Here is a 72,089-nt window from a genome sequence, read left to right on the forward strand (position 1 = left end):
GTGGTAGCTTAGCTACACTTATCTGATCAGGGACAAATGATAAACGATCATACGTAAGACCATAGTTATACTATGGCAAAGTGAAAGTGAAGTACTCAATTTTCCGTAACCGTTCCTTAATTTTGATCAAGGATGGTAAGTGACAAATGGGCCCAAAGGAATTATGGTAAAGAATAAGTAGTAGTGAGTTTATACCAAGGAACTCACCAAAGATTGTGGTTGACAGGTAAACTTAGTAATGGTGTACATTGTATAAGTGTACAAATGTTTGGTAAGATTTATGTTTTATGCTTATGAACTTACTAAGCTTTTCTATAAGCTTACATGTGTGTGTTTATTGTTTTTGTAGATTAACGTATTTATACATTCGGAGGATCGGATCTACATCGAGAATCACACTATCCAGATATACTCCGGTAGATTTTGTTAAACAACTTTTTGGATTTATATGGCATGTATAGGGAATTGAAGTAAAAAGTAATAGAATGAATGACTAAGTATGCAAAGTAAATTTAAATGTTATGGTTGTGTTAGATATCGAAATATATACATGTTTTTAGTTTGAAATGGTTGATTGGTTGAACTTCATTAGTATTTAATGAAGTAGTTGAAATACTGGAATTGGTTGTAATTTGAAATTTGCAGGGAAGGTTAGAGAATTATAAAGGGGTTATATTGAATTTTTTTTAAAAAAATTGCAATGGAGCAGTTCTTGGACAGCAACATTGATGTAAATTTTAAAAATGACCAAAAATAGTGGAAATATAATTAGAAGTTGAGTGAGATATGAAATTAAAGCTGAAAGAGTCTACTTTCACATGAATGTAATAGAGTAAGCAAAAGAGTTATATATTTTTATATATTTGAAATTTAGTGAGACAGGTTCAGAATGATTTTAAAGTCCCCTGTTCTGAATTTAGAAATTCGTTAAAAATTGTAAAAAAGGAATTATGAGTTATAATTTATATTTTTAAATTCCTTAATGAGTCTATTTTAAGTAGAAATAAGTTTAATCACCATATGAAGTCTTTGCAATAAGATAATTTAATTTTAGTGACAAGAGGTCAGGATAGTCAATTAGTGAAACAGGGGAGATTTAAACTAATAAAATGTACTAATTGGATAAACCAAAAATTCTGAAAAATTTATGGTGAATATATATATGAGTCTAGTTTCAGAGAAATTTTATGAATCTAAATTTTGAGTTTTGTATCTTGAGTTATAATTATTTTAGTGACTGCTGCGCGGGTGGACAACTTATTTGTGAATGGTGAAATTAATTTTTAAAGTAAATTTTTATGCCTGAACTTTTAAGTTAAGTCAAGTATTGCCTCATGCTCGACTCCAGCAACGGTCTCGGGTAAGGGGTGTTACATATTTTATCAACATATCACACTTTAATTTATTACTCATCACAACTTCAATCGATGAATACACTTATTTCATATCAACACCAATAATTACATTAAGTCTTCAAACATTAATTTCATATGTCACTTATCAGATCTTACCGAATCGGGAAACCACTTACGAATATGAGTACATCGTATTCAAAAGCCCAAAGGCTAAACAGAAACCCATAAGGGTTGAACGGAAGCTCGTAAGAGCTGAATCGAAACCCATAAGGGATTAAACTGAAGCTCAAAAGAGCTTAACAGAAACCCATTAGGGTTAAACTGAAGCTAAAAAGAGCTTAATGGAAACCCATTAGGGTTAAACGGAAACTCATATGACTTAATTGAAGCTCATGAGAGCTAAAAGAAAAGTAAACACGAATGTTCACAACAAATGCTGAACCTCAATTTACTTGGGTAATTTGCCATCAATTCCTCCTTTGCACAGAACGACTGTACTAAATCCCGCACTCCATTCTTTTCGAACATTCGATTCAATTTCATAATTTTAACAATAATTTTATTTGCAACAATAACTATGAAAAAATACATAATACTATCCATCAATTTAATAAATCGCATTAAATTTTAACCATACGAACTTACTTGAATTGAAGTGAAATATTTGCATGAGTTCAAGGACTATTCCGCTATTTTTTTTTCACGGGTATCTTTAGAATCTTGTTCTAAAATATAAAATTTCTTATTCATTAGCATATATTTCAGTTCCAATTCATTTCAAAATTTATACCCTTCAATTTTTTGAATTTACACAATTACCCTAGTTTTTAAAACTTTTACAATTTAGTCCCTCAACTAGTTAATCTATCAAATCAATTAACTTTTCTCGATTAATATTTTATCAAAATATTGTAGGTTATAATAAAGCCCTTAATAAAACAAAAATTTAATACCAAACCCTAATATTTTAACTATTTTCACAATTTGATACTAACATCAATATTCAACAAAATCACTTTACATTATCATCACACAACAAAATTAATGCTCTAAACCCACTTTATATTAATAATTTCTTTCAATACATTAATTTAGACAATAAAAAAATTCATTTCATGCAATTTTGGTCATTTTTTGACATTTTTGACATTTTTACAAAATTATCCCTAAAAGTTTACTTTTATTCAATTTAGTCCCTGAGCATAAAACATGAAAATTAGCCATTTTTAGTGTAAACCCATGCTAGCTGAATATTCATAAATATTTTCCTCCTCCTCCTCTCCATTCCACTTCCTTAATGTATATAATATGCTTATATGTAACATTATCTATAATTTCACTATTTACTTATATGTTCATTCAAAGCTGTCCACTTGAGTTATAGTCACTAAATTATTTATATCTTGAGCTAAAGAATTCTAAATTAAGAACTGTTTAATGTTTTTGAAACTAGACTCAAATATCTTTCTACCATAAAAATTTCAGAATTTATAATTTAGCCAATAAGTACAGTAAAAACTTCAAATCTATACATGTTCTGCTATTTGACAGCCTCGACCTTTCTTTACTAAAAAATAATTATCTCTTAGTACGAGGTTTGGATGATGTTTCTGTTTATTTTTATTGAAAATAGACTCATTAAAAATTTAAAAATATAAATTTAAACCCCTAAATATTTTTTTACAATTTTTGATGATTTTCCAAAGTCAGAACAGAGGAACCCGAAATTATTCTAACCTTGTCTCATAAAATTTATTATATCTCATAATTTACAATTCTATTACTTACACCATTTCTTCTATGAAAAACTAGACTCAATAAAATTTTATTTTATATTTTATTCAACCTCTAATTTGATTTCCACAATTTTTGGTGATTTTTTCAAAGTTGAATCATTGTTGTTGTTCAGAAGCTATTTTAATGTTAATTTTACTCTTTCATGGTTCTTTGTATTAACTTTCATTTAGACATACATAATCATTATACTTTTAATTATTGTCCAATTAATCCTTAAAAATCACTTATCATCAAATTTTATTATAACTTCTCTTATTTCAATTATAAATTTCACTAGTTTACAATTTAAATCCTAATATCTTGAACATTCATTATTTACTATAATTTCACTTTAACTTCACTTTGTAACTAATTCACTAACACTTAACATTCCATTTAAACTTCCTAACACAATACTTTATTTCACACATAAACTTTTGTACACTTTACAATTTAGTCCTTATTATAAAAAAATTTAAAGTAACTTGAAATTTTCCCACACATTCACTTTTTATATCATCGCACTTCATTTGTATTCTCTTTTAAACATTCAAATCCACATAACCTATTTTGTTTACTTTAAAATTTATTCTCTTTTTCTACTATTTCAATATACCATTTTAATTTTTATACATAATATTAGCACATTCACAATTAATTCAACTACTTAAGCATACTCTATACTTGATTAAAATTAATTAAAGTAAATTTCTTAAAGTACTTACCTTGTTTCTTTAATTTCCTCACTTTCACTTCCAATTTCTCTTTTCCAAGATGATATTTTAACTCTCTAATGTCTCTACTTCCCTTCTTCTTTTGGGTGGTTATGAAAATTTCCAAAGAATTTGAGAGAAAAAGTGGGATTTCATAGTAAATGACCAAATTGTAAAGAAAAAATTTATTTTCTTCCTCTCCTTCTCACGTTGTAGCATGGAAAGATGAAGAGAATTATTCATCTTTCTTTGCTTATATAATAATAATAATAATAATAATAATAATGATAATAATATAATTAAAAAATCAAATCAAAATATTAATAAACTAATATTTATTTATTTAATCTAAAATATCACCAACATCATCATTGCCTTCTAGATTTCTCTCTCTCTAATTGACCATTTTGCCCTTCATGATCTTTTAAAATTTCAACCTTGAGTCATCACTTAATTTAGTAAAATTTGATTTATTCCCTCATAATTCTTCACCTATTCAATTTGGTCCTAATTCAACCATTTTCCTTAGTTTCTAAATCATTCCACCCTTAAAATAGTTTCACTATTGGTCCTTCAAATTTTTCATATTTACGCTTTAACCCCTCAAATTTTAAGTATTTACACTTAGGCAACAAAATTTTTCTCACTTTTGCGATTTAGTCCTTTCTTGAATTAATATATCATAATATATTTCCCAATGTTGACATAACTCAAAATTTCCCTTTTTATCACTTGATTTCCTTATTTTATTATTTCAAGGATAATATCTTACTTTTTTATTGTAGTAATTTTCGAGGTATTACACAAATCTTAATTTTTGAGCTATTCATCGACAACCTTGGCTTTTCTCTTCTTTTTCGAGGAATCTGAGTCGACGTTAGCTACGAAAATAAATAAACCATACATATCATTAATACACAAATAATTTCTCATTTAATTGCTAATTTATACAACTTTTACACTTTATTCAATTTAGTCCCTAAAGTTGGGACTAACTTAACTTCCACATTTAACCCCGAATTTTAATATCAAATTCACTCTAAGCCAAATTTAATTCCTGAATTCTCATTTCTACACCTAGATTTCAAATTTTTCACAATTTCGTCCCTATTGCTCAAAATCATCAATTAATTTCACAATTAGTCCCTAAAGCTTCAACCACTCAACAATAGTAACATCTAAAATTTTAAGCAGTACTGAAAAATAGGACATGGGTCATGTAGCTCATAGTATCAGAATTCCGAAAACATAAAAATTACAAGAAAATGGACTAAATTAACTAACCAATTGAACCTTGAAAAATGAAGACCCTAAGTCGTTCTCCCTTGTTCTTCTTCCCACCTTTGGCATTAGGGGTGAGCAAAACTCGATTCGACTCGAAAAAATAAAAAAAAATTCAAATTTTGAGTTAAACGAATCGAGTTATTCGAATCAACTCGAATTTTTTTTCAAATTTCGAGTTCGAATCGAGTTGAGTTTTCGAATTCGAATAACTCGAATAATTCGAATAATTAGAATATCAAACTATAATATTTTACATTTTTACCCCAAACTCCCAAACCTTTTTACTTTTCCCTCAAAACTTTTACTCCTTCTCACTTTCCCCCCAAAACCTTTACTCCCCTCCCCTCCCAACCCCCAAATCTACCCAAAATCCATCTCCCACCAAAATTTTACTCTCCCATTTACTTTTTCTCAAAATTTTACTTCCAAAAACCCTCAAAACCTTTTATTTTCCCCCAAAAGTTTTACTCTCAATCACTTTTCTCCTAAAACTTTTATTCTCTTCCCATCCCACCTCTCATCTACCCCAAACCCTCCCCCTTCCAATTTTTTTAAATATTTTCCCTCCAAAATTTGACCCCCCTATTTACTTTCCCTCAAACTTTTATTCCCCAAAACTTTTTATTTTCCCCCTAAACTTTTACTTCTCACCCTTTACTCTCAAATAAAAAATCAAAATTATCCAAAAAATCACTAAACATAAATAGTAATAATTTTATTTATATCTACTATTTATATTATTAAATTAAATTTCACATTTTATATTATTTATATTATTGAATTGTTTAGTCATATTGAATATTTATATTAAAATTGAATTATTAATTATGCCATAAAATATTCTTGCTAAAATTTTATATTGGTATCAATTTCACATTTTATTTTTAAAACAACTTTTATTAAAAAAATCATATTTTTACATTTAATATATTTTTTAATTCTAAAAGAAATAGTGACAAGAATCTGAAGATAATTGAAACAACTAGCAAGCAAATAAGCTAACGAATATATAAAAAATTAATAAATAAATTATGAGGTGATGAAAGTTAATAAAAAATTTGATTAAGGTGGACAAATTTTATTACGATGGGTGACAGTGGTTACAAGGACCCAAAATTATTTTTTAAAATTTAACTCGAACAAATATATTCGATTCGATTCGATTCGAATTCCACCTTACTCGACTCGATTCGAGAAAACCTCAAATAAAGTTAGGATGATAAAATGAGATTCGAAAACTCGATTAACTTGAAAATTTTCGATTCGATTCGATCGAATGCTCACCCCTATTTGGCATGCAAGAAAATGGAAAAATGTTAAGTTGTTTCTCTTTCTCCCCACTATGCTACTTGTTTTCTTTATTTTTATTTCATTGTTATTTTATTTACTCATTATTATAACTAAGTATTATAATATAATATATATTACATAAACTACAAAACATAATTAGCCATCATTAAAACATCTAAATAATGGTCTATTTATTTTACAAGTCCTAGACATTCAATTTCTATTTGTAATTTCTTTATAAATCTTACTTTATTCACTTGCACGATTTAGTCACTATACTCTAATTAAAAACTAATTCAATGAAAATTTCTAACCGAAATTTAATTTGCTTCTAATATAAGTCTGTAAGTATTTAAAAAGAATACTTACGAGTTCGGTTTATGGAAACGATGTAACACATCTTACCCGAGACCGTTGCCAGATTCGAGCATGAGACATTACTTGACTTAACTTAAAAGTTCTGGGCATAAAAAATTACTTTTAAAAGTTATTTCACTGTTCATAATAAGGCTGTCCACCTGCACAGCAGTCACTAAATCAATTATAACTCGAGCTACAAAACTATAAATTTAGATCTGTAAATTTTCCCTAAAACTAGACTCATATATATTTTTCCCATAAATTTTTTAGAATTTTTGGTTCAGCCAATTAGTACATTTTATTATTTAAAATCTCTCATATTTCACTGATCGACTGTCCTGACCTTGCATCACTAAAATTCAATTATCTTATTGTACAGACTTCATATGGTGTTTTCACTTATTTCTATAGAAAATAGACTCAATAAGGAATCTAGACATACAAATTACAACTCATAAATATTTTTGTACAATTTTTAATTATTTTCCAAAGTCAAAATAGGGGATTCTGAAAACTATTTTGACCTTGTCTAACTAAAATGCAAATATCTCAGAATACATAATTCCTTTGTCTACACCGTTATTTTTCTATCTCATCCACCCTCTAATTCATTTTCTACTATCCTTGGTGATTTTTCAAAATCACGTCACTACTGCTGTCTCAAAACTGATTCACTACCAATTTTTACTTTTTCATGATTTCTATGCATAATTTATCACATAGACATTTATAACAACAAACACCTTCATACTTAGCCATTTTAATAACTATTCATCATCAAATATTTACATATCATCTTTTGGTCATATCTTAAGAATATACAATTGAAATGACCAAGTCCTTATACATGTCATAGCTCAAAATATTTATCGTCTTAAAATACCGAGTTGTGGTGGTTGATAGTGTGAACGCTCTCCGACGTCTTCAAGATCCCGACTATGCTTGATAATACTATATGAAAGAAAAAGAAATAAAGGAAATAAGCATAAAGCTTAGTAAGTTTACAAGTAAATAAATAACAACATTTATCATAAACAATTATATTCATAAATTTTTATTAAGCATTGAGATCTTTACTTTCTTCTTTATTTACTCTCTTACTCGTTTACTTTCTTGCTTGCTTAACTTACTCCTTCGTTGTTGAAATTTCTTTTCTCAACTGATAACTGAGATACTCTTAATCTTATTAACTCACCTAAACTTGTCTATTAGGCTTTTACCTGAACTTTCATGTAACATCGTCTATTTACTAGCCTGTTGAATCACTTGGAATACTAATGATACTCGGTCTCCTGTCTGAATATAACATGCCAAAACTATGTCCCAGACATAATCTTACATGGAATGTTTCTTGTACTGCCAATGCCATATCCCATATATGGTCTTACATGAGAGTTCTCATATAGGTGCCCATGCCATGTCCCAGACATGGTCTTAAAGGGGACCTCTCATCTTGGTGCTAACGCCATGTCCCAAACATGGTCTTACATGGGACCTCTCATCTCGATGCCAACGCCATGTCCCAAACATGGTCTTACATGGGACCTCTCATCTCGGTGCCAACGCCATGTACCAGACATGGTCTTACATGTGACCTCTCATAATCTCAATGATGCCAATTCCATGTCTCAAACATGGTCTTACATGGGATCTCTTTACCCAAATGTCATGACATTTGTATCCAATACATTCCTCATGTTTCAACGGGGCCTTTTAACACTGATTCTCTGTCATCTCATACTTGAGTTAACATTAGATATTTTCATGAAATAAATACATAATTGCTAAAAAATAACAGCATTAATAATAATTATCAAAATATTGCATTTATTACCGTAAACTTACCTGGGTACAAAAAATGATCAAATCTAGCACTTTAGTCCTCAACCTTTTTCTTTCCTCGGTCTAACTCCGAATTTTGTTCTTCTTGATCTATAATAGAAAATTTAGCTTATTTAATACTCACATTCATCAAAACAATCCTTAGCTAGAACTTTGACAAAATTACATTTTTTGCCCCTAAACTTTTGCATATTTACACTTTTGTCATAAAGCTCAGAAATTAAACTTCATCCCTTATTCTTATGTTTTATGACATGATGAACATTTTTCCCTTCTATGGCAACAGCAAATTCCCACTCTAACACTTACTTATGAACATTAGGTATTTTTACCGATTATGTCGTTTTACTCGTTTTCACTTAAAATCACTTAGCAAAAGTTGTTTAACATAATTTCAAGCTTCATATTCTCCCATAAAACATCAAATTAAACACATTTCACCTATGGATATTTTTCCAAATATGAACCCTAGGTTAAATTATTGCTAGAATAAGCTAAATCAAGTTACTAGGACTCCAAAAACGTAAAGAACATTAAAAACGGGGCTAGAACAGACTTACAATCAAGCTTGGAAGCTTGAAAAACCCTAGCCATGGTTTCCCATTGTGAAATTCGGCCATGGGGTTGAAGGTGGACAAAAATTGGCTTTTAATTTTGTTTTTAATTTATTTTAATAACTAAATGACCAAAATGTCCATAATGAAAAACTTTGGAAACATGCCTAACCATGTCCATTTTTGTCTACCAACTTAACCAATGGTCTAATTACAATATAAGGACCTCAAATTTAAAATTTCATAACAATTGAACACCTCTAACATGTAGAACTCAACTTTTGCACTTTTTACAATTTAGTCATTTTGACTAAATTGAGTGCCCAAACGTCAAAATTTTTGAACAAAATTTTCACGAAATCATTTTGTAAAATCGTAGACCATAAAAATATAATAAAATAATTTTTTTTCTCATTGGATTTGTGGTCCTGAAACCATTGTTCCGACTAGGCCCAAAATCAGGATGTTACAAACGAGGTCCTGGTACCTCAATTTCTAAAACACACTTATACCTTATCTAACTTTCCAAATACCCAAAATTATTAAACCAAACTTCAATATAATACTGTAGTACTCTCGTAAATATTAACAAATAATATTCACTGATTCTATCATCGAAAAATAGCATTCTGAAACCATTATTTCCTACTCTATTAACTTTTGGGTTGTTATAATTCTCCCCTCCTTTAAGAAATTTAGTCCCCGAAATTTACCTGGAAAGATGTGGAGTACTAAAATTTCATTCAACCTATTCATATGTTATAACTTTATTGATCTTGATCGGACTCAAGTCAAATACATAGATTAACTAACTTATATCCCAATCTAGCATCATAATTGCATCATCATATAAAACTAAAATAATCATGCTAACATATAAGTGTATTATCAAACGAACCTATGAAATTATACCGGTACGTAAGTGCATCATTGGATAAATCGAAGAAAATATACTGGCACACACAGTGCATCATCAAATATATCGAAGCAAATATACTAGCACACATAGTGCATCATCAGATGAAACTGAAACTACTATATTGGCACACATAGGGCATCATTGGATCAACCGAAGAAAATATATTGGCACACACAGTGCATCATCAAATATATCGAAGCAAATATACTAGCACACACAGTGCATCATCAGATGAAACTGAAACTACTATTTTGGCACACATAGTGCATCATTGGATCAACCGAAGAAAATATACTGGCACACACAGTGCATCATCGAATGAAACCGAAGCTACTATACTGGCACACACAGTGCATCATTGTATAAATCAAAGAAAATATACTGGCACACACAATGCATCATCGAATATATCGAAGCAAATATACTGGCACATACAGTGCATCATCGGATAAATCAAAGAAAATATACTGGCACACACGGTGCATCATCGGATATACCGAAGCAAATATACTAGCACACAGTGCATCATCAGATATACCAAAGCAAATATACTGGCACACACAGTGCTTAATCAGATATACCGAAGCAAATATACTGGCACACACAATGCATCATCGGATATACCGAAGCAAATATACAGGCACATGTAGTACATCGTTAGATATACCGAAGTATAACCTATACATTGATAGCATAACCAGTTTCCAATTTCCTTATAAATTCAATTTACATTCTAACAATCCCCATTTACTATTCTAATACCATATATAAATATATATATATATATATATCATAATTCAACTTAATTACATATCGAGTACCACCTATCAATTAAATTGTACTATTTTCTATTTTATTCAATTCAATATGATTCTCAATATTTAATACACATAGTCACAATTCAATTTATACTATAATTATGAATTCATTTTAATTCACCATCATGTGAATAACATAATTTTGTAACAAGTAAATTGATCTTAAATCTTAAAGATGCATACCAAATCCTCCTGCCTTTAATTCACCCATAATGTTTCCCCGACCTTTTTCTCATTGATCCAATCAACACATTCCGGACATCCAAAATTTATAGAATAGTAGTAACCCGAGTAAGTATATAAAATACTTAGTAAGCTCATATAATATAAACAAATAGCTTACCTTAACCATTCAACAATTACATGAATCAATATAAAACAAATTCACCTATCATAGCATTCAAAACATCCACCATATGAGATTTAGTTCAAACCACATATATAATTTCAAATGGTAAAATACCAACTTAAACTCAAAATTCATCATGAATCCATTTTCCAATTTATCACTTTGCATCACTTTCATCATTAAATATTTCACCGTATATCCTTGTCATATCTATTCATATCATGACATAATTCAACAATTCCGGTCAATAAGTAATAAACATACAAATATTCAAAGTTCATAGTTCATGCATGTCAACGTCACAAATTCACACTATATATCCTTTGATTTACCGACGAAACTTCGTAAAAGGAACTCAATACACAAGTGTGGGTAACATTTGATGCTCGTCGGAGCTAATTGTATATAGAAAAATAACATAGAAAAATAACATTGACAACATAGAAAAATAACATGGTCAGGGTTATATATACATGTAAAGTTACTAGTCCTAGCTAAACCTTTAAAACAACAACATATTACCAGTCCAAGCTAAATATGTGTCACATGTATATCCGAGTCCACAACAAATGCTGAAGCTCGATCCAGAACGAGAATCACTCAGAAACCTCATGTATAAGACTTTTACTAGGTCCATCGAAATTATCTCAGAATTCAATTTATTACCACATAGTCTGATTTTCATTTCAGCAGTTTATATATAAATAATTAACAACATTTAATAACAAATTTGTAACCACGGAAGGTAGTATAAACTTACTTGACAAAATAGTAACATTTTGGATACTATGGACTATTCAAAAATTTTCCATTTTTCGCCTAAGTCAACAACCTGATCTATATAATAGTTAAGATTCAAAGTATCAATATCAATCTCATAATAATACTCAAATTCATGCTTATAATCTTTTAATTTCATTTTACACAAATTCTCTAATTTTTTACATTTTATTCAATTTTAGTCCCTAAAATCAAACTTATCATAACTTTCAAATTTGGACTTCAAACTTTAAATCAATTTCAAATACATTAAATTTCAGCCACCTATTATAAAAAATCATAAAAATTACATATCAATTACAAGATATTAACAATTTAGTCCTTAATGTTCAAAATTAACAAAAATCACTTTATAAAATAGTCCTTAAACATTTCATAGCCTCCAAATCTACCATTTTCTATCAAAAAAAACTAATATTCATCAATGAAAAGTTTTAAAATCTTTAACAGTTTTGAAAACGGAAATACGGGTTAGCTGGACCTAGTTGCAACGATCACAAAAATATAAAAATTACTGAAAACGGGCTAGGAAAACATACCATGCAAGAATATTTTAATATGATATTATTTTTTAAGACAATCTTTTTATTTTTTACTTGATATTTTTTTACTAATATTAATTATATATTATTTACAAATTATTATAATCAATTTATTAACTATTAAGAAAATAAAAAATGTGTTTATTTTACAATAAATTAATTTTTTTATTATTTGTACTAATGCTTTAATACTATGAATTTTTTATTAGTACTATATTTGAATTATCAAAAGAATTAATATATTTTAATAATTTTTATTAGTTATTATTTTAAATTAAGATTACAAGAAGTAAAATTATATTGTAAGTTGGAAATGGTATAGATATTTTTATAATGATTTAAAATTTTTTAATATCATTAAAAAATTTATTGATCTATAAAATATCAATCTTTAAATATGATATTTGAAAATTTATTTTTATTATATTTTAATTTTATTTAACAATTCAAATAATGAATTAAAATATTAATCAAAATAATTAAAAATATTATTTAAAAATTAATTAAAAAATTAAATGTGTAATATCACATGTGGATCATTAAAATTAAAATTATATTATTATTTTTATAATATGTTATAAAATATAAATGTAAATGGTAAAACATTAAATAAAAAACATACCCACACAAGTTAAAACCCTAAGGGGCCTAACCCTAACAAACTCTGGGGCTCTCTTTCTCCCTGAATCATACATTCCTTTTCGAGATCCAAAAATGCGCAGGCAACTGCTACAGGTCTACCCCCAACCTAGCCTTCTACTACACCACTGTGAACTCCTCAACATACATACATAGTGTTATTATTAGTGTATAAACATCCCGAAATTCCCCTCTTCTGCTCGACCGGATGATGTGCAACGCGTGGCAATTGTCACTGCAATACACTGCCTTTAATTCTTATGCCAATACCCAAGGTTCTCAAGTACATTCTCAAACACTCAATGCTATATTTTTGGTACATTACCAATGAAACAAAGCTTAGATTAAGTGTGGTTAAATTTGGAACCCCACTTGTCTGTTTGGAGGGCTAGAAAATCTTTTTGATGAGACCAGTATCACAATTTCCTGTCGGTCGGGTTCCAGTGCCTTTTTATTCTTTTTAAACGGTTTACCCCTTTTTCTTTTTTCTTTTTTTGAAACCATAACCAAATTGCCCTACACACGCTTGACCCTCTCTCTCATGGAATTCAGAAAAGGTGAGAGCATAGCCCTGTAATTCTACGCCATCGTCCTTAACGCCTTTGCATTAGTTACATACAACCATGCTGCTTTCTTTCACGGTTATTTTGAAACATCTAATCTCTGAAAATCCGAAACCTTTTTCAGAATGTGAGCAGATGTGAGTGGCGTCCTTATCTGTCGCTTTTGGGGGTGCATGTGTAGATTTGTGAGAGAGACAGAGGGATGGTTAACACAGCATATGGCCATGCCATGCCATGCATGCCATGGATGGATGTGGTGACAATTGGATAGAGACTAAAGCTAAGATGTGTGAGAGGACATTCATGGACAGCGATTACAGTATTAACATGCACTCATCATCACTCTGACTCCAATATGGCTTGCCCTTTAAAGGGCTGCTTGTCTTTTGTTAGCATACATACATAAAATATATACTTTCCTTTTTTTTCTTTCTTTTTGCTGCCACAACAGGGATTTTAAAATAATAGTGCCAACCCTTTGGGGAACTCTAGTCAACACTCCACTTCAACCCCCTAACTCAAAGTTTTATCCAACCTAGCTGCCTATATACACCCCCTCCCACCCTTTTCCATACCTTTTTTTTTTCTTCAACGCAATAGTTGAACTGCGACCAATTTTGAGATTCAAAAAATTAGTCCCTAGTTCAGTCATTATGAGTTAGCTCATCGCATCATTCATCCACCCTAATAACAAAAGTTATTAAAGACCTCATTTTCCAGGGAAGAGCAACCGTACAAGAAGAAACCTTTGGCAATAACAAATATAGTTTTGAAACTCTCTTTTTTCCCGATACACGATTATAAAATACGTTTAATTTACCCAATTGGGAGAAGCATTGCGTGGTGGGTAGCTAGCTAGCTAGGTATACTAAAGCTAATAAATCAAGTGGCCTGGAGATGAAAAGGGAAGTATGTACCTGTCCCAGTCTCAGTTCCTATCCACCTAAAAATATATACATCACTTGATAACAAACTAGTTGCGGAGTCTCTTAACCATTAGGAACTTCAACTATAAATAATCAGCAGGAAAGTTGAAACACAGATACAATTGTATGATGCTAACTAGGTACCTTCCACAGTTAACACCACCCCTAAGGCTAAATCCCACGAAGTTTCACCTCTTTTTTTTTGCTACTTGAAAGTGATGCTTTAAAATCTGTTGGTTAGTCAACTATATGCAGTTGCAACAAGCAAGATTTTAGGAGAAATTTAAAATTTTTGTTTTCCTTTTTTAAAAATTTTGTAGCTGTTTTGAAGCAAGTAGATATCAGGATGCTTGATTTATTGCTTTTTCAAATTTTTGTTTCTCTTATAACGTATTCTATAAATTCAGCATTTTGTGATCCAATAAAATGCAGTGTTAAGTAATAAAAATTACAATTTTTTTCAAAATTTCTCGGTTATTTTTACTCTAACGTAGTGGCGATAGGGTCACTTGTTATCTCGAGGGATATGTGAAAAATGGAAGAAACAAACTTCACAATCACACTGTTAAGCTTCAATGAAAAATTTATCAAACATGAGTTGTTAAAAGATGATTCCTCGTTTGCAAGATCTTGACATCTGAGAAGCAATGGAAAATAATTATGTAATTTCTCCACTTTTAGTCAATTCAACACCGGTAAGAATCACAAGGAGAAGAAGACCATGAAGGTTAATAATAGGGGTAAATAAAATTCAATTCAATTCAAAAAATTCGATAAAAAATTTAAATTTTGAATTAAATAGTTCGAGTTAATCAAGTTATTCAGATCAATTCGAATAAAAAAATTAAACTTTTCGATTTAACTCGAATATGAATTACATTATTCGAATTACCCGAAAATCTAAATAATAAAAAGCAAAACTACATTGTTTTGATAAAAGTTTACCTTTTCTAAAATTAAAAGTTAAAACCGTTAAGTTAAAAACAAAACTACGTCGTTTTGATAAATGTTTATATCAACCTTACTTATGTAGTTAAATAATCTTGTACTTCGTCTATTAGTTAAATAATTGGTCCATGTAAGTGTAACATTGAGTATAAATAATAGGATTCGTTAACTCGACTTGACTTGAATCGAAATTTTTTGACTTAACTCGACTCGATTTGAAATTTTTTTTCAAATTGAGTTCGGTTGTTAAAATAGGATTCGTCAACTCGACTAACTCGAAATTTTTTGACTCAATTCGACTCAACTCGATCGAATGCTCACCCCTAATTAATGATGTCAAGTTGTAACACTCAAATTTTATGATATGACATTTAGTATTGTTTAAGGATTGAACACATTGAAATTATGAGAATTTTTATGAAAGTAAAATTAATATTGGTGGTGAAAAATAATGAAAAGAATTGAGGATGAGACAAAAAAATCAAATTATAAATTTAAAAAATTTGGAGAATCAAAATGCAAATTTTACTAAAATAAGAAATGTAAGCAATTATTGATTATTTGGAATTATCCTAACAAGGAATGTGTATTGGTATGATAAATATATTTTTACTACGAAAAAGGTGAAATAAGAGGTAAAAAGGTACAAATGATAAATTTTCCACCTATAAGGCATTTTGATTATTTCTCAAGAATTTCATATTGAAAATATTTTTTTGATGTCATAATTTGTATTCGGAACGAATATGTGCCATTGAATCTCATATTTTATTTGGTGCTTTAAATTAAGAATAGGGTATCAAAATTCACCCCTATAAGCTATACCAACTTTCCTTCCTTCTCCTACCACTTTGTGCTTTTAAGTGTAGTTATTTTATCATTTATATTTGTAATTTTTAAATAGATTAATTAATAAATTTCTATGATTAAATTATTATTTTTTGTATTTAGTTTTTAATGTTTATATGTATATACCAAACCAACATTACATTTATAACCTACTTTACAATCCATCTATAAAATAACTATCATTTAGATGTCCCAGGTGCATGCCGACACAAAAGATAAATATCACCACATTTGAGTTCGGGATAGTTGTTGGATGCTGAATCGGCAATCAAAAGTGAAGTATCTAACCTGCGCACAGAAAGACAAAACCGTACGCTGAGTAAAACTCAGTGTTATTTCTATAATCCGAATACTTACATATTAATATTTAAAAATCACAACTACCATATGCCAACCTTTTGAAACCATACATAATAGCATATCATTTCATACTATATTCAACTTACACATGCTATCATATTTAATTTGTTTCACAAATATCTCAATTCTCATACTTGCTATATAAATAGCTTTTCACAATTTGATTCACATTTCATTTAAACAATGACATTATCCATTCCATATCCACTTCATGAGTACATAACTTATGTATCTCATTTAATCACAACATATCTCTTTTTCATGTTGCAAATCACTATCCAATTTTCAATTCTCATACAATATCATCCAATATCAATCATAGCACCATTTTATTTAATTTCCCTTATTAACACGACTTAGACTCGGACGGATACACGAATCCAACCAGCACACCAGTTTGACACCCAGTGCCTCATCGAAAAAATCCAAAGTAATATGTGCCTAACGCTATATATATTGACACCCAGCGTCTCATCGGTTAAACCGAAGTAAATTGGCACCCAGTGCCTCATCGACTCAAAGTCGAAGAAATCCCTGAACTCTTCCTATCCTATGGCATGCCATCTATATCCGACTCAGCCCAATACAGTTAATAAGGTTTAATTTCACATTCCAAAAACAACTAATATCCAATATAAAATTTTCATATAATCACATATACACATGAATATTCATTTCAATTCAAATAATCAATACATTCATAATATATATACCAATTCAATTCATTTCAATCAACTTTAATTCAATTCAATATCAAAGTGTCAAATACTCACATCAACCATTTACCATATGCATTAAATCAAAATCCAACAATTAGTAACTAGATGCGGATTATAGAAATACAAACCGTGAATTCTGAGCTATTCGACGTCAATTTTATCCTTCCCCTTTTTAGTCGAGGATTCTGGTACAACATTAGCTACGGAATTAAAACAATTAAAATTCATCAATACAACACAATTCAATTTCATATTGAATATTTAAATTTTTACTCAATATTTGACTAAATTTCAATTTAGTCCCTAAACCGAGACTAATTTTTATTCTTTACAATTAATTCTATATTTTTATACAAATTTCACTTTAAACTAAATTTAATTCCTTATTTTCACTTAAACCCCTAAATTTTGAATTTTTTACAATTTAGTCCCTATTACTCAAAATTTACAATTTATTTTATAATTTAATCCTTTTTCATTTCTAGCTTAAAAATCTATCAATTTAATCATTAATACTAAAACTATTAAACATTAACAATATTTAAAAACTCAATCAATGCTAAAATTTCGACATGAGTCGAGTTGCCCTAGATACCGAGATTCCAAAAACATACAAATCACAAGAAAATGGACTAAATTAACTTACCAATTGAACTTTAAGCCCTAGAAATCCCTAAGGTCGTGCATCTCCTTTTTTCTTTCTCTTTTTCTTTTTCTTTCTTTCGTTCTAATTTGTATGGCTTTATCTTTTATTACTTTTTTTTTATTATACTTTAATTTATTATAATATAATACATATATATACATTTACTTAATTATTAAGATTACATATTTTAACATATTTTTATAACACAGGTATTATTACTACATTGGCCCTTTAATTAATATTTAATCTATAATTCAACTTTCACCATTTACGCAATTTAGTCATTATACCTAATTACTTTTAATTCAAGTAAATTCGCTTAACTAAAACCTAATTAACTACACAACTAGATATTTATTAAAAATATTTACGAGTCTGATTTACAGGAACGGAGTTTCGGGAATGCACTTTTTGACACCCTTGACTATCGAGTCATTACAGGTCATTTGTCGAAATGGTTATTATTACTATTTGTTAGTAATAATATTTTTCATCATGGAAGATGCAATGGTGACCATGAGATAATATATGATCATATTGGATGGGCGACTGCAACCTAAAAAGATAAATGATATCCTATGAGGGTAATACACTAATGGGAAGATCATTGGACAAAGCATAAATTTAAGTTGCTTTCATAATGATATATAATAGAGAGTTTAGTCATGTTACTTTTAATGTATTGACTCCATGATTAAATAATATTGTTATTAATATCTGAAGATTCAAAACTTAATTACAAATTATTTAAACCCTAATAATATATGTCCAATTGATCCCTCCATCAACTCAACACAACTTAGTATAGATTGTAATTAGAATGGATATGTTAAATGAATGAAAACGACTATGATAAATAGATTCATGAATAACTATTTACCATAAATGCATTTTTTGAAAGGAACAAGAGATGACTTAGAATTTAATTTAATTTCTTTAAATTATTATTTAATTAATTGTAATTAAATAATTAATTTGAATTGAAAATTAAATTAAGTAGTCATTGAAGTTTTATTGAACAAAAAGATTAAATCTTTGTACTCATAGATTCTAATACAAAAATGTAACCATGACTTCGACAGAATTAGAATTGGTTGAGAAAAATAAATTAATTGAATTAACTATTTTTATTAATCAATAAATAATATTTTCGGAATAGAAAAACTGTTTATTAGGTTGGATAATTGTATGAGTTTGTTTTAAATTAATTTAAAACGAGATTGCATATATAATTGTACCCAATACATGAAAAGCCCAATAAGCGTATTTCACTAAAAGGCGGGCGACACATTGGCATTTCCAGTATGGGTGTACCACCCACCACATGTAAGTCATTATAGAACTCTAAGTTTTTAATTAAAATATTTTTATTTGATCTCTTCTTGTTCTAGAAGAACTCCCGCAGTTTTTACCTATATATAGGGACTATGGGTAAAGTCAAATAGACACATCATTGAGCGTAGTTACTCTACTAAAATTTAGTGATATTTATTTATAGAAAATAATTTTTTTTGTGAGAACTCGAGTATTTAATCTTGGTTTCAATTTGTAACACCCCCGCTCAACTCAATCGTTGGGTTCAAACTACAGGATGTCACATCTGTTGCAAGAGCAACTATCGTCAAATACAATGCAAATAAATCACTTAAACATTCAAACATTCCAAAAACACAATCATCACATGTTATACAAAATTTTTCGAGACTCAATCGAGCTTACGAAAGCTCAATTATTATTCTGAAGATGAAATAGGAACAAACTACAAAGTTTTCAAAATTTCAGATTAGGTATCGATACCCCTCCCAGGTACCGATACCATTTTGAGCTTCAATGTTTAGAAAAGTTAAATTAAAGCCAAAGGTATTGATACCAGTCATAAAGTATCAATATCTTGTTCAAGGAATCAATATCTTACCTCTCTATTGATACCATTTTAAGGTTCGATGTTTTGAAAATTAAATAAAAAATTACTGAGTATCGATACCATCCCACAAGGTATCGGTACCTCATAGGAAAAATGTCAAATTCTTCATTTGGTACCTACATCATTCCAAACTAAAACAAACCTTACATAACTAATGCATAACCACCAACTCTCCTACACAAAATCATGCTAAAACATACCAATTCATAAACCAAAACAACCATTTTCCAATCAACCAAACCAATATGCCACAATTTGGCACCAAAACATTCAATTTAACTTAGTCCAATTCAACCTAATTGACCATTTCCTTTTAACTATTGTATAACATCATTTTACCATATCATTTCATACTTAATTATGCAATTATAAGAGCCATTCATAACATATAGCCTGTAACACCCAGATTTCTAATGACTCGAAAACTTGAAATAATTGAATGACTAAATTGAAAGAGATCGCAAGTTGACGGCCTCTAGTGAACGGAATATGAAAGTTAGAAACTAAATTGGACATGGTTGAGATCCAATTTTGGTTCGGTTAGAATGGAACCAGTTGGTTCTTTAGTGGGGAACAACATGATTAAGAATGGATTGTTCTCATAAGTTGGTAATAGCGCGAGAAGGGTTATAAATAGCTAAAAATGGTTTCTTAAGGATAATTTTTTTCCCGATTCTGCTTCATTTTCTTTCGTTCTTCATCTTATTCGATAGCTCAAAGAAGGAATAACTATGGAAGTTTTTGCATGAAGCAAACTTCATGAGGATTAAGCTAGAAAAGTAGGGAAACCAGCAAGCTAGTAAGATTTTTAGCCCTTCTGTGTACGTAAGAATAGGTAAATAAAGTTATGGACTTCAAAACCATTTCGAGGGTTCTACATGGGATTAAAGCAAGAATATTGAGTTTAACCCATAATTTTGATTGAAATGCTTAGCTTCCAAGAGAATGGAAGCTCTGCGTTCGAGGAAGCTAAGTTTTGGAAACGATGAATATTCACTGAAATCCAGACTCCAAACCTGTTGTTACGATCTATGTTGTTTGAGTATGCCATGTTTGCATAAACATGAATATTCATAGATGCATGACAGTAAGCATGACATGATCATGGTATGGCATGTGCATGCTTTGCATGAAAACTGTGGGAAAAACCTATATGGGATAGATAAAGTTAGGAAAGGAAATGGGAAGTGACCCTGTTAGTTACTGCCACGGGCAAAGCTTTGGGCCTTGCGGAGGGAACACTGCAGTGTTCAAGCATCAAGGTTAGGTAGATTAAAAGAAGTAATGGGAGGAGGATTCAGGAAATGGAAATTATGGAAAGGTATTTACCGTGAAGACAGTATAAATGGTGTAAGACCATAGATGAAAGACACTATGGCAGTCTGGTATGAGGTACTAAGTGTAAGACTATGGATGAAAGACGTCATGGTAGCATGATACAAGGTATAAGATATAATGAGTAAGACAATGGATGAAAGACTCCATGACATTCACAGAACATTGAAAGTCCATTAGGACAGTAAGCACATAATAGAGATAGTCCATTGGGACAGTAAACACAAAACAGAAACCGTCTGCTATGACAGTAAACACATAATAAAGATAGTCCGCTAGGATATTAAACACGTAATAGAGATAGTCCACCAGGAGAGTAAACACAGATAAAGTTTATCGAGACAGTAAATACGGGTTAAGTTCTCCAAGACAGTAAACACGGGGTAAGTCTATCAAGACGTGAGAAATAAGGTGAGAAGGGTATAAGACCATAACTTGGCTACGACAACCCATAGAGTCCACCTGTACCACAAGCGCGAGGTATATTACCAGTGAGTCGAGCATGAGAAACCACGCAGGTGGAAAAAGAGTTGAAAGAAAGTGTAAGTATGGCTAGTAGCTCATGAGGAATTCGCCAAAAATTACGAAAACGGTAAGGATATAGGTGAAAGCCAACTAGGCATGGGCAAGGTCCTAACAAGAAGTAGAGGAAGATAGGTTATGCGAGAGCTGGCCTAACTATGGGAAAGTAAGAGAGGAAAGGTATTCAGAGATCAAGATCAAGGATTCGTTATGAAGAACCACCAGGGGTAGCTCAAAAAAGTTGTACGTGAGAGGCAAATCTCATGTAAGGGATGGAAGTTTCCCTTCCAGGATAATGATTTTATTTAGGGGACAGTATGTCTGTCAAGACTATTCTTATTTAAGGATAGTCCTTTATGAAAGTATGTCATGAAGCTAGCTTCGAAGGGAGAACTTACGTAAGAAGGGAGGGAGACTCGTATAGTTTGATGAGCAATGGCTTGCCAGGAAGATAAGTCAGTTGTTTATCATATGGGACAGGTAAGGTCCCAGGTTAGTCTTGTTTATAAGGCAGATTACTAGAAGTAATCTCACCACTGTACCAATAAGATGGAACGAGAATGGGTTCACCAGAGTGATAAGGTCTGTTGTAAGTTAGCATAATACGAACATGTCAATGAGTCCTTCTGGACTATGGTCTAGGGAGAGGGAGTCTGCCAAGGATTGGTTCAACCATGGAAATCCACCAAGGAAGGTAAGTCTTAAAAACCCTTAGGCGAAAAGGCGAGAAAGCTAATATAGAGGTAATTCCACTAAAGTGGAAAGCCCGTAGGCTATCATATATAATCGTATAACAATACGTCCCTCCACCACACTAGGGTCTCCAAAGAAACATTCAATATTTGATGATCTATAACAAATGTTAGATCTTGATATGATCTAATATCTATAATAAACTCCATACAATCACTTAGTCCATACCATCACATATATCTTGTACCAGTGCGCAAATAACCCTATTGGCATACCGATCGTATAAAATCATTTCTTTATAATTTAGCCCATATATTACCTTTTATACCAAATTGTAAAAAATTTCAATTATAATCAAACATATAAAAATTTATAATTCAATAATATATTAAAAATACATATAAACATACCATATAAACTTACCTGAAAAAAAAAAACAACAACAAACAAAATATCGAGGACTAATCCACAAATTTTCCTTTTTCCTCAATTTTCCTCTATTGATTCAATTCCCAATCTGTATGATAATTCATTTCAATTTATCAATTCCAAATATCTTACAACATCTTATTATATGCATATGACATTTTAATTTCATTTTTCAAAATTTTCGTAAAGTTTCACATTTTATTCAATTTAATCCCTAAATCAAAATTACCATAACTTTCAAATTTGAGCCTCGATTTCAAAACCAATATCAAGGACATCCTTCTATGACCCTTTAATTTAGAAAATAATAGAAATATTATATCAATTTCAAAATTTATGCACTTTAGTCCCTATGTTCAAAAACTAGAAATTAAAGTTTACAAATTAGTCATTTTTCACTTCTAAGCTTAAAATCTAACAATTTAGCACCGATTTAATCAAGTATTCATCAATGGAAACTTTTAAAAACTTTAACAGTTTTATAAATTAGTACACAGATCAATTAAATCAAGCTCTTGAGACCTCAAAAATATAAAAGTTACAAGAAAAAGACTTCAAATCACTTACCAATTGAAGGATTAAAGCTTGAAACTTCGAACCGTCTTTTCTTCTTTTAGAAACGGTGATAAAGAAGAGATGAAAGAATAAATGGCTTTTAATATCTTTTAGTTTCCTTTTATACTTAGATTAATTATTAATTAATCAAAATTTTACTTAATTAACTAATCTTAATTATCCTTATTCTTAATTAATAAACCATGATGGATGACAAGATAAAATCCCACTATATAATAAGGATAATTGGACTAATTTCTCTTTTGGTCCCTTAGCAATTTAAAATTTCATAACGATTAAACTTTGACCACTTTTACGATTTAATCCTCGTTCCTTAATTAACTATCAATTCAATAAAATTACTAGACCAAAATTCAATATATTACTAATTTAGACTCATAAATATTAAATAATAATATTTATAGACTCGAACATAAAAAATGGAGTTTCGGAACTATCATTTCTGAATCCACTGAAAAAGAGGCTGTTACATAATTTATCCATGGAAAGAATTAAATTTTCTCACAGGAAAATTAAAGTTTTAATTTTGTGATTGGTTCAAGATTAATAGCCCACCTTTTTAGCAACCGAGGGTTTGAGGATAATTGAAAAAATCGTTTAGTTGAAAGTTATAAATTGACAAATCTCGCTAGACCAAAACACAGGTTTTAAATTTGGTAAAATTTATTGGCATGAACAACACAATAAAAGTTCGGTTTTATGAAAATTTTCAAAATCCCACTATTCCTATAACCATTTTTTGTAACTAATTTTTCTCTTTTCTTCATTTTCTTGCTTTTCTATTCAAATCTCTTAAGAATCCAGCACTCTAACTTTGAGTTTTTGTTAAAACCTCCTAGAAAGCAACCTCTTTGTTAGATTTTCACATTCAAATCCTCCAATTTCATATAAGGGTTTGTGTGAGCCTTGAGAGGGAGGACTTTAATAAGGTAAAGAATGGTGTTTTTCATCTCTTTCTAGTCGGAAAGTGATGCCATTAGTAAGGCTATTGAATAATGTTGCTGTGAATTGGGATTGATAATGTTAGTATCAATGATGTTACCATGCTTAATGTTGAATGCAACATAAAAATTTGAAATGCCTTTTGAAGCTTACGAGGAAATAGATCCTTATTTTAGAGGGGGAATTTTCATGGGATATGGGGGTGCTCGATCATCATGAGTGGGAGGTTGTTAGAATGTTTTGCCTTTTCTTAGAAAAATTTCATACCCTCACAACAAATTTCTTAGGTTCTTCTTACGTCACCTCTAATTTCTTTCTTGATCATGTTTCCACCTTATATTTAACATTAATAGAATGACAATTTTGTCTTGACCTTGATTTGAATATGATGACTAAAAGAATGAAAGAGAAATATGAGAAGTATTAGGAAATATTGATAAGACAAACACGATAGTGTACATTGCTTCTATTCTTGACCTAAGCAATAAACTTCCCTTTATAGAGTATTTGATGATGAAGATGTATTCGAAAGAAAAAACTTGTGTAATTATGAATCAACTTTAACAAGCGTTGGAGGAATTATTCGATGAATATAATAAGTAGAAGGAAGCTCTGCTAGAGGTAGTTGGTGAAAGTATCCAAGTGAGTCAAGTTGCACAATTGACCGTTGAATCATTGTTACCAAAGTCAGTAAGCCTTAGGTAGGAGTTTAAGAAGTATAAGATTGAATAAGGTAAGGAAAAGTATACATCAAAGTTGGCTAATATTTGAATGAGCAAGTAGAGGACAATGAGGATGAAGATTTTGATGTCCTTTGGTGGAAACATAACTAACAATGGTTCCCTATCCTATCTATCATATCTTGTGATGTAATGGCAATTCCAATATCAACAGTGGTCTCAAAAGCTGCTTTTAGCACTTACGGACGTTTTCTTGATGCATATAACTCTTAAGGATTGTGCAAGAATTTATTTTTGTTCAAGATTCAACTTTTCTTGATCCAAACACTCTTAATATATTTTACCCTGAGCTGAACACGGAACAATTTGAAAACTTTGATTTGGGTAATTTACTAGCACTTTAGTTACACCATAAACTCATTATTTATTTATTTTATTTGAAGCATACTAATACAATTGTTCTTTGTTTATGTACGTCCATGGATCCCATTGTTAATTAGAGGTAAATCATTTTTAGAACTAACTTCATATTGATATTTTTATACATATATTTATTGTATTTGAAGGTGAATGATGGCTTTGGGGTAGGGAATTGTGTAAGATTTGTTGTTGTTATGATCATCATGAATTTAGTGAACTTATTTGTTATTTGATGTTAAATGTAGTGTTTGAGCTTTTTAGATTGCATTTGCATTTACGCATTATCATGTTGGCACTTCGTAGTAGGCTTTTGTGGATTTGTATTTGTCTAAATCTGTTAAGTGTAGATTATATGTAGTGTTGGCACATGATAGTAGTCTTTTGTGGAGTAGAATTGGTACCCGCACCTTTGTATTTGGACTACATATTAGTGCTTGGAATTATTTAATGTCGGATTTGCAACTAAAAAAAGGAGCTTAAGCTCTACTTTGATTGGTTGTTTCAAAGACAAAATATTATAGGGAAAAAAACGATGGACTTAAAGTTAGTTAATTAGATTATAATTTAATGATGTAAATTATGGTCAGTTAAATTGGTTTAATAGGGTATACCCTCCCTTAGATGCAAAATGAGATTTTTAGGTGCCAGACAAAAAGAACAGAAGCCTATGAAGTTGTATGTATGAGGAGGATGACGTAGAATAGGTAAATGAAGGATATGATCGGATGTGTAATGTAATTGACGACAACAAAAGTCGGATGGTATTGTTTTAGCTATTATTTTCCTCAATACCATTGTATTAAGAAATTGGAAGTACAGAGGAGATACGCCGCCAGATCAGATGATATGCTGGTTCAAAAATAGACGGCCAGGATATTTGTTTGCAGAGATTTGTCTTTTGAAACTGACGGCATCTGGGTCCACCCGATTACTGACACGTGTTTACAATTACGGATTTTCTGCCCAGATTTTACCTTTATGATTCAGAGACAGAAACTCAGAGGTGGTCTCATCAAGTGGGAAAGCATCTATTTAAAACCGACGGCCTGCCCTTGAAAGTGACTTGTTGATTTGAGTGCTTTACTTTTTGTTGGTTTGAAACCAAAAAAAAAACACACCTTGTAGGTTTTCGGGATTCATTCTTCTCTTTTCTGTTGTTCTTATTATTTTATTGATTAAATTAAGTGATATTGGGATTCATTCTTCTCTTTTCTGTTTTTCTTATTATTTTATTGTTCCACCTTTATATCCATCAAAGGTAAGAGCTCTCACATGGCACCCTTTATCAACCTTGTATAACATCTAAGAGTAACCTTGAGAGACCACAGAAAAAGTTGCAGATCAGACCCATTGCAAACTCAACAATGGGTTCCAAACGTGAATGTGAAAACATGTCCAATTCAGTAAATGCATGAGGCTTTAAGACGTGCACCAGCGGATTGACGTGATGCTCTCTGTTCTTACAATTGTTCCCACGTCTTAAATTCTAATGTTCTACCAAAATCCCCACGTTCTTTGTACTGCAAAAAGATGTTAGAACTAGCAAGTACGGGGCAAACTGTAACAGTAATAACGCCTCACTTTGGACTTCAGAAGTGAGTCCACCTCCGTTCTCTTTACAATCATAACATGTGCTTAACTGAACCTACTCTGTTTTGATAATTACTCCACAAATTTGTATTATTTCAAACACACATTTATCCTGAGAGGATTCTAACTATCACCTTCATCAACACAAATCAGGGTCAGGTCGGCATGAGGCAAACTTAAAACACACACACACAACAGTTGACCTATCGTAGCCACCATGCATATTCAACAAAACAAGAAAGGAAAATAAAAACACTCAACTACATTGTCAAGTTTAAGAAAACAACCTATTTATTTTGGAGTTAGCAGCTTAAAGGAGCCAAACCCAACGACGGCTTTGAAGCCACTATACACAAATCACATTGCGTCTATTCAGCTCCCACGCATGTATATCCGGGGTATCCTCATTATTACAGAGCATATATACACAAATCTTGTAGTTGCTAAGCTACTCTTATTTGGCTACTGGAATCTCTTGAAACAGCTACACATCGAGCACCAAGAGATCACAGTTGTTGATCCAGATACGGATCCCTAGGAGCCTTTGGCCCACTCAGGTATTCCCCAACACTTTGGGAAACCCCAGAGATGGCGTTACTCACCAATGAAGTTCCCCATGACAACCATCCCATCTGACCTTGCTGATTACTTGCTTCAAGATTGATTCTCCTTTGCTCCTCCGTGATTATGTCGAGCCACTTTTTCGACATGTAATCTTTCACAGCATCAGCCCCCTTATTTGCTATCTCAATGGGAGGCACTATGAGCGGATTCTGGTCCAAATTGAGCTTCACTAGTTTCCCAAGGCGGCCGAATGTGCAAGGCAGAGCCCGGATTTGGTTGTTGCTGAGATCGAGTTCCCGGAGATTGGTCAGATCACTAATAGTATCAGGAAGTTCTGTGAAGTCATTGAAATTACTACTAAGGTTCAGGACTTCAAGTTTTGTCATTCTCCCAATCACTTGTGGCAAGCCATGAAGCTCATTGAAATGAGCATCCAGATACCTCAAGGACCTCATTTCACAGATTGATGATGGTAGGAAGTGGATCTTGTTCAGCTGGATTGACAGCTTTTCAAGATTTAGGAGCCCATATCCAATATTGTTAGGCAGAAATGTAAGGTTGTTAAAGCTTGCATCCAACTCAACCAGTGAACTGCAAAAGAATGATGGACTTTTATCACTCAGGCAAGACCATGAGCACAGTAACTGAAAGTAACAAAAGCTACTAAGAATAGTAGGTAAAGATACACAAACCCCCAAGATAAACTGGAAAGGTCGCAAATCCCCCTCCAGTTTGAAAATGCTATTTTACCCCCTTTGATATGAACAGAGGTTAGTCAGTTTGATAGTCTAATTAGTATTGAATGCCCCAGCAACTAAATTTGCCATTTCAGCCAACCTTTTTTTTACACATTAAACACTAATTTATGCTTTAAATAGTATTTTAGCTTAAAACTTTAAAATTAAGGGGCAAATTCTAAATTCTATTTAATCCTCTCTATACCTATGAGAAAACAAAAACTTTTTTTTTTCCTTTTTAAAGGATAGTTAAGCAATATCAGGAATCATTGGATTTTTCATTGGAACACTTTTTCTCAAACAACAGGTCATTGCCAATCAGCCAAGGACTTCAAAGTTACTCTATTGATCATACCTTTATGCATGGGCCATGACTTATGTTACCAAATTCGGGGTGCCCAAATTTTCTAGGTGTTTTTATTGTCTTCATATATTTGGAGGATTGTTCTCTCAAACCCATCTCCAAATATGTGCTTGACACAAGTATTTAAGGGAAAATGAAGAGTTGAAGTAATGTAAGCCATGACCATATTTCATTCTCAAAAAAGTAGATAACTTTTGAGTTATATTCCCTATGATTCAGAAACTTTTGTGGTTGCCTATAATTGACAGTTACTTGTTCTTCAATTTTTGATAAAAAGGATGAAATGGCCCGATAATGGACCCAGATTTGGCTTTGGTCCAGTATGTAGTATCAACGCACCCAAATTCACAACTATAATTATAAGAATATTTGAAACCACTAATCAAAATCAAGTCTCAAAATGGATAAAAATTCAAATATCTTACCTCACTAGAAATATAACCAAAATTTTCAATGGAATTGTTATGTGGATGTAACAGAACCCAAATTCTATGAATACCAAACCAAAGGGAAAGATATTTTAGAAGCACAATTGACTTGGGAAATTTTGCTCTTCAACCCAGAACGAGAGTGAGAATCACTGTGTGTATTTTCTTTTCCAATACATTTGAAGAGGAAGGCTGAACTTCTACATTAGAGAAAGAGAAGATTTTTTTTTTTGATGAATACAGATGTTTAGCTAGAATTTACGGCTCTTTTTTGCTCTAATGGTTTAGGGTTTAATTTGTTAAAACAGGGGGTTTGTGTAGCATCGGGACTAATTAGATTAATAGACTGACAAACTCCTTTTACTGGCAAGGGGACACGTTTGGCTTTCAAAACAGATACGTTTTACTCATTCCTACTTTATCAGGATTGGTTTTTGCATTTCACTCCTGGAACAGTAATTTGAGAACAAAAGTAGTACAAGAGTGAACAAAAAATAGTACAATACCTGCATCGTGCAATGCTTTCCGGGAGGGCATTTAGCTTGTTTCCCGAGACATCGAGGATCCTCAGATTAAGCAACAAACCAACGGAGTCAGGCAGATGTTGCAAATGATTGGAGGATGCATTAAGCTCCTCAAGTTTCTTTAGTCCTCCAATCGAATCAGGAATGACCTGGTTCTCAAGCACAAAAACACTAGTACATAAGCATCTACCCATACAGTTAAACAATTTACATATGTAAAGTAGTGAAGACCATAAGCAGCAGTTCTTTGTGCAAAACAGAGAAAAAATACCAATACCCTCAGTCTCATGAAATACGCCATACTTTTAGAACAGGAGATAAAGCAATTTTAATTGAATAGCGAAAAAGGAAAGAATCCAAGTATTTAGTTTATCAATTGGGATAGTGTTGATCCAAGGAACATAACGTGGCTACTATAGTTCTTAGTTTAAACATCACAGCTTTCGCAATTTCATCAAGCCTTGGGATCAATTTGGCATAAACAGAAGAAAAGATAATGAAAATAAACATATAATACCTCTATCTGGTTATTGGAAAGATTGAGATAAACCAAACCGTAAAGTTTACCAAAGGCCTCAGGCAATAGCCTCAACTGTCTTCCAGAAAGCTCAACTCTTTCAACCACCCCATTCTCAGCTTCTTTCAATATCCTCACAACATCCTCATTTACTTCATCATCGCCGTTCATTTGCTCGACAGCTGAGCAATACAGACGACCCAGATTCTCCTCCACCTCAGTCAACTGTCTCTCATAATCCTCGTGCAAGCCTTCCAATCTAAGCACGGTCTTATATATGTCGGCCTCCTGTAAGGAAGATTGGGTTTCTTGAATGTGGGTAATCTTGGAACGAGCGGCGGAGACAGCTGATGGATCGGGCCGAGGTCCTAGGGAGCGTAGGAGGGAATGGGTTTGGGTGACGGAGGTGGGGATGGATCGGGAAAGTGAAGCAAGGATTGATGGATCGGGTAAATGGGGGAAACGGGTGAGTAAATCCTGGCGGATTTGGGGAGGGAGTGATGGGTAATTGTAAGGATCTTGTTGGGAGAAGATGTAGGACAAAATGGGGAACTTTGAAAGATTAGGATCCATTAAGGTAATTGAAGGAAGCAGAGATGAAGGAAGCAAGGTCAGGGGGAGGGGGGGAGCATTGACGTGAGAGAACGACGAGAGAGTAGTGAACAGCAATGACTCATGGAGCTGATGAGCAGTGTCTCTCGGTTAGCAGTTAGCATCGCAACGCCGAATGCCAAATGGTACTTCTGGCATGCGCTGGACCTGGTCTACCGCTTTCCTTTGCTCACATCATCACATTCTATACTGTGCCTTTGGGTTCTAAATTTCTGAGCTAACAGTGGGTTCCTAATAATGGGCTTTTCATTTATTGGTGGCTTTGGAAGGAAAGGCTTCATAGGATGACCCAACATCCCCCCACAATACATTTTATTATTATGGGTAGGGTATCAATCACGTATGAACAATTCTATTATTAAAGTTCCAGTTTTATAACCAAACTTGATTTACATAAAATAAGATAGGTTGATTTACATAATTTATATTTAGTAAAAGAAAGTTGGAGCCATTTTATCATTGTGGATTCTTAAAGGTACAATAATCACGGCATTAATGTCTTCTATCAATTATACATAATTTTAATTCGTATAATAATAAATTTAACTTTCAATATTTATATTATTTGTCATTTGGGCCTTCATTTTTAAAAAAATCAATAAATTTGTTAAATTAGGATCAAATTAACAGAGATTAAATAACTCTAATTTTTTTAGAATGACCAATTTGTTCAATTTTAAAATTGGGAGAGATTATAAATTTCTTTTTACCTTTATATTATAACAACTCAATTAATAATAATTGTATTTATCCTCTCCTTAAAGATTTTGAACTAATCCAATATCTTTATCATACCAATTAAAATATGGTATTTATCATTATATATTTAATAGTCAATATTTCATCACATTAAAATATTTTATTATACAATTTTAATTGACTCAAAATTTGGTATACATTATTGAACATAAAATATAAGGGTGAAATTATTAAAATACTAATTATACACAAAATTATATATAAGTTGTGTATAAATCCCACAGAAGACAGACGCGTGATGAGTATTTTGAGGATTTGAGTCAGCCAGCCAGCCATACACACCCTGGCCTCTTGGTCCATTATCAACAATCAAAGGCTTTAACGTCGCTAATATCAGAGCCGGTCATAGCTTTCAAGTGGAAGATTAGACGCATGTGGGATCCATGATGGCTACACCATTCTCTTTTTTTAATAATGAACCACTCCGCTCCTTGTCCAAAATAGACTTCCCAAATTCATGCTTTCTCCATTAGCATCCTCTGTAGAATGGCTTGTTTGATGTAAATAAAAAGGAAATCAATCATATAATTAATACTCATGTTAGGAGGAGAAAAAGAAAAGATGGGCACATGGTAGGGATAACCTTAAAACCACTTTTATCTTTATCCCCAACAGATGATAACATAGAATCATCAAACTCTTTCATTTTCGACTTCAATATCCCTGCAAGATTGTATGGGGCACTGGCGACCCTTCCTTTGAATCAGGAGTCACAACCTCTCACTTCTTTTAATTAATTAAAACTCAGCTCAGCTGGAGTTGGAGTTGGAGACTTTTTTTTAAATTTAATCCAATATCTACAGTCCTCTCTCCTATATTGTACTTGTTCAATTTGTGTCTTGGATTGAAGGGAACTCTTTATTCTGTTTCTGTTGTGAATATATTTTAGCTTTATTCCGAGGAAATTATTGTGTCCCACTACTATATTTAGATCCTTTTGAGTGCATCTTCTTCATCGGTTAAATACCAGCTGTCAAGGGGGGGCGTGTTTTGTCCATTGCCTGGTGTTCAATAAATTCCAGTCATGACTCCATTCATCTGATTCTTCCAATGGTCCCTCCTATGCTTCCACAATTTATTGCAATTGCTACTTGGAATTTTGTTTGATATCGGAAACCACCATTGCTTCGGTGCTTCTTGTTGCCAATTTGCAAGTAAAGAGATGATCCAATCTGGCTAAAAAATGAACAAACAAACAAAAAATCACTGATCAGAAGTTAACTATGGCCCATTGCTTAGCACCATCATCAACAAAATTATCTTCAAATTAAAACCCAAAGCACCGTTTCTTCAGAACATCCCGATTCTTCCACTCAAAGCTGCCAATCACCTCAAAACTAAGAAATCACTGGACTTGATGTTATTCATGTAATGCCCCTAATCGATATTAGGTAAAAAAGAATCAAGTAAAACCAACTTACCTTCCACCCATTGCTAACTCAGATCTTTCAAAGATCGCCCCAGTTAGTATCTTCATTAACCTGCAATATCACAAAACCGAAAATATAACTCCATCATACGTAATCAAAAGGATAAAGCACTCAATATATTATATATGATATATAAAAGAAAAGTGACGACAAAGAGAAAAAAGAACATTAGAAGAAGAAGAAAAAATGTAGACACGAAAAATACGAAAGGAAAACGGACGAAGATAATGCCGGCGAAAGCGTGTGGGGCACACGTGTTAAATTAAATAGGGTTGAGGATATAAAGAAGATGGGACGAAAATTCTGGAACCTGATAATAGAAAAAAAATCTATTGTTTTAATGATTGCGTGCAAATGGAAACTGAACGGAACGGAACGGAGTATTGGGGGAAGCTGTAAAAAGTTGTGAAAAGGAATTGGACCAGCAAACAATCCACGAATGGAGAAAAATTTTGGGGTTTTTTTTTTGAAAAGATCCAAAACGAAGGAGTTGAGAATTAATTAATGGCCACTCATTCATCAAAAGCAGTTCTCCTTTAAGGATTTACAGTTTCAAATACATAATCATAAAGCTAAGGTTTTTTTTTCTTTTTTTTTCTGTGGGTAGTATTGTTCTTTACTTGTTCTTCGCCGAGGACCATAACGGATTAATAAACTATATGATCCTTCGTTTGTTTCGGACTTCTGCTATTGCCAGTGATTCCCGCTGTGAATAAGGTAAATATGGCTAGGGTTGCCATGGTGACCATGGGAACCATAGTAAGGGATCATCTTCCCCGCAGATTTTTCCGAGCAAAGAGGATAGACAACGGGAGTCCTCGAGATCTGGCGTATGCAGGAGTATCTAGGAGTGGATGTAGATGACGACTTTGAAGACGAAGCCGATGACGAAGGCGGAGAAACATCTTTTTTGGTGGATCTCAGAGGCGAAAGAAAAGCTCTGATCTTTATAGAAGAGGGTGGCGACGCTACCCGATCGTATTCCTCGATGAGATTCGCGAGATCCTCATCGGAAGTGATCGAAACCAGCGCGTCTAAATCCTCTGTAGGCAATTGGCAACGTAGGCTCACCGCTGACCCATACATCTCTCCCATCTTCACCAACAGCTCTGTACCAATGATGATATACATTTATTTCATTCCTCATCAATTCTTCAAAAGCTTAAAACAGCGCCCTTTTAACGAGTCTATTTTTAAATACTAAACGCGCAGAAAAAAACATATAAGAAACAAAGAAAAGGAAGAAAATACAGACCAGAGAAGGGAATGGAGCGATCGACGGCGAGGACACGGGTTTCACCGCCGTAATAACGGAGTTTGCCGTCAGGGTAACGAGGGACGATTTTTCCGCCGTAACTACAGAGGAACTTGATAGTGATTTTAGTTCCGACCATGCTTTTTGGAGGGTAGATGAGAGTGGAAGGCAGAGGAGGTTGAAGAGGAGAAGGCGGCGGGGGAAGATGCTCTGTTTTGTTGATTGGTGGCGTCTTCAAGCCTAGGTTTGGTATTCTTGAAACCTTATTTATAGAGATGAGGGAGGGGTGAAATTGTGAAGAAGGGTCCCACCCTGCTTACGTCATAGATTCCCTTTCTTAAGGTAAAAGTTTCAATCTCTTTTCTTTTTGTTTGTTTTTCATAATTCAAAGTTCAAAAGCTCATTCCCCGTTTTCTTCGGTGTTTGGTACTCTTTACTTGACCCGGCCCATGTCCTTTCCCTTTTTCCTTTTTCTGTTTTTTGTACTAAAATTATTCCCAGAATATTGATTTATTTACATTTTAGCTTATATAATAATGTTTTAGGAAGTTGCTAACAAATATGACTTGATTTACGGAGACGTCTCTTGCACAACACATTATTAAACACTTCTTGATGAAAGCAACGCACTCAAGAAGAACAAAGATTTGAAGTGAAAGATCCTAAATATATAAATCTTGCGACCAGGCTCCATTTACTCGAATCTAATTCTTGGATAACAACATTTAACATTAAAAAACCTTCTTTTCTTAACCAATTTTAAATTTCCCAAGTTTGCTTATAAAAGTCGCACTTCTACGAAACAAAGAATAAAACATGGGACAACAAAGTTTGTTTACGTAGTTCGGTTCCCCTACATCTACAAAGCCCAATTCAGTGAGAAATATCTACTATCTTCAATACTTACAACAAATGAACCTAAATCTATTACATCCAGTGACAATTTCCTCACTTTTGTATCCTAGAAAACTGGTACTCTTACCATTAAGTTCACCCTAGTAAACATAACATGTAAAATCATAACACAATCAAATGCACTCTCACAAAAAAATATTCTTCACTTGAACATGTTAAATGCTCTCGATTCTATTTACAGATAACCTATACAAGTATCTCAATTGTAGAGTTTTTCGAGTCTTACTTACATAATGAATATTTATATCAATCCCTATTAAACTATAGTTAAACAAGGTGAATACAATATAATAATAACAAATAAGGTAAATAAGGACGGCTGGCAACTAAGTCTTCAATGCTCCAATCCGATCCAACTTCCTTGACCCAAGAGATTAGATAGACATGATCCGGTCTGATTCTCAAATATGTTTCCCAAGTGATGCTATCTTTATTGATGGGCTAGATACAATCTACAATATCAGGACAATCCAAAATTTTAGTTCAATAAATTGTCAATTTCACAAATATGGAAACAAGTCAGCCTATCGCAGTGCTTCAAAAAGTGGGCACTTCTTCAGGCACATCTTATTCATTCCATATTATTCAACATTTGTCACAAGTGGTACCTAAATAATTCTTTAAATTATAAAGTACAAAATGGTGCTAAACACAAGCACTATAGACAACTCGTGAACTTTTTAATTTGAGGCATCCAAGGCTTCAAAATGTAGTTGAGAAGACATTTGTTCTAAAAAAAATATTTATTGTATTAACAATATTCCCTTAGTATAGCCTAAGAAAAATGTTGGATCGTACTAGCATGTTACATATTTTATAACTTCAATTATAGGTGGAATTGATGATACTTCGAAGCGTACATTTTAAGAAGAAAATCTTGATAATCTTTATGATGCATATTCAAATTCAGATAATAATGATGATGAACTCGATCAAGGACCAACAAATGATGATAAGAAGTATATTTTAAATATTAAAATGGACTACCTCAATAAATATACACTAGAACAATTAGATAAAAACTACATATGATGTTTATTTTTGTTACTATTTTTATTAATAATCGTATTATCAACTACTTTTTTAGACTAATATACTGTTAGCTTTGAGATCTCAAGCTTTGAGATAAATTTTATATGTATTATATGTCCTAAACCATATGGTGAAAATATGATTAAAAATCTTATCAAACATTTTCAAAGACTTGCAAAATACTCAAAAATATGTTTTAAATGTGTTTTAATTTATCTAAATGTTTTTAGGTTAATACCAAAGTCTTCTAAGGTATTTAAAATATTTTTAAAGAACATTGGCATGCAAGTCTCGAAAGTCTCTAGACATACAACTATTGTCTTGAGACAAAAAAACATCAAAGCAAAATTCTGTTCTAGGGGCTGCTGTCTTAAGGCAAAAACTTGCATATCTCGAGACAAAAGCTTGTTTGTCTCGAGACAAAGTTTGCCAACTGTTATATAATAGTTTGTTTTCAAATATGTTTTGAGACCGATGTCTCGAGACATACATTGTAGAGACACTTTTTTAGCCCAAAATTAATATTTGCAACGGCTCCAAACCATCCCCAATAGCCATAAACATCTACAAACTTATTCCATGATATAAATACACTTCAAGACTTAAGAGAGAGATAACAAAGTATCAAGATGAAGAGAAAAATATTCAAATCTTTATTTTTTTCATTTCTCTTGTAAATATTCTCTAAAAGCTTAGTGTCAAACCTTTTATCATTCACATATATTTGTTTTGACAGCTTAATTTTTTGTGAACACATACCTTGTAGAGGTCTCTTTGTTTACTTTGTTTCATATCATCAATTGTAAGTTGAGAGGGTTTTAGTTCAGCCATAAAAGTTAGGGGAAAATATTCTATCTTAGCATTACGAAATATAGAGATTGTAAAAGTTATACATTATCCTTGAAAGATATTAATTCTAGTAGTGAATTGAGAAGTCCTTAGTGGTGAAAAGTCAAGGTAATGAAGTTAGGCAATTGAGGCCGAACCATTATAAATTGAATTGTCCAAGTTTTTCTTCACTTTCCTTATCACTTACAAAAGTTTGGAAAGAATTTTAAAATATCAATTTACCCCCTTTTAGTATTTTGAGTCTAACACATAGTACATACGATGATTTGATTTTAATTATTGTAATTAATACTTGTTAGAATTAGAATTCTAATTAGAATTACAAAAAATATATAATTAATACTTTAATAATTACACTTTTATTTAATTATCTTGTATTATCTAAACAAATTCTTTAACTTAATTCAAGTTGTTTTAGTTTTGTAATAAAATTTTTTGTACTCTCTCACGTGACTTGAACCTGTGACACATGACTTTTAGTTACTCTGAATCAAGCAAACGAAACCATCAAGCCAAATTGAGTGCCATTTTACAATAAAATTTTAATTAATATAAAACTTAATTCTAAATGAAATTTTATTAACGATGAACTGTATTTTATTAATGATGTAAATTAAAGTTAGTAGGTATAAATTTTAAATTAACCCCTGTTTTAATGTATACCTCAATAATTAAGTCATTTAAAAATCAGTTGTCATGTTTTAAGGGCAGCACATCTATCATGTGCTAATATTTTAATATATCTTTCTTTTCTTTATATTATACCAAATCAAACATGCGACCATAATATTGTTAAATACATTAAAAACAATTATTTGTCTCTAATTTTGATAATTTTATTTGAATAAATGAATTCAGAATTAAAATTGAATTATTATATCGAAGAATACTTATTTTACGTATAATTTCTCTTCAACCCCTTAATCAGCGTAAAAATACACTTAAACATGCTCAAACTTACGTCTTTCTAAATGCTATAATAACAACAATGTTAACCGAACTAAAACTCAATCTATATAGAAATTTTATAGTAAGAAATTCAAAATTTTTTAAACCAAAACATAGATTCATGAAAAATGTCAAAAAATATATATTTATTTTAATTTTTTGTTCATGTTCGTTTATTTAAGAATTTCAAAATTTTTGTTCGTGTTTGTTTATTTAAAATTATATGTATTCATGTTTGTTCATTTAAGTTAAACGAACATGTTATGTTTGGGAACTTGTATTAACATGAATAATAAACAAACAAACCATAAATAAACATATATATAGTTTTTTAGACATAAAATAGTCAAATATAAATATTAATAATTATATTATAAATAAAAAATAAGCCCACAAATCATAATAATTTTATTAGTATGTACTAATGAACTAATAAATGAGTTTTAAAATTTTATTTATATATATTTATTTAACTTAATAAACAAACAAAAAAAAATCAAATTATTCATAAACTATTCATCCAACTCTATATTCTAATTCCCTTTTCACTTCCCTCTCTTAATTTTCTTTCTTTCCCTCTCCCATTCCTTTCTTGATTGTTTTCCCAAGAAACATGAAAAAGTAAGCACATGTTAACAAAAAGACACAACTTCTACAATATTTAAGTAAACAAATAATAAAACCACTTAGCCAACAAAAGACGCAACTTTTACAATTAATAGTAGGGATGTTAGTGGGGGTGGGTTTCGTGAGGTCCGCCCCATTTCACACCTAACTGGACGGAAATGAGATGAGGATGGAGACAAAAATTAGACCTGCTGTAAGTAGTGAAATAAGCATAGGTATGACTTTATATCCGTCTCATCCCCACCCGCCCCACCTTATTCACGCCCAATTGATATCCCTAATTAATATTCGGTGATTAGATTTAATTTACTCTTATTCTTTTTACTATCAAATTGGGAGGTTTAATTCCTTGTTGGTAATATGTAGACATGTTGTCCAAATATCTTAAAACAAATTACAAGTAATTGGGTGATATTTTATTTAGTTTGTCTAACCCCAAATGACAACCTATGCATTTTATTCCAATACATGCAACCCTCACATTTTATTAATAATCGAATTTCCAAGTCCACAAGATTTATGTTTTTATAAATAAAATAAAAGAAGTTCACAATAATATTTCTTTTATCTTTTCTATTATCAGCCACATTAATTTTTTTTATTTTTTATTTTTAATAGCCAATATTTTTCCAACTTTTTAATATTTTATACAAATTGGTCCCTAAGTTTTAACACTTTTTTAACTTAATACTTCAATTTTTATAACTTATATTAATACCTAAGATTCACAATTTAGAGCAAACACGGTTAGTATATGAAAATTTTGGACATAATGTGAACAAATAAGTGAGTGGCGATTAGATAACATAAAAATAATTTTATATTAATATTTATATAAAAAATAAAATGGGTAATTTAACTAGACCGAGCTCGAGTTCAGGTGTGAAGTTTTTTTAGAATCTAGCCTCCTATGAATACTTTTACTCAATCAATTTTGGTCTCTTTTTTTTTTGGATTTTTTCATTTATTTGTAGTTTTATAACATTTTAACTTTTTTTTATTTTATATGTTGTTAATTTATATATATTGAATTTTTATCATTTCTTTAGATTTTAAATTAGAAGAATTAAAGAGTAATGCATAAAAATAAAAAATTTTAATAAATACAAAACATAATCTCAATTTTAATAATAAAAATAAATGTGATTGTAATGTCAATGAAAAAGTATAAAAAACAATTTTATCAATGAAAACATTGATTCAAATTGGAAGCTTGTTTTAGATAGAAACAAACAGGTACAATCTAGGATTACAAATCAACCGATATTTTTCCGCAACAGTGGTGGGTAATGAAAACATAAAAATTTTCTCTTCCTGTAGACCTAAAAAGAAAGTAGACTTTGGCAAGGACCTGTGCCTATAATCAAAAATTAATGCCTTCCTTTACCCGTAAGCTTTGTGGATGGTGGACAGATATGGTTCTGCAGGGCGATGGAGTCGTAATCAATCACTATACACCCCGCAGGCCCCAATGCAATGGATCATAATTTGTCATGTATTTGATTCTTTTGAAAAGAATACCGGATTGAAGGTGATAATTCGATTTATTTTAATCCTAATTTAATATAATTATTAAATAATAGTTTTTTTTAAATAGTAAGTAATTAGCCATCTTTTAAAAATATTTAAAATAATCAAACGGAGATTCATGATTTGGGATGATGACACGTGAGAGAAGAGGCAGTTTGTTTGTCGAAGAAACGTAAAGATGGATGGTTGTCCCCTGTTACTCCCACCCATCCCATCCCATACAACAGATATCATCATGTAATTGGATTTTATACCACATTGAGCTCTGTCCTCCACTCAACTTTGAACTTCCAATTACCCCCAACAGTTTTCAGTTTCGGATTCTGTTTTGAAAATTACAACAATCTTTGCCTTTTCCTGCTAATTATAGATATGCCACTCCATTTCCTTTGGATGGCGGCTTTGTGGTCCTGTTACTTCCCACACTGTCCACTTAAATTTCCCATTTAATATGTTTTTTCAACATATGTAATAATATATAAACGTTTCAAAATTTATGTAATTCAAATGATTCATGTATCATTATCTTTATATATATAGATAACAACAATTTTAGTCAAATACATGTATTTTCAAGCATAGAGATTCACTATTTTACATGGTGACAGTTGCAATACAAAGCCTCCTAGAGTTGTCACAGTAGATCTTTAATGGCCTTGTAATAGAATCAACAACTCTTAAGCCAAAACTGAAATGCCTTAACCATAATGCTTGTGATGTTGCTTTATAGCATGCAATAAACTCAACTTCCATGGTAGATGAAGCAACAACTATTTGCTTAATAATTCTTCTCCAAGATACAACCTCACTAGCTAGGAGGAAAATACATCCTGTAGTGGATTTCTTTGTATCCATACAACCACCAAAATTTGAATATGAATATCCAATTACTTCTAGATGTTCAAATCGCATGTATGTGAATGTGCAATCTTTAGTTCCTTGTAGATAATGCATGACCTTTTCGAAAGCTTTCCAATGATCAACGTCAGGATTACGTTGATATCTTCCATTCCTACTACAAAACTTATCTCAAGTATTCTACAAACCTACGCATGCATAAGACGATTGACATTAAATGTATATGGAATGTTGCTACACTGTCCAAGGGATTTAGACTGTGTTTTACAGCAGAAGCTTGATAATTATAGAAAAAAACACAACTAAATTTTCATTTTTAAAGTGATGAATGTTGCTATACCTTTTAAAACCTTTTGGAAGTGCATGGGATCATGTTGCACTTCATAAGGGTAAGATTTTTGTTTGGTTGCTAATTTAGAGGAAAACTATTACTAATGAAGCCCTAACTATGTGTCACATCATTTAGTGACTGCATGCAACAAGTTGCATGCTATGCAAGTAAGAAATTCAATCTACTCATGATATTTTTTTCTCAGTGATGTGTCATGGAGCTTCTAACAACATTGTTACACCTTGTGCTAGGTGGTTTGGGCCCTATCTTTAGAACTTATAGCATGCTTTGTTGCTTAGTAGGATGTTTTCCCAATTGAATTGTACAAAACACTTTGGTTTATGTTGTTCTATGTTATCATATAATTTGTATGGCTATGAAGGAATGATGCCATTCCCAACAATTAGATGGTTGATCAAATGCAACCTAAAGATACTATTAGACTAAGGTTAGCTTGGTAGGTTATCACGAAATGGATGATGATGGTATAAGAAAAAGACTTTTTTTAGGGCCCTAATGTCACACCTCTCAACCGACTCAACCAGCGAACCCGAGTTACCGGATGCTACTTTTGTTACCAGAACAATTCACATTAAAAAATTCAATAGAAATTCATTTAATCCTCATTTTCTTAATATAAATACATGCACCACACGTTAATAAACTAAAATCGAGACTTAATTGAGCTTACGAAAACTCTAAATTTGACCTGAGCATGAATAAGGACCAAACAATAAACTTTTCAAAATTTTTGGAAAGGTACCGATACCAAAAGAAAAATATAGATACTTTATGGTAGGTATCGATACTATTTTGGCATTTTGCTAATTTCAAAATTTGAAAATGAGCCAATTTTATCCATACCTTTAAAAAGTATTGTTCCTTGAAAAAAAGTATTGATACTTATAAAGGTATCGATATCAAATTGGCATTCTGTTTGTTTTAAAACATTATTCATTTGGTAAAGTACCAATACTTCTATCCATAGTATTGATACCTTTTACTAGAAGGTTAAAAATCTTGCATTCTGGTATCTTTTCATGCTTAAACCAAACTTTAACTTATAGGCACCTTTAAGCATGTTACTACCTGCACAAAAATCATCTCAACCATGCTATGTACCACAATTCAACCCTTCCTCAATCAATGATGGTAACATGTCACATTTGAAATGCAAACTTAATACTCATTTAAATACAATCTATATCAATTCAAACCAATTACACCATCAAATATCTAACATTCAAACTCTTCCATTTTCAATTGGCAATTAAGACATACTTACCAATACAATCCATACTAAGAGACCATACTCAATTTGTTACATATCCATTTTCATTTATCAACCAAACATTCTATTAATCATTCACACGGTTAACCAAGTACATTTAGCAAAAATTTACATTTATACACATCACATATGACCATCCAAATTAAAGCATCATTTAGGTCCAAAACAATTATCATTCAAGATGAACACATGTTCATAACAAGTCTTATATATATGCCACATAATCGAGTCTAGAATATTAAAAAGACTACCGAATTAAAGGCTTGATAGTGTGAGCTCTGAAGTGATCCGATCTCCTTATTCCAGAAAAGACAACTACAAGCAAAGAAAACATAATAGAGTAAGCATTTCGTATGCTTAGTAAGTTCATATGAGCTAAAACAGTAAACTCACCTTAAATCATAAATAACATAATGAATTAGCTAATTATATGAATTTTCTATCATTACGTTTCACATCAGTAGGGTGAGTTCATCAGTTACAATCTCATAGCATTTTAGTAGGTACAATACATTTCTATATAGTATCATTATAACAGCTCGTTTTCCAGTGGTATTGAAAACGGTGGTATTAGGACCACAATTCTGACGTGTCAATCCATAAATATTATTTAATTAATATTTTCGAGGTTATTAGGGTCATACTAAAATTTGGCTAAGAAAGTTTAACGTTTAGATAGTTAATTAAAGAAAAAGGATTAAATCGTAAAAGTTGCAAAAGTAAATTGATATTCAATTAAAGGTGCTAAATTGAGATAATGGCATGAACAAATGGATTTATTTGACAATTATACCATGGATACTTAGTTGGACAGTTTTAATTCATGCAATTTAGATATATGATATGTTTGTTTTAAGGGCAAATTGGTAATTAAATAAATTATAACATAAAAAAATAGTTTAAAAATGTTATCATCTTCTTATTTTCTTTGTTTAAGCTAAAACCACCATTAACAACAGCTTGATAATCGTTCAAGCTATTTCTTGGTGCATGGTTTGTAATTGTTATCCGTTTTTAATGATTTTTATGTTTTTGTAATTGTTTTAGCTTAATCTAGCTAACCTGGGGGTTAATTTGTAAAACTATTAAATATTTTAGAAGATTCCATTGGTGAGTTTGATGTGTTTTTGAAGTTTTATGGTAGAACATTAAGCTTGGTTGTTAAATAGAATTAGTTTGTAAAGTAATTTTGTATAATTTTTAAGTTTGGGGATTTAATTGAAAATAATGAAAATATGATCCTTGTGAATTTTTTAGCTTGTGAGGATTTATTTAGGATGGTTATGAATTACGTTCAATGGGTATAAGGTTTAATTGAGAAAATAATCATATTTTGGTCTTAAGGATCAAATTGAATAAAATGTAAAAGTTTGGGGTAAATGTGAAAAATTTTAAATAGGAAGTCATATGCATTAAATTGAGTATTATATGAAACTGAGGCTAAAAAATTGAAATAAGCTATTTTATAGATCAAGAACAAGTAGATAACCGAAGAAAAGGGAAAGTTGTTTATTAGTCTCTGAATTTTCACTATCTCTAGATTTAGCCCTGGTAAGTTTGTACGGTTTAGTTTAATATATATTGAAATGTGATATTGATATTGTGTTGTTGTTATTGATTATTTTAGGAATAATTGAATTATTATAATTTGATGTGAGTCGAGAAAGTAATTGATTTAAACATTGTTAATATGTCGAGATATTGAGTCGGATGAACGTAGGATAGGATGCAATTGGCATGCCAATAAATTTTTAATACACAAGGTACGAGTTTGATTTGTGATGAGATGGTAATTATTGATTTGTTACTATTCACTGAATATACTGAAGTCCAGCATTTGTTGCGGATTATCGTGTTACATTTACAGTGATTCTGGTGTGTTACTAGGGTTAGAGGTAAAGCCTTTGGGTTTGGCACTTGGTGCCTTGGTGTGTTTCTGGAGGGATGCTAGCCTACGGGCTAGGCACTTGGTGCCCAAGTGTGTTCTCGATTGGCTTGGCTCATTTGAGCGTTCTGGTGTGTTCTGAATGGTTAACCGTGTATCTGAATCCATTTATATCATTCATCGGGCAGGTTTTCACTGGTTATATGATTCATTATTTAATTTTATAAATGTTTACATGGCCTTCTGAGTGTGTAAAATGAGAATTGGTATTGATTGATTTAGTATAATTGATCAGGTTATACAATATGTGTATTAACATAAAGGCTCACCTATTGAATGGTTGTGGTTAACCGAATTATTGTTTACTAATTGTTATTTTGTGATTGATATGTTTATACGGTAAGTTTTATCGTTTCAATTGTTGAACTTACCAATTTTATAGAAGCTTACTTGTGTTATTTTCCTATTTCTCTGTAGATATCGTTTTGTGGAAGCGGACGATCAGATCAACTTGAAGATCACACTATCCAGAGATCTATTGATAGATTTTGGCAAGTTTATCTTTAGGTTATATGACATGTAATAGGTGTTTTGTATATGTTTGAATACCTATCACTTGTGATGCATTTTATACTTGAATGATGTTGTGTAAACTTGATTGTGGCTCCCTTGTATATATGTCTTTAGCATTTGGTTTGTAAATGTTTATATGTATGTGTTTTGGTCATTTTGGTTTATGTTACTTGTGGATGACTATATTATGATAAAAGTGGACATGAATTGTATGAATAAATTGTAAGTTGGGTGTGTGTTTAAAGTAAGTATTTGTAAGCTTTGAATGTGAATTGGTTGGTGTATAAATTGTGGTGCCATTGAGGGCATATTGGTTAGGCACTTAGGTTGTATGTTTTGGTATGTTTTAAGTTTGTTTGAATGTATTTTGAAGGTATATGAATGCTTTTTTTGGTTTGGCTTGGCATTTAAGGAATTGGTTTAATTTTGCTTTGTTTTGGAAGCTATTTTAGGTACACACGACCTGGGACATGGGCTGTCACACGGCCATGTGTCGCATACGGTCTCCTTACACGGTTGTGTGTCTTTTTTATTTTGGTACAAAATTAACACACACGGTCACAGATTGTTACACGGATTATAGACATGATCGTGTGACCTTATTTTGAATACTCACACGATCTGGGACAAGGCTTGCAACACGGCCATGTGACCCTATTTTGATTTGTACACGAGTAGGCACACGGGCTCCAAAATGGCTGTGTGACCCTTACTTCGAATTGTACACGGTTTAGCCACACGGCCATGTTTCTAAGCCATACAGTCTGAGCTCTATCACACAGCCTGATTACACAGCTGTGTGACATCTGTTTCCAAAATTTTTAATTTTTTCTATAATTTTCTATTTTGTTTCAAATTAGTCCCTAGTTGTTCTCAAATTATTTTTAAGGCCCCATAAGCTCAATTTAAGGTTCATAAATGTAATTATGCTATGAATGGAATTTGGATTTGAATGGTTTATTGATGTTAATTGTTTTTATATGTTTCATAATACTCCGTAGCCCTAATTCGACGACGACGACGACGGGTTAGGGGTGTTACAATCATTCTATTAGAATTATCGAACATATACGTCATCTCATCATTCCAAACATATAGCCATTTCCAAATGCAATGTATATGATCAATTAGATGTTTTCCGTTTCACACTAACTGTTTATCCCGATAAACTATAGTAAAGAGATAGGGATACGCGGGTAACCACCAAAATACACCAGATTGCTCGTTCGAGCGATAACTCCAAAAACACACCTGAGCACCGAAGTGTTAAGCTCGTAAGCATCATATATCATAAGACATTACATCTCTTTAGAACACACCAAGGTCTTCATAGACACAATTAGTAACAGTGGTCTCCGTAGAGACAAAACTCAGTAATTTACAAAAAAATGCTGGATTTCGGTTTAAACAATGAATTCTCCGTACATTAGTATCACACATAACTATCTCGTATAGTACACAAATAACCCTATTAGTTGCAACTATGCTTGTTGTCAAACCTAACAATATTAAAGAGGTTTTTTCAGGGTGTTAAGTGGACACAAGTAGCACAATAAGAGTATGATGCTCTAATTAAGAACAACACATGGAAGCTTATACCTTTACCTAATAAAAAATTGTTGGTTGTAAATGGGTTTTCAAGATGAAAATACAAACTGATGGATCTATAGAAAAGTATAAAGGCAAATTGAGAGTTCAAGGTTACTTGCAATAATAACGTTTTGACTATCAGGAAACCTTCAGTTCAGAGTCAAACTGGCTACAATTAGGGTCATTTTGATGCTTTCAATAACAAGGAATTGGTCCTTAAGGCAAGTTGATATTAATAATACATTTTCAAATGGTGATTTGGTTAAAAGCATTTATATGGATCAACCTCTTGGGTTTGAGTGCAACAATGGGGATCAAAGGTTAGTATGTAAGCTTAAGAAAGCTTTGTATGGGCTCAAGCAAGCTCTGAGGGCTTGGTTTGACAAGTTAAAAAAAGTACTTCTTTCATAAGGCTTTATTCTATCAAAGTTTGATGCCTCATTATTTATCAAAGTTTCTTATGATTTAACAGTATATGTTTTGGTGTATGTGAACGATATAATAATTACAGGGAGTAGTGATAAGTATGTTAATTAGTTTGTTTAGACTTTTCATAAAAAATTCTCTCTTAAGGATCTAGGAAGACTGAGATATTTTCTTGGCTTCGAGGCCACTTACTCATCTGCTGGAGGTGTGTTTCTTAGTTAGAGAAAGTATGTTTTAGATTTGTTGAAAAGATGCAACATGGATAAGGCAAATGGTTTTACCTACACCAATGGTGAGCACTTATAATCTTTTAGCTCAGGTAGGAAATCCTATTGAGAATGCTTCAGAATACAAAAGTATAGTAAGGGCTTTGTAGTACATAATTGTCGCCAGACTTTAGATATAATTTATTATCAACAAAGTCTGTCAGTTTATGCAAAAACTACTGGATCTACACTTTAAGGCAGTAAAGAGAATTCTAAGATATTTGCAGGCTATTGTTGATTTTGGTATTTATTTTAGGCTAGCTAAGTGGTTGTATTTAGTTGGATATGATGATGGAAATTGAGTACGGATCTTGATGATAGAAGGTTTACACTAGGGATGTGCATTTTCTTTGGAGGCAATCCTATGACTTGGTGTTCTAAAAAGCTATAGGTGGTTTCTAGTTCCACTTCAGAGGCAGAGTATAAGAGTCATGCACATGCTATAACTAAGATTGTTTGGCTAGAGTCTTTGTTACATGAGCTACAAGTTACAAGTTACATTCGATAATAAAGCTCAACTGTGGTATGTCAATTTAATAGCTGTTGCAATTTAAGTCAATCCTGTTTTACACTCGAAATTTAAACATGTAAAACTTGATTTTTTTTTGAGAAAAGGTAACATCGGGCATGTTAGAAGTTGGACACTTGTTAACACATTAACAAGTTGCAGATCTTCTAACCAAACCTATGTCTGAGCCATCCTTTTGTAAGTTCGGACACATATTATGTGTAGAGAACAAGTTTTTTTAGGAAGAAGAAAATGAGTGAATGTTGAAGAAAGAGCAACAATAAAGGAGATGATGGGTGAATATTAGAGTAATCAATTGAGCTAGTAAATTTTTAAGTTGTTAAATTGTTAGTAGTTTGGTTAGTTAGTTTGTTAGTTATTTAAATATGGTTGTAATCTATTTCTTTAGTTAGCTAGCTAAATAAATTAATGTAGGATTGTTTGTTAGCATTGATTAAGTTTAGCACTTGCTGACTTCTAGTACAAATACCTAGATTGTCTTTATTGAGATATTATAGTCTCTATCAATAAAATAAGTAGACTTTATTTTGCTTTTTTTTTCTTTCTGTTCTTATTCTTTTTTTTTTGGTGATAATCAAACAATTAAAGAAAAAAATTCTCCTTAATCCGAAGTAAAATAAGAGATTTCCTCCAAAAGAAACATTCTTTACATGCCTTTGTTTTGCAATGTAATTTTTTCTTTTACGCCCTTCTTTTTATTCTCTCCCTATCACAAATCTCATTATTTTTATTTTGTGTGGGCCTTTAATTGAACTTTTTTTTTACTTTCCAATTCCCCTTCAATAGATTTTGCAATTTTCAATAAATCATTACAAAATTCTTTGGGAAAAATGGTGTCAAAGTGAATTTTCAGTCACTCATAGTGAAAAAGTATTGGTCAAATTTTCACCATGTATCACTCTTTAATTGAATGGTGAAGGCTTTCCTAGTAAGATATGGCCAGCTTACATAGGCACAACATCAAAAAAGTATTTCATCGCTGTATGTTTCAATAGTAAAATAAAGAGTAATATGTAGTTTGCCCTCTGAATTTATCCAAAAGTACTTAGTTGGTATTTGAACTTACTTTTGTACTTAGTTGGTACTTGAACTTGTATTTTGTCATCCAGGTTGGTACATTTGCATTAACACCGTTAGTTTGCGCTGATGAGGCACTAATGGCCAATCATATAGTGACACATAAGCGTATGACATGTGATGAACATAAATAAAAAAAGAAAAAAAATATAAATTAATTTAAAAAGGTATGTTTTTTTTGAATAATTGAAGGTACCAACTACAAGTTTAAGGGACAAATTATATATTAAACCTTAAAAAATTAACGATGTTAACAAATTAAGGCAATGTGTATGACATAATACAAATTCAAATATCAACTAAATAAAAAAAATCCAACCGAATATTTTAAAACAAATTAAGATAAACAAGAACTTAATTAGTTTGCAATTGTACTTAATATGGGGTAGGATGTCCCTGACGTGTAAGCCATGGCTTATCAACAAGAATTCCACTAGCAACGTTAGTATAACCCCACCATCAATGATCATGGACCATACTTCACCTTGATTTTATCAAAAAGTACCTTTCTTGTCATTGGAGCTCATATCATAAATTTTGAATTTTGACTTGATTATTTGATGATCAAATAAGAAAAAAAATATAAAATGTAAAGTCATCATTTGTATAATTTTAAGCATTCTAGTTTTAGTTGAATTTGTCAAAAAATATATATATTTTTAAAATTTTGCCATTAGATTTCAATCATTAATTATAAGAAAAGTAGAAGGAAAAAATATATTAGAAATAGATAATAAATTTATAATATAAAGAAACTCAAATCCTCTAAGACAAGTTGTTTTGATGCAGCGGGATCTGGAGTCATTGTTTCTTTTTGTGCCTAACAATCTCACATGAATGCGTTTATAAAAGATACCCAATCTTGATAAGAGAAATGGAAACATAACCTACCTTTTCATTTGATTTCCTCATTACAACAGATTTAACTTTTTACGTTTTTAATGTAATTTATTTTATAATGATTAAGACTTCCATCTCTTCATGTTTTTATAATTAAAAGAAATATTAAATATGAATTATTTATAATTTTAAAATGTATTGAACTTCAGAAAATTGATATTTATTATCTCATAAACTCAAGTCATTTGATGTTAAATGGAACTCCAACATTTTAAAACTCCCTAAAGGAAAGACCGTCAATTTGATGGTAACAGTTCACACTTGTCATGTAATCATGGCAAGGCATTAAGCATCATTATCAGTTTATTTTTAATTTAATACTGGATTTTTTTTTTACTTTTTCATAAACGGTTATTTTTATAAAAGAATTATAATTGATAATTTATGAGGTAACTAATTATAAATGCTGAATTTCTAGTGTCCATGTTATAAGTATTGAATTTCTAGTATATTATTTTATTTTTTATAAATTTTCATAAAAATAAAATAATAAATGGGATATCTCACTTTTTAGCCAAAAAAGAAAAAGAAAAAAAAAAGAGAAAGAGATAATTTATGTTTAAAAATAAAATTAATTTAACAACTCCAATTCAATTTAAGTGGCTATCTACTTATTTATCTTATTCAATATTTTTTAAAAATTTTTTATTAATTAAAAAATTAATATGATTATCAAATACGCTTAAAATTTTAAATATTGAAAAATTCTCATTTTCAATTAAATAAAAATTTTAATAATTTATCAAACATGCTTAAATCTTTTAATTTTTGGTAAAATTTTTAAAAGAAAAAATAAATTAAATGGAAAATTTGTTATTTTTAGCTATTTTTTAGTTATTATTTGTAAAAACTAAAAAATCGAATATAACTAATTTATTTTATTATTAGCAATTAAATTTTTATTTTTATGCGGATACCAAATTTAATCGTATAAGGGCGGATGATCAGAACACAAATGGACAAATTTTGAGTAGTCAATCATGATTATCGTCAAGGAAGAGTCCACTTAAAGAAAATGTCCATTATAATGTTATACTATGTATCTATTATTTAATTGTTGAAAACAATTAATAAATTGGATTACGTGTAATAGTATATAAATATACATATTATTCTTACAACTAAACCAACTGAAATCGGTAAATATCAAAATTATAAATATATTTGATTTAAGTTGTAATGCTATACTTGAATTTTTATTATATATAATTTTATATATGAAATTAGCTCGTATCTGTACCTGTATAACTCTCTGACTTAAGTCACACGGCCAAGTCACACGCTCGTATGTTAGGCCATGTGAACATAATAACTTACAATATTAAATAGGTGCAGAGGTCACAGGGCCAAGCCACACGCCTGTGCGCCAGGTCGTGTGAGAAATTTTTAGCATTTTGTTTTAAAATTTAAAGATGTAGAGGACACTCGGCCAAATCACACGTCTATGTGCTAGGCCGTGTGTCACACACGGCTGAGACACTCGCCCATGCCTTTGCCCGTGTGGATGAAATAGGCCATTTTCCAGCCTTATATTTTACCCAATTTGTCTTCCACCTACATTCACACTTTAATATATACGCAAGCCAATACAATACATCCAAATCAAGCCAATACCAAGTATCATACATGACAAATCAATACATATGACCAAGTCTTTATTTTTTTCAAATTAACCTAATACTTATAAAAACATCTTTGTACTAAATATGTCATTTCAACCATTCATCAATATATCTTTATGATTTCCATTACTCAATCATTTTAAACACACATCAACCATATATAGACTCTTATATACTCACCAAAACATATCTATCACAAACCATTTCAATGGCTAGTTACAACCAAAACACACACTTGCCATCAATGCCCAATTCAATCTATACATACCATTATACAAAAATTTAGTTTGTTACATATACTGAAATGAGCCAAAGGATAGTGTGATGTAGCTCCGACCAGCTTCCAACCTTTACGAGCTTCCAAATAATATAAAACAAGAGAAATAAAAATAGAGTAATCATTTAATGCTTAGTAAGTTCGTATAACATGTAATTTAACTTACCATTTAATTAAAATTAAGGTAAGCATATAAAACATACTTAAGCAGGATGGCCAAAAGCCTTAGCACATATCCTCACCAACTATGTTAGACATGTATTTCATATAAATTTCAAGGAACATGTGTGAGCTCAACAATATCAAGTTTCCATGTTCATAACTTTCCACTTATTGTATTCATATATCAATTCCATATACTTCATGTATATACGAGTAATGATTCATTTTGAACTCATATATTTTCTCACGTCAGAACTTTGCCCGTTGAATCATTAAAAATATTGATGGATAGACGAATGGTACACTCTGGGTGTACAAACTGTAATCCGTCAATTCATATAAATGAATGCTCATGCAAACATGTAAACGGGAAGCTCTTTCGAGCCATATAATGGAAGCTCATGTGAGCCATGTAACGAGAAACTCATTCAAGCTGTATAACGGGAAGGTCAAGCAAGCCAACATCAGGAAACTTTGGAGAGTCATTAATCAGGAAGCTCACGAAGGATCCTTTAATCGGGAAGCTCCGAAGAGTCGTATATCGGGACGTTCATAAGAGCTACGGTGTGTCCACAACACATGCAGGATCACAACCAATTGGGATGCTCCGGAGAGCTACTAACGAGAAGCTCGCAAGAACCATATAACGGGAAGCTCGTGAGAGCCAAATATCAGAATGCTCATGAGAGCTAATAACGGAATGCTCTTTCGAGCTGTGGTGTGTCCGTAACACATGTAGGAGCACAACCAATTCGAGAACCCTGTATCCATCGAATTTTATTTATTCACACAGGACTTAATATTTGTCGAACATTGTCGGATATGTGTTTGATTTTCATGTCTAGCAATTACACAATTCACATACACAACATTTAATTCAAACATATAAATATACAATTTAGTTACATGAACTTACTTCGACAAGTGTTCGTGTATTTATAATCTACTAATCCGATAGCTTCTCTTTTCCACGTTCTATCTCCGTATTTGGTTTATCCAGATCCAATTAAGTCAAATAAGCTTGTTATCTTCAAGCTCTTTTAACTTTGGTTCCTATGTCTTTTATTTGGGAAAAATGATATAAAATAATGATATTTCTTGTTTAATTAAAATATTATCTTTTATTATTTCATCTTTCCAATTTAGTCATTTTCTTTATTTAATTTTCCATTGATGAATCATCATACTTATCTACTAACTCTTCGTAATGGTCTATTTGCCATATAAGGACGTCCAATTTTGAATTTCATAGCTATTTGATGCCTATAGCTACTAGAACTCACATTTTGCATTTTATGCAATTTGGTCATTTTATCAATTAAACATGTAATCGGTAAAATTTTCTTAACGAAATTTTTATACGATATTCCTATCATACAGTAGGCCATAAAATAATATTAGAATAAGTTTTCTTTCGATCTCGAATTTGTGGTTTCGAAACCACTATTCTAATTTCACTGAAAATAGACTGTTACAGCTCTTCCCTTAAGAAATTTTCGTCTTTTAAAATCTTACCAGTAAAAAGGTTCGGATATTGCTTTCTCATTGTTTCCTTGGGTTCCCAAGTAGCCTCTTCTACCTTTTTATTTCTCAATTCTTTCGTCTCACATGCCAGAATTTTGACCAGTTCCTCATTATAAGTCATGTTAGACTGAATCTCTTCATCTGTTAGAGAGATAACATATGAAGGATTTGACTGATACCGTCGTAACATAGACACGTGAAAGACATTGTGAATCCTGTCAAGTTCTAGTGATAGTGCCAATCGGTATGCAATAGGTCTGATTCTTTCAATAACCTCATACAGCCCAATAAACCGCGGATTCAATTTGCCTTTATGGCCAAACCGAAGATCGTTTTTCCACGGTGAAACTTTCTAAAATACTTTGTCGCAAACTTGAAATTCTATTTCTTTCCATTTAAGATCCACATAGGATTTTTGACGATCAGAATCTACCTTTAAACTATCTTGGATTACTTTCACTTTTTCTTCGGTTTCACGGATCAGATCAACTCCATGTATCTTTTTCTCACTGAACTCAGTCCAATACAACGGAGTTCTACATGTGCAACCATATAGAGCTTCATACGGTGCCATTTTAATGCTTAACTGATAACTATTATTATATGCGAATTCGACTAACGACAAATATTTCTCCCAATTGCCTTCAAATTCTAAAACACAACACCAAAGCATATCTTCTAGAATCTGTATCACACATTCGGATTGACCATCAATCTGAGAATGAAATGCGGTACTGAAGTGTAATTGCATACCCAGTGCCTCTTATAACTTATTCCAGAATCGGGATTTAAATTGCGGATCTCTATCAAAAATAATAGAGACCGACATTCTATGTAACCTGACAATTTTTGAAACATACAACTCTGCTAATCTATCCAGGGAATAATCCATACGTACCAGGATAAAGTGTGCAGACTTCGTCAAACAGTTGAAAATTACCCAAATGACATCTTTCTTTTTTGGAGATAAGGGTAATCCCGACACTATCACAGGTTATATAATGACTTGTATAGCTAGACTTGTACATGCTACGTTAGTTTGAGAATTGACTAAACCATAGCTCTGATACCAATAAATTTAACGCCCCTAACCCATATCTGTCGCCAGAATAGGGTTACAAAGCATTATCGGAGTTTACAGATCAAATACAAACATTACATAATATTTAACATTCATATCAGGAAACATTTATAATGTCCCTTATAAGAGTCTTCGAGGCTCAAAATATACATTAGAAACAAATCGAGACTAAATCGGGTACCCCAAAAAAATTTCACAAAATCTCAAAATTTTTCCAAGGTGCATACGACATGTAATCGGTAAAATTTTCTTAACAAAATTTTCATCTAATTAGACGTGTAATCAGTAAAATTTTCTTAACGAAATTTTCATACGACATTCCTACCATAATGCAGACCATGCAATAATATTAAAATAATTTTCCTTCCAGATTCAGATTTGTGGTCTCGAAACCACTGTTTCGATTTCATTAAAAACGACCTGTTACAAGTTACATGAACTTACCTCGACAAGTGTTCGTGTATTTGTAATTTATTAATCTGATATATTCTCTTTTTGTCGTTCTAACTCCGTATTTGGTCTATCCGGATACAATTAAGCCAAATAAGCTTGTTTTCTTCAAGCTCTTCTAACTATGAATAAGAGGCTATTAAAAGCAATGAAGAAGAATTAGCTGATGCTAATTTGGCTGATGATAAGGGTGATGATTGGTTGTTAGTGTCTACGACCAAAATGTAACACCCCTTACCCGAGACCGTTGCCGGAGTCGAGATTGAGGCATTACATAACGTAACTTAATAGTTCGGAGCATAAAAAATTACTTTTAAAAAAAATTATTTCACTCACGTTCATTCAATATGTCCCTAAAAAGGAATCTCGAGACCCTAAATCATGCAATAGAAACAGTTTGAGTCCAAACCGGGAACATTAATAATTTTTCAAATACTAAAACAAATTAAAACAATTCATTTCACAATAAAATTGTCCACCTGTGCAATAGTCACTAATTTAATTATAACTCAAGTTATAAAACTCAAAATTTAGATTCGTAAATTTTCCCTAAAACTAGACTCATATATTTTCTTATCATAAAATTTTTAGAATTTTTGGTTTAGCCAAATAGTACAGTTTATTCTTTAAAGTCTCCCCTGTTTCACTATTCGATAGCTCTGACCCCTCTTCACTAAAAACTAATTATCTCATTATGCAGAATTCGGATAACATTCTCATTTATTTCTATTGAAAATATACTAACTAAGGAATCTAGACATATAAATTATAACTCTCAATTCTTTCTGTACAATTTTTAATTATTTTCTAAAGTCAGAACAGGGGATTTCAAAAACTATTTTAACCCTGTCTCACTAAAATTAAAATATCTAAAAATATACAACTCTTTTGCTTACTCTATTTCTTTCATGTGAAAATAGGCTCATTCATCTTTAATTTCATATCTCACTCAACTTTTAATTCAATTTCCACCATTTTTAGTGAATTTTCAAAATCACATAAATGCTGCTGTCAAAAAACTGTTCCATTGCAAATTTTTACTCTTTTATAATTTCTTTGCATTAACTATCATTTAAGCATACGCAATACCAAAACACATTCTTATATAGCCAATTAAATAGTTAATCATTATCAAATATTTACTTGCTACTTCTTAGCCATATCATAAGAATACACACAAACTGACCAACTCCCTATACATGCCATATAAATCAAAAAGTTGTTTAACAAAATCTACTGGAGTAAATCTGGATAGTGTGATCGTTGATGTAGATTCGATCCTCCAAAAATATATATATACGTCAATCTACAAGAAACAATAAACACACACAAGTAAGCTTACAGAAAGCTTAGTAAGTTCATAGGCTCATAATAAAATCTTACCAAAATTTCACTAACAACATTAATAAACAAATAAAAATTCAACATTTCCTGCCAACCACAATCTCAAACAATGAATTTATCCAATCGAGCTCAATATCAGATGTCAACTTCTATTCCGACATTTAGCTTCAATTGCACTTACAAATACCTGCCAAATTAAGGATCGTCTTATAGAATTGAGTACATCGTTTACCCAGTGCCACAATTTGCTTGAATATTTCACAAGGCTATAACTCAGTATGGTTTTCTTCACGGAAATACCATACCTACTTTTCACAACTCAGTATGGTTTTCTTTACCGAAATACCATACCTACTTTTCACAACTCAGTATGGTTTTCTTTACCAAAATACCATACCTACTTTTCACAACTCAGTATGGTTTTCTTCATTGAAATACCATACCTATGTTTCACACTTTTCCATGGATTCACCATGGACTTATTCGTCAATTCATCACCGGTTTCCGAACGTATGTACTCAATCCTGCATATCCTTTAATTTGAACTAACAATCTCATTTTATTCTCATTTTTACCATAATCATAATTCAACAAAAATATACAGATTGATACATTATATCATTCCCACATTAACAAGTAATCATAAAAGTTCAGCTTTACGAACTTACCTGGGCCAATTCGTAGAAGTTGTAAAAGTTCAGAAACTAGTTCGATACGTTCTCTTTTCCACGTTTATCTTCGGATTCCCGATCTATAATATAAAATTTTCCATTCATTAGCATCTAATTCAATACTAATTTATTTCACAATTTATGCCTTTCAATTTTCTAAAATACACTTTTACCACCAAAATTTACAATTTTTACAATTTGGTCCCTACTCAATTAACCTTCAATTGATCTAATTTTTTCTCAATTAACACCTTATCCAACCATTTTATACTACTATACAGCCTTTTATATTCATAATTTCAGTACAAAACCCCAATTCCTAACTCTTTCACAATTAGGTCCTAAAAATCATTTTATGCTACAATCACTTAATAAAATCATAATATAATGAAATTAAAACTTCAAATTTATATTAATTCATCATAAATTTCCAGAACTTATTCATAGTAACTTAAAAAATCACCCATGGAATCAAAAACTAATGAATTCAATAGTTGGACCTAGTTGTAAAAGTCACAAAACATAAAAATTTCAAAGAAAAAAGCAATAATTGAACTCACATGGTATAAAAATATGAGAAACCAGCTTGTTTAAGACCTCCTATGGCGTTTTTGCTGATAAATTATGAATAAATCTCTAGATTTTTCACTTTTATCTTTGTTTTATATATTTAATTTGTAAAATTTCCAATTTTGCCCTTGTTTCTCCTTACTTTCTTGCTGATTTTTCTTGTCCAACCGTCCAGTCCATATAATTTGGGCCTAATTACCTTTTAAATCCCTCCTTATTAGCCACTTAAGCTATTTAATCACAATTTAACAAATTTTTCACTATTTTCAATTTAGTCCTTTTTAATTAATTGACTATCCAAACGTTAAAATTTTCTAATGAAAATTTTATACTAACTCAATGACACTCCATAAATATTTATAAAAATATTTATGGCTTGGTTTATGAACTCGAGGTCTCGATACCTCATTTTAGACCCAATTTACCTATTAAATTCTTTTTAAATCACAAAATTCAATAAATCACAAAATTCACTAATTTAAAAATTCTTATAAATTCAAACTTGACCCATAATTATTAGTTTATTAAATTTTAAGACTCATTGGTCGGATTTAGTGATCTCGAATCACTATTTTCGACACCATTGAAAATTAGGCTGTTACTCAAAAGGTCTAAGTTTACGTGCGAATGGATCATGGATTCGGGGTGTTCTTTGCACATATGCCCCAAAAAGGACTAGTTCTACACATACAATTCAGTTGAAGGTGGAGTTGTATGTATGGGAAACGGTTCATGTAGTAAGACAAATGGTACAGGTACCGTTTAGATCAGGATATACGACGAGACAATCAGGACACTGTCAGATGTCAAACATGTACCTGATTTAAGAAAGAATCTCATCTCCTTGATTATGTTAGATTGGAAGGGTTGGAGAATTAACATCGAGTCAAGCGGCATTAAGGTGTCTCATGGGGCTCTCGGTCTGATGAAAGGTTGAAAGACTGATAGTCTTTATGTTTTGTAAGGTTCAACAGTGACAAGTAAAACAACAAGTCCCTCATCTATTAAGGAGTTGGAGTTGACTCATTTGAAGCAGAGGCAATTTGGTCATAGGAGGAAAAAGGTATAATCGTTTTGAATAAGAGAAGTTCTCTTTTGGGTGTAGAATTTGGAAAACCAGAGCACTGCGTTCGTGGAAAGTAGACCCGAGTCAATTTTGACTTGGCAGTGCACAAGTCGAAGACTAGAAGTCTTTCCGTTTCAAAGTTTAAGCATGACTTGGACATAGCTAATATCCTGCAAAGTTCAAGATAGGCCCGTGACGAGCTTGAGAAAAAAAGCATTGTGGAAATACAAGTTAAGGAGGAGATTTGTGGAGTATATCTCGTATTTCGGTCAAATTAAGATGCGACGTCACGACAAAACAGGGGAGAAGCAGAAACGACGTCGCGACGACACGATAGGGGACGTCGCAATGTGGTGACATGTCATGAAATTTTCTCGATTTTCTTCTTCCAATCAAATTCTGGTTACTTGTCCTAATCGAACTCTAGTTAATGTAGATTATTTTAAGATTATTTGACCTACGAATTTAGCCTATAAATAGACCTTTTTCTACCTAGAAAGATTAAAATATAACACATTTAAGTATTAGCTTTTACAAGCTTTCAGGGAATTTTGTGTTTAAGTTTTGAGAGTTCTTATTTTCGGGTTTTGGGGGCTAGTTTTTATCTCCATCTTTGTACTCTTCGTTTTTACCAATTTAGTCAAATTATCTTTACATGTGGTTTTTTTATCCTCTTCGGAGGGGGTTTTCATGTAAAATTTGTGTTCGATCATTTCAATTGTTTCGTTATTTTTCTTATTCGTTGCTTACACGGGTTTATCTCAACAAGAATAAATTTTACTTTTGGGGAATTATGATCTTTACTGGTTCTATTGAAAGTATTATTTTCCTACTGAAGGTAATAATATTGTTTCTAGTTAAAAGTTTGGTTCTTGTTGCTCAAGCCCACAATCGGTGCAATTTGTGGTACGAGGATAGTGGAGAAATTGTTCAGTTGAAAACTAGGATCAACTTGAATCCGTCTCGCACAAAGCACAAGTACTATAAATATCACAAACCGACTCAGTTTTAAATATTTTTACTATTTCGTTATAACTGTAAAACTGTTTCTGGAACGAATTTTTCCAATAAATCCATGATGGACCCCAACGCCGCACCTGGGGTTAAAATTTTCTATCATACTGAATCCTTCTTATTTCAAATTTCTGTTGTTTAACCTTTAGTTTTCTCTGGTTTACAATTATTTTATTATTCTCGAAATAATTAAAATTCTGGTTTAATATATATTCCTTGCAGATTATTTAGTTGTTTGTCGCAATAAATTTTAGTTCTTCCTATCCAGCTACCGTGGGATTGGACCATACTTCCTAATTTACAAGTTTAATCTGTTTTTGAACCTAAAATCTAAATTCGGTCAAGTTGACGCGAATAGGTTGTAGAACTTGTATCTTAGGACAAGATACTCAAATCTAAAAAAGTTGAAGCAATAGGTAACATACTAATTATTAAAATTTATATATTAAAACAATATCAAAATCCAAACACAAGTGAAAACAGAAGATGTGACAAATTGAGGGATAAACTTGTGGGCTAGATTTTAGATTTAAGATGAAAAAAAAGGAATTGCTCTCTATTACATGTCCTTTTCAATGGGCATCCATTCATATAAAGCCAGCATTTATCCAAAGACAGGTCCTTGGAAAGATCGATGAAGCCATGACAGATCCTACTATAATATATATATGTTATATGCCCCTGTAGCTAAAGATAGAAGCTGCTGCATGTCTCGTCACTCGAACATACTACTTCCATCTTAGTACATATAGATTAGGTTTTTGTGTAATTTTAAAAAGATGGCGAAGCATATCTGCCTTTATCTCCTTATCCTTTTGATGAGAGAATCATGCATGCACTATCCCACATGCATTTGCTCCTTCAATATTGCAATTTGAGTCCTTTAGTAGGTCCCCATTTTTCCTTTCTTTTTTTTAAAGCAATTCACATGTTCTATTCGCAAAAAATGGGGTTCCTCTTCGGACCTACATTCAGATCATTGCATGTAATATAGTATTTGGTAAATTCATGGTTGTTTCAAAATTTGAAATTAACACTGAGTTTGTGCTTGTAAAACATTCATAATTCAACAAAAGCAGACAAAATACTAAAATAAATTCTGACTGTATTTAGCATCATCTTGTTTCTCTTTCCTTGAAAGTAAAGACGTTAATATTTTGGCTTCCCCTTTGCGTTTGGTAGCATATAGTTATTTGGGGATAGGATATGCTGTTCGAACCCAGACCTTACATTCTATATACACGTGGAATGGGTCCCTTTTGCTACTTGTAAATCACTAAATTGGGATGTCTGACTCAGAGACCCGAGCTTTTAACACGCAACCAGACCAAGTTGGCAATGGCATACACCAGTCCATTGTAGAATGTAGTGAGCCAAGAAAAGTCGGCTGTCTTTTTCTTGGTTTTTATTTTAATATTTTCTTTTTTCAAAACTGTGTTGACGTCACACGTGTCAATCAGAAGAAGGGCCCAAAGTTAAATTTATCTTTAATCTTTCCAAAGTTTTCTTGACACATAATTTTGGAATCTGAGATACCTAATTGGAACCCAGGACGGTGACCTTTTTACACAACATATCTTGTGGTTGTAAAAAAAAAAAAAAGACCTGTTCGTCATACCTAATAATCATCTGGTGTGGCCAGGTTCGATGCGCGTCGATGTTTGCCGACATTCACCCATGCCACCACATGTTTCTTCAAAGTGTTGTCTGCCTTGTTCCGCAGCTGCCCTCCGATTACAAGATTTTATTGTCTTTTGGTAACTTGTAACCGGTACAACATTTTTATGCATGTATATTTAGTTTGAAACATGAAAATAACATTTCCTTATAATGATCCAAGGGGGAATGAATCATTCTGGTAACATTTCATGCTCTTCATCGATGTTTTGTTGCATATAACCGTTTCACAGTTGGTACAAGACATAGCAAATCCGAGGGTCTGGCGAATGGGATGAGGGGAAGGCGTGGGCATTGACTGGGGTGGTTGGGCAGTAGTGGTCCCATCAACCAGGACCACGTTTAGAGGATGGGTTCGATGGGGCAATAGCAAATAGGTTTAACAAAAGAAGTTAAAGTTTGGGGGCAAGTGGGCAGCCTTCTTGACTTTTGAAAGCACGAACCGAAGAACATTCTCTTGTAGATTCTACATAAAAAAAAAAAAAACTTAAAAGACCAAAAAGGTTCCTTGTTGCATTCAAATGGACTTTCTGGGGTTGAACGTTGAAAACGTAAACAATGACACGAACACTTGTTTTGCATACCCGAAATCTTCAAAGCCTTTACTTTTTTCTTTTGGAATCATTGTGTTCCGACTATCTTTTCAACTGTGTCGCCTTACTACAAATTAGAGGGATGGAGAGAGGGCGCACAAATTCGTATCGGAATATATTTTGATTTAGAGTCAACCTCTTTAATTAAAACCCCTACGCGATTATTTAAAACAAAACAGGTGTACCCAATCAAGGTATGCCACCGCCACTTGGATCAACTCTTAACATACTATTGCTGATTAATACAATGTATCGGGGACCTTATTCTAATTATAAGCCTACTCTAAATTCAACTGCTATGTCCAAGTCTAATCTCTCCATTTCTCTTCATCCATTTGAATAGATATTTTTATTTATTGAAAAGAAATAGATTTGTATGATTTTGACCAAGTTTTCTTCATTCATTACATTAATTAAATTTTAAGCTAATGTGTTGTTTTTTTATTTATTTTCTATTTTTATTTTATTTCAAATTTGTGAAAGGAGAGTTAAGTGATATTGGTTGGATTGAATCCATTTTTCTTTTAATTTTTTGAACCATCCATTGATTTGGTTCTCAGTTTTTTCATTTTGTGTGTGTTTGACAAAATTTCAAATATTTCTAAACAACAACAATGTTTCAAGAACTTTTAGATTATTTTCACCATATTAAATATTAAATATTTATTTTTATATCATAAAAATTAAAACTAATTATATATTAAATAAAAATATAATTTAATTTGGTTTCGGATAATTACGATTTTTGAACTTGCAACTTCCATTCCATAAACCATCCAAACGTCTTGGTTCAGGTTGGTTTTCGATTCTTATTATTCGGCCCTAACTTGAAGATTAAACCTTAAATTAAGGGCATAAAAATTCAATCACTCGTTGGAGATTCTTGTTTGTTTTATACAACGAATATCCGACCCTGAAATTAATTATATATTTTTTCAAATTGAACGTGTATTAGTGAATCGCGTTGAATAAACTTCTGTAAAGTTTTGAAACATTAAAGCTAGGGGAACCAATAAACATCAGATTGAAGACTAGAATTATGAGGTCTCTAGAAGCTGGACTTGGGGTGATTTCCCACATTTGGGTTACTGCCTGGGCATGTATGATTTGGGTCATAACCCATAAAATATGGACTTGATGTTTGTTAATATAATGGTTTGTTCAAAATGTCTTTCTCAGAGCAAAAGTTATGGGAATAAAAGGAAATGATTTTTTAAAAAAAGAATAAGATACGAAATTAGATAAAATGACTAGACTTGAAATTTCTTCATAATATCAAGAGGATGATGAACCTGAGAGATTTTTTTTTTCAACTATCCTAAAATGAATTTTTTTCTTTTAAATAATAATACACCATAACAATTTGTAGAGTAACACATCTCACTAAACAACAATAATTTAATACGAGAAATAATAAAAATAATATTCAAAATCATTTATTTTAATTATTTTAATAATTGTATGCCATGATGAATACTATTGGGTGTTTGTAAAAACTAATTAAAATCATGGGTGTTAATATCGTAGGGCCTGACCATTCGAGGTTTTTCTTTTTTCGGTTGATTCAGATTTGTTTTAGATTTAATCGTCTGAATCATAATTCAATTTTAAACGACTGATCAATTTAGGTTTGACCATCTCAATCAAGCTGACTTTATTTTTTATATGATAAAATATTATATATTTATTAGAGAAGGGATTTATTTACATTCTTTCCTATATTTTTGTACAATTAATAATTTAATAATTCAATTGTCATATTTTATATTTTATTTATACAGTTCATGCATGTCAAATTTGACGTAAATTAAAAATTTTTAAGCATTTTTTTATGTAAAAAATTTTCGAATTAATTTAAAAAAGTACATGCATGACAAGTACAATCATATCAATAAAGCAACTGTTGATCGTTAAAATAGTTTTATACTAGTGTACATGGACCCTTCTCTTATTTCTAATATAAAATAAATAAATTAGTTAAATTAAGTTGATTAAGTCGTGTAGTTCGATTATGAAATTTACTAAACTGACAACTAATCGATTTAATTGAATCCATAATCAACATAACCTGTAAAGCTAACTTAACCATCACTAAATTAACCAAATGGGCTGGTTTAGTCAGTTATAATCGATTTTTGCTCACCCCTAACTAATTAGTTTGGACCCAACCTGGTTGGTCACCCCAACATAAATAAATATTTTTTTAGTATTGGATATAGTATATAATATTTAATTAAATTTATAGTTTATTATTGGGACCATAATTATCATGTTTCTAAAGTTTCATCTCATGTTCAAACATTCCCTTGTTAGACGTCATGTTTTTTTCGTGTCAGGATAGCTCTTTGAACAATTGTTTGAACTTTTCTTCAAACAAACTAAGTGCAATATAAAGTTGATATTTTTTTACTTTTATTTTCATGGTGTGTTGCACTATTAGCAAATGATCCTTAAGGCATGTTTTATTATATATTGAATGATGTTGGTCAAAATTGAGAAGAGTAGGAGGAGGAAGGATCGACAATCTCATCTCAAGCATTATATTTATCCCTTTTCCGAGAATTTGTAGTTGTTAGAGAGTTTATTTATGAAGGACTTGTTGAGATAAATATTCAAGATAATTCAAGTGATATATTCAACTTTGAAATAAGAGTTTAAAGTCTGTCAAAACTCAACTAAAGAGACTCATGTACTAGCATATAAATAGACTGTTGATTTAGACACTCATTGTTTAAGGATTTTTAAGGAGAAATATTATATGTAATGTGAGGTATTTGGGGAGAGTGGTTTGTAACGGTTTGGGTTTGACTGTAGGACCACAATAATACATTGGGAAAGGGTATATTAGGATTGGTGAAACCGAACTTCGTTGAATAAAATCATTCTTTAAGTGAGGTTTTGCAGATGTAGTGAATCCGAACTTTATTAACAAATATCGTATGTTGATTCTTTCTTTATTTATATCTTTGACTCACGTTTTGAATTTGTGTTTATTTCTCTTCTTGCTTTGCTTTTTGTGTTGATGTGCTTAAATGGTTTTATCCAAACCTCTGTTAAAACATTTGTCTAAACATCGAATTAAATAGAGAAAGCAAATCAAAGTTCTAACAATTGGTATTAGAGCGAGTTTCAATAGTTATTTGAATGTGAACCAATGTTTGATTTGCAGAAATGAAGTTTATTGACGCTTGGGTGAAAATGTGATGAACAAGCATGTTGATAGGGTGAATATATGTTTGAGCTTGGTTCTAATTCTTAGGAGGAGTCTTTAGCATGATGCACCTTGTTAGGAGGAGTTCTAATTTAGTTCCCTTTATTTACACTTTATTCATATGTGTTGTAAGTGTTATCATTTGCCGCAATATTGTCAAAAAAAAAGGCAAAGAAGGATTTGTTGGGACCTTAGTTGTTCTGGTTTTGAAGTTTCATCTCATGTTCAAACATTCCCTTCAACTACTTATTGGACACCATGTTTTTGTTGTGTCTGAATAGCAACCCTTTAAACATGTCTCAAAAACAACTAAGTGTAGTATAAAGTTGGCATTCTTTTACTTTGATCTTTATGATGTGTTACCCTATTAACAAATGATCATTGAATAATGTTTTATTATATCTTGAATGGTGTTAATCGAAATTGGGAATAGTAGATGGAGGAAGGATCGACAACCTTATCTCAAGCATTATCCTTATCCTTAATCTTATCATTTTCAGAGAATTTGTAACTGTTGAGGAGCTTATTTATGAAAGGACTTTTTAATATAAATGTTCAAGATAATTCAAGTGATTTATTTAGATTTTAAATGAGAGTTTAAAGTCTATCAAAACTCTGCTAAAGAAACTCTTGTACTAGCCTATAAATTGGCTACTGATTGACTTCATCATGAGCCATTTGAGGGTGTATTTAAACACTACTTGTTTAGGGATTTTTATAGAGAGATATTGTATATACTGTAAGGTATTTGGGAAGAGTGATTAACAATAATTTGCAACTTTGGGGCTGCAATTATCTATTGGGAGATGGTAGAATGGCCTTTAACCAATAGTTGCATTGGATGAATTGTTGAACAAAATCATCTCTAAGCGAGACTTCGCAGATGTAGTGTTACACCCTGTATGGGGGTTGCATGCAGTTGAAATGTTAATAAAATGTTTGTAATGAAGATTCTAATAGAAATCTTATGATCTTTTAAGCAGTTGCTACTACTAGATTAGGAAAGACAATCGAAACAGAAACTCTAGGTTGAAGTAAAGGTAGGTCTCTGGTGAGTCTCTAAACCTGACTCTTGCATGTCATTTTATGCTGATTATGTTATGGTTGATGTTCTTGTGAACGAGTATGTATTCTTGTAAAATGATGTAAAAATGTGTATGTATGTTTTCTGAAAAGTATTTGCAAGTACATAAATGAAGTGAACAATGTGCGACATGGTATGACAATGTGTGATATACTTGTTTGGGGAATTATGTGTTAGAAAGTATGATTCCGTTATAAATATGAATGAGATTTACATAAATGTCTATATTGTGATGAGTTGGGTCATGGAGTCTGGGTAGGTGTAAGTATGGTCATTGTCTAATACTTTCCTATTATACAATTCCAGTATTGACAAATTTGTGTTATATGAAATTATGGAAATAAGCTTTATTTTTGATGCCTTCGATAGGTCAATTTTATTGCAAACCGGACTGTTAGATCACGGCCCGACCTTGGGGGCAAATGCAATAAGTGTAAGACCATGTGGGTGAGGCCCTATTGCATCATTTGATAATATGCCGAGATGGTGAGAAGGTGTAAGACCATGTGAGTGAGGCTCCATGGCATTCATTGTGTTGGTCCATCGGGACAGTAAACACGAAGTCTAGCATGACAAAGATGTAGTCTGCTGGGGCTGTAAACTTGAGAATTCTCTGGAAAGCCTTTGTGGTGAATTCTCTAAAAAGCTTTTGTGGCGTATCATTTGGAAAGCCTTTGTGGCGAATTATTTGGAAAGCCCTTGTGGCGTATTATTTGGAAAGCCTTTGTGGCGAATTATCTGGAAATTCATTATGGTGAGTTGTTATTCCATCCTTGTGGTAAGACCTAGGCATGTCTAGAGGAATTATCTGAAAGAGTTCTCAATAGTTAACCCATTTAATGATTTCATCATGGTGACTTCCATGACATAAAACTTGGGGTATTTGGAATGGTTGTGGTGCAAGTATCCGTCAAACTTGAAATTTCTTAGGTTCAGTATTGAAGTCATCTAGGATTCTATCACTTGAATTAAACGTTACATTCTTCAAATCAAGTCTGCTTTTTTGGATTGATTCGAAAAAATGATGTAACTGGTGTTTTGATATTTGTTAGATTCTGTAAAGGAATACGTTAAGAGTAGCATCTGCTGAGTATCATTCTAGAAAGTGTAACCAACTACTATTTGTAAAGAAATTTTGTAATGGGATTCGAAATATGGTGTGAGGTCTGCAATCCGCTAGTCGGGTGAAATGAGTATAAGACGATTAAGTGGAGAGATTGACGTATAGTTACCCACCAACCAAGAATTAGAAAAGTACCCGCCAAGGTCTAAGAAAGAATCCAAACCCTTGAGTTGAACTGTTTAAAGGTAATAATGAGTGAGGCCCACTAAGTTCCTTTAGACTTATATCTGTCTTTTGGTATGCAAGTCTGAGATCGAACAAGTGCGCCGGGAGTGACTAAGCCAGGGATACACCAGGGTGGTAGGTCGAAGGCAATATTATGCATACAGAAGGACATTCTTAGAAATATTTTTTTTTCAAATGACAAATAATAATACACGTTACATACATGTCTGTTAAATCAAACATTTATGTTGTAAGATTTTATACTACCTTTGAAAGTCTATGTCAAACGATAAATGTTTTATTCAAACTTATTGTCTTATAAAGTATTTTAAATAAATAAGAGTTACATTCAGTATTGCTTTCGTAGATTGTAAAATTTTGTTAAGTATGTAAGTATTATGACATCTTATATTCGAATCCGATAAATCGAGTCGGGGATAGGATGTTACATGTAGGATTGGTGAATCCAAACTCACGTTTGGATTTGTGTTTTGGCATAATATCAAAAATAACCTTTGATGTTTGGTTCTTTGGTATCTTTAACCCTTAACCCTTTTTTTTCATCACTTTCACACCTAACATTTCTTTTGATCAAATTGGTCTGTTTTTAATGGACATGCTGACGCGACTGTTAGTTGACTAACAGTTAATATTAACCACTGACATGGAGGTTCAGATGTAATTAAATGCTGACATGGCACTATTTTGTCTTATATGTCACGTCAGTAAATGATTTTAAAATTATTATATTATTTTTTTGAAATATAAAATTATTAAAATTATTTAATAATTTTAATTTCCAATTTCAACATTTTTTTCTTCCCCACAGTTTCTTTCCATTGTTCATCATTGTCATCGTCGTCTTCGATCTTCTTCCCTATTGTTTCTTCCATGAAATTTGAATTTTTTTTAAAATCAAACTTAAAAACCTGGGCTTTTGAAACCTGTTCTTTGCCCCAAATGAAATAAAAAACCCTAATTCTATGAAAAATAACATAAATGGCTTTTGAGTGCTCCTTGAATAAACCCAAATTGGGTTTAACAACAAAATCTCTCTAGATGCTACAGCTTTTGCCAAAAAACCGAAAACAATTCTCATCCTCACTATCCAAACCCAGCAACCCAAAACAATTCTCACAATAACCAATGATCCTAAAACTAGGTTCTTCAACAGCAATCATACAACCAAAAGGTTGAACCAAACCACCCATTTGGATTCTCGACAGATAAGCGGTTATTTGTTCTTCAGGCACACTATGTGGAGCATAAATAATCGATTTTGAATAGTTAAAGGAGAAGTAGCTGAAACTTTATCGTCACCATGTCTTTGCTTTTTCCACACTCACTGTGCTTTTTGTTGGATGATTGATTAATAACCCTTTCACACTCTGTTTTTCCCCAGTTTTTTTAATCTCTCACCCCTAAAACATGATTAATTGATTTCATGGAAGAAAATGGGTAGCCGATTTTGGGTTTTTTTTTATTTCATTTAGGGGGCAAAGAACAGGTTTCAAAAATCAAAGTTTTTAAGTTTGATTTTTAAAAATTTTTCAGATTTCATGGAAGAAAATGGGCAGCCAATTTTTGGAGGATTAAGGGATTTTAGGGAAGAAACAATGAGGAAGAAGAGCATAGGTGACAATGATGATGGTGAATAATGGAAAGAAATAGTGGGGAAGAAGAAACTGTTGAAATTGGAAATTAAAATTATTTAATAATTCTAATAATTTTATATTTCAAAAAAGTAATTTTAAAATCATTTGTTGACGTGGTATATAAGACAAAATAGTATCTTATCAGCATTTAATTACATTTGGACCACCATGTTAGCAGTTAATATTGATTGTACTTTGAAGGGCCAAACGATATTCGTAGGGGAGACCCCTAACTTTGCAATTGGAAATCCTCCTTTCGAGAGTATTAAATCGTAGGGTAAACATTGATTAGACTTATAATAAACGTTACTTATATGTTAGATTTTCTTGTGAGATAGACCAAGTGAAATCATTAAAAATGATTGTGGCAATTGGATCTACAATATAAGGTGTGGGATTTAAATCTTTAATTTGTGTGTAATATGTTCACTTGCATTTTAATAATATGATATTAAATAATAAATTGATAGTACATTAAGTACTCAAAAAGGAGTTGAAAAACTCATCAAGAAGAAACCCAAGTAAGTGATCTTAACCCATTAGTTTCATGAAAGGTATGTTTTGTGATATGTTGATGTATGTGATGATGACATGTGTGCAAATCTCATCTCTATGTTATGTGATACATGGCTTATTTGGTATGTTGATGATTTAAATGTGTGATATATGTGTATGTGATGAGATCTATGATTTAATATGAAAAGTATATTAAAGTATGCTTGAGTGAATAAAAGTGAATGTTAAGTGATATATGAAAATGTGGGCATAATTACATGCATAAGTGTAAAATTGATAAATATGTGTTATGTGAGATTATGAGCATTATTACGTGAAAAATGTGAAAAGTGAATTATATGTGATAAATTAGACAAATGGAGATATCACATGCATGGGGTGGATTTTATGAAAGGTGGAAGTTATGTGGCAGTTTATCTGCGATTATGTGGTCGTTTATCGGTAATTATGTGGTGGCTTGTCAACAAATAGTGTGTTATTGGATGGATGGGTTATGGGGAACTCGATATTGGTGTGTAGCGGAGATGGGTAGGACTTTCTTCAAAATGTGCATTATTACATAAGCATGCCTCGATATATTCATGTATGTGTATTTATGATGATTTGAGATGTCTACAAATATGATATATATTGAAATGGATGTCTTTAATTGATGTGTTGTTATGTATGTTACAATAATTTGATGATCTCACACTAGGCTTATAAGCTCACCCATCTTATATGTATGTTTCAGGTAATCCTCGTAATTAAGAATCGAATGCAGATTTTTGGTAATGCTCTCGGATGTGAACTTTATAATAAATTATGTACTTTATACCATTTTATGAATTTTTATGGACTTTGATTTGGGGTTGTTTTAATAACATTTGGGGACTTTATTTAAATTGTGGACTGTGGCATGGGGATTTTCCTTTATGATATTTTTGGAATTATTACATAGACTGCTTAGGTTGGATTTCAGTTTTAAATGATCATTAAAAATTTTTAAGAATTAGTATCCACTGCAAATGTGTTTTCAAATCTAAGTTATAACTCAAGTATTTTAATAAAAAGGAACAAATAAATTTTATTGAAAAGAACTTGATATTTTCAAAATGACATGTTTCAAGGACAAATGGACTTTTCTTATAAAAACGTATTGGCCATCTTCATGGCCCATATAATTGCTCAGATTGGGCCATAACATCTAGGCTTGGTTTGAGGGGTTACATAATTATTATTTTTTATTGTAGAAACATAATTTTTACTCACTAGTTTTTGAGAAGGACATTTTAACATTAAGATCATATCTCGAAAAAAAATCTCACTCAACTCTGTCATAGGCTTTACTCATGTCTAACATGAGTGTCGTATATCCTATCTTTCCCATTCTCCATTGTTTGAAGGCATTGAGAATTTCATAAGCCGCCAAAACATTATCTATAATTAATCTTCCTGGAATAAAAGCGCTTTGAGATTTGTCAATACAAACATTTAACACTTTTTGGAAGCTATTTGCCACTATCTTTGAAATTAATTTGTAAATTATAGTACATAAGCTAATGGGCCTAAATTGGCCAACATTAGGGCCCACAATATGCCAATACCTCTGGAAAAATAAAGCAGGCAGGCCATCAACTCCTGGTGCTTTTGTTGGGGCCATATCCTTCAAAGCCATATAAATTTCCTCTAAACTATATTCTGTCGTGAGGAATTGATTTATGTTGTCCGTAATGCTTCATTTAACTCTTGAAAAAATACGTTCAGGATTACCCATACCTTTTATGGTAAATAATCATTGAAAGTACTCTGTTTCAGTATTATCCAACTCCTCCTTGGTGGTAGCAAGTTGATCATCCGATCCTCTCAAACCCTGAATATGATTTGTTCTACGCTAATGAGAAGCAAATCTATAGAAAAAAATTTTATTTCGGTCACCAAGCTTTAACCAATTAGCACAGGCCCTTTGTTCCCAATAAATTTCGTTTTTATCAATCTTTATATTCAAAAACAGTTTTGTGTTAATTATCTCTTCAATTTTCTCATCATCTCGCTCTTCCCCATTCAATTGTTCCAAACACTCGTAAAGCCTCCTTGAAACTTTCTTTTTTTTTTCATTCCTTAACACTTTTACCCATTTTTGCA

At 31.6% G+C, this 72,089-nt stretch overlaps 2 protein-coding genes across 6 annotated transcripts; both read right to left on the reverse strand.

Moving 5' to 3' along the window:
• Nucleotides 1-27,585: 27,585 nt before the first annotated feature.
• On the reverse strand, nt 27,586-31,365 carry LOC107909706 (plant intracellular Ras-group-related LRR protein 3). Its single transcript, XM_016837337.2, has 3 exons — nt 30,478-31,365; nt 29,943-30,109; nt 27,586-28,498 (listed from the first exon to the last, which is right to left on the reverse strand). Exons 1-3 carry the CDS (start codon nt 31,048-31,050, stop codon nt 27,850-27,852), a joined length of 1,389 nt encoding a protein of 462 aa, XP_016692826.1. The 5' UTR covers nt 31,051-31,365; the 3' UTR covers nt 27,586-27,849.
• A 563-nt stretch (nt 31,366-31,928) lies between these two features.
• Nucleotides 31,929-34,784, reverse strand: LOC107909705 (uncharacterized). Of its 5 annotated transcripts, none has more exons than XM_041088913.1 (4): nt 34,534-34,784; nt 33,899-34,387; nt 33,270-33,329; nt 31,929-33,020 (listed from the first exon to the last, which is right to left on the reverse strand). In XM_041088913.1, the coding sequence occupies exons 1-2, from the start codon at nt 34,670-34,672 to the stop codon at nt 33,966-33,968; spliced, it is 561 nt and encodes a 186-aa protein (XP_040944847.1). In that variant the 5' UTR covers nt 34,673-34,784; the 3' UTR covers nt 31,929-33,020; nt 33,270-33,329; nt 33,899-33,965. The 5 variants fall into 5 exon arrangements, with proteins under 5 accessions (XP_040944847.1, XP_040944846.1, XP_040944849.1 ...); XM_041088912.1 differs by having other exon boundaries at nt 31,929-33,024; XM_041088915.1 differs by having other exon boundaries at nt 33,132-33,329.
• Between the last annotated feature and the right edge of the window lie 37,305 nt (nt 34,785-72,089).

The sequence above is a fragment of the Gossypium hirsutum genome, chromosome D02 (assembly GCF_007990345.1).
Source record: "Gossypium hirsutum isolate 1008001.06 chromosome D02, Gossypium_hirsutum_v2.1, whole genome shotgun sequence".
NCBI lineage: Eukaryota > Viridiplantae > Streptophyta > Magnoliopsida > Malvales > Malvaceae > Gossypium > Gossypium hirsutum.

What these genes read in the sequence shown, in the direction of transcription:
- LOC107909705 (XM_041088913.1), bottom strand. Translation starts at nt 34,672, where the DNA reads ATGGTCGGAACTAAAATCACTATCAAGTTCCTCTGTAGTTACGGCGGA. An exon ending in TCGCTCCATTCCCTTCTCTG is followed by an intron (nt 34,388 to 34,533) that starts GTCTGTATTTTC and finishes TCATTGGTACAG; the next exon opens with AGCTGTTGGTGAAGATGGGA.
- LOC107909706 (XM_016837337.2), bottom strand. Translation starts at nt 31,050, where the DNA reads ATGGATCCTAATCTTTCAAAGTTCCCCATTTTGTCCTACATCTTCTCC. An exon ending in TTTCCAATAACCAGATAGAG is followed by an intron (nt 30,110 to 30,477) that starts GTATTATATGTT and finishes CTTGAGAACCAG; the next exon opens with GTCATTCCTGATTCGATTGG. An exon ending in GAAAGCATTGCACGATGCAG is followed by an intron (nt 28,499 to 29,942) that starts GTATTGTACTAT and finishes ATTCTTTTGCAG; the next exon opens with TTCACTGGTTGAGTTGGATG.